Genomic DNA, 72,089 nt, shown 5'->3' on the forward strand with positions numbered 1-72,089 from the left:
GATCACATATTTCAGCTGCGAATGTGCCTAGAAAGATAAATCTACCAAATGTACGATGGATTTCCCTTATGGAGGCCCGGGACGCCACTTTGGCCAATCCACGTACGTTAGCTAATCATCTGCCTCTGCACAAAAGCATGGCAGACCACTTAGGTCAAAAGATTCACACCCCCGGAAGAGGAAACCCACAGCACAAGCTCCTCCTGAGCCGACCGTAAATCCAACTGTCGCATATTCATTCTATCTAACTCATGAGGAAATTCTTGATTACGGAAGCGTACTTGAAGATACGAATCCATCTCCCAAGAATCAAGGGATTTCGATCCAATATGCTAGCTTGGATGATGTTTGGTGTAGAACTGAGATGATTATTGTCGATGCATCAGCATATGCAATAGCCATTGAGATCGTGTTGAGCAATGACATTGATCCTCATTCTATTGATGAAAGTCAACGTAGAACTGATTGGTTAAACTAGAAACAAGCAATCCAAGTTAAACTCGATTCGCTTGCGAAACATATGGTGTTTGGACCTGCTGCTCCCACTCCTCCACATGTGAAGTGTATTGGTTATAAGTGGGTTTTCGTTCGGAAGTGTAATGACAAGAATGAAATTGTGCGTTATAAAGCTCGTCTTGTTGCGCAAGGGTTCCCACAACGTCCTGGGATTGACTATGACGAAACTTATTCACCCGTTATAGATGTGATTACTTTTCGCTACCTTATCAGTTTGGTAGTTTCCGAGAAACTGAGTATGCAACTGCTGAACGTAGTAACTGCGTATCTCTATGGGGATCTTGATACGAAAATTTATATGAAAGTTCCCGGAGGACTTACATTGACTAGATCAAATATTTCCAAACCCCAAAACACGCTCTCAATTTGGCTGAGGTGTTCACTCTACATTTTGAAGTAATTCGGAAGAATGTGGTATAGCTTTCTGAATGAGTATTTGACTAGTCAGGGATATGTGAACAATGAACTATGCCCTTACGTGTTCATTACGAAGTCACATTCCAGTTTTGGATAGTTGCAGTTTATGTCGACAACATGAACCTCATTGGAACTCCTGAAAAGCTCGCGAGAACTGTTGCACACCTGAAGTCGGAATTTGAGATGAAAGATCTAGGAAAAACTTAATACTGTCTTGGTCTCGAGATAGAGCACCATTCAGATGAAATCTTAGTACATCAATCGAACTACACCCAGAAGGTGTTGCGCCGATTTAACGAGGATAAAGTGAAGCCTTTGAGTACTCCTATGGTCGTTCGATCGCTAAATGCAAAACAAGATCCCTTTAATCCGAATGAGGATGATGAAGAGATTTTGGAGCCTGAAGTTCTTTATCTAAGTGTGATAGGCGCTTCATTGTACTTAGCTCAATGTACTAGACTCAACATCTCCTTCGCTGTTAATCTTTTGGCTAGATACAGTAATGCATCGACATGCAGACACTGGACTGGTGTTAAAGACATCTTCCGTTACCTTAAGGGTACTGATACGGTCAATATTGCATGCATTTTCATGCTCTTTAGTTTAGATTCTAGTTATATTTTTGAGTGAATTGAGTTTGTTTCACTTAGTTTTATGTTTTTCTTAGATTTGAAAAGTGAAGATGAAGAAAGAAGAAAAATGAGCACTTTTGCGATTAAAATGAGTTTGGCATTCTGGAAGCATAAGCTGCTTGTTTAGATCAGCCAACTTTACGGAATAAACTGTACTTCATCAGAATGAACCAAATTTTGAGCCTTGTACCATTGGAAAGATATGGAAGTTAGCTTTCAGAGGAATTTTATGGTTCGTGATTCCGAGTTTCCTAGAAGATTTTATAGTGATTTTTGTATTGGACGTCTGTCAGCAAGGTTTACACGAGATTTGCAAAGAGATTTCAAATTTACAAATTTTAATAAAAGGAAACATGCAGAGCAAAATGAGAGCTATTAGAAGAGGTCAAGATTATCCTAAAAGGTTCATAGTTAATATATTTACTAGTTTGGTTTGCCATACCATCAATATACCAATCCAAGTAAGAAGAAAATTCAAGAGTCCTATTCAAGTAAGGATTTCAGCATTTATTCAAGAATAAAAGAAGGGAGACAAAGGGAGTTTTAAAGAAGGGTTCTTTTGGGGGGATTCTTTGCGTGTTTTTGGAAGAAGGATCAGCCACCAACCATTTTTCCTATCCATCTTCATTGTTCGGAAGTTTTTCATGTTTTTAAGATTTTTAATTATGTTTTCATATTCTATGAGTAACTAAACTCTTTTTCTAGGGTTAGGATGATGCCCTAGTATGGATGTTTATGGTTTTTAATGTTATTCATTAGATTTCTAGTTTCTTTCAGATGAATGCTTAATCACTGTTTGAATTGTTACTTTTTGTTTAAGTTCTCTGATTGATCACCTTAGGACTTTGCATCTAGTAAGATTGGAAGATAAATTTGGTGTTGAACTAGCAATATAATTCAATTAGCTTCTTGTGGTTATGTGTGGTAAATTAAATTATTGCTTGACAAAGAATAATGGTTTGCTTGGTTCCCTTGTTTTCTAGAGCGTAAAGAGTCCTACTTGTTAAATTTATGCCTTAACAAGGATAGACTGGATGTTAGGACATACGACATCTGCCTAAACTAGGAGAGAATCATTCACTTAAGGAAAACTATGGTCTAATGTGCCTAACAAGGACTTAGATACGGGAATTATCATCTAAAGAATCGAAAGATCCATTGAATGCATTGAAACCTAAACTAGATTGCTTGTGGTTGATTCTGAATCCCTAGACTTTTTCATCACCTACTTTAAAACACAACGTTTTCTTCTCTTTAATTTTAGTTTTTATTTAAGGTTCTGTTTTTGTTCGTTTATAAAATCATCACAACAAACTCTTCATATCTTTGATAATTATTAATTAAGATCGAGTCTGGTTCGTTGTTTGGGTTCATATTTGTGTGTTTGTGTGTCATTAATATAATTAGATTTGGTTTAGTTTATCAAATTGGAAATTGAACTAGAATCCTCCTCGTTTGAATGATACTTGGACTTGCAAAGCATTATATTACGACCATCTTGTGCACTTGTAAGTTTACACCAAGTACCACGGACCTAGGCTTATTCTATCTCTACAGATCCTTGAGTGATGCCTCACCCCCTTATCTCGAGTTGATTACAGCCTTGTTGGTTATGCAGATACTAGATACTAATCTGATCCGCACAAGACGCGTCCTTAAATAGGTTAGATCTTTACCGTTGGAGGAACCACAATCTCTTGGAGGTCAACTAAACAAACCTTTGTTGCCACTTCGTCTAACCATGCTAAAATTCTTGCCTTACATGAAGCAACTTAGGAATGCTTCAGGTTGAGAGCAATTGTGGACCATATTTGAAGCTCTTGCGATCTTTACCTTGTCGTTGACGTCCCGACGACGATCTATGACAATAACGCAGCATGCATCGAACAACTTAAGAAGGGTTACATCAAAGGAGACAACACCAAGCACATTGCTTCGAAGTTCTTCTTCTCACATTAACAGCAAGAGCATCAGAAGATTGAAGTCACACAAATCCGTTCACAAGACAATCTGGCCGACCTCTTCACCAGATCATTATCGAAGGCAACGTTTCAGAAGCTTGTTCAAGGATTAGTTATGTGTAAACTTTCTGAGTTGTAAAATTATTAGTTCTTTTTGGAATTATGTCAAACTCGGGATGAGTATCCTGAAACATACTTGCTTGATCTTAGTGTATTCTTTCCCTATGATTAGGAGCCTTTTCCCACTGGATTTTTGCTACCTAATGAGGTTTTGACAAGGCACCCACCTTGGGTTGATCATATCTCTGATGACGTCCAGTAGATGTTTTATTTGACTTTGCTTTTCTCACGCATTTTTCCTAAGACTATAGGTTTTGTCCCTACTCGGGTTTTTACCATAGCCATAAGGTTTTTTGTGAGACTTAGTTCCATACGCAAGTTCATACCTTATTTGAGACTAGCATGTTTCCAGAATCAGTGTCGACGAGTCGACTTCCTCAACTCTACATGATGTCGAATCTTTAAATATTTACACACTCGAGGGGGAGTGTTATAAACTTTGTATTTAAGTGTGACTGTGTAAATCTTGGATTAGATTCGATTCTAATTATTCTACCCTATTAGGACTTGTATTCCTTGGAGGAGAAGGATTTTTCCCCCCTCATTACTATAAATAAAGGCATTGCGTAGGGGGAACAAACACATCCTCTACACAACCAAACAAATACATATCTCTTTATTTTCTCTCGGTGCCGCCAACCCCCTCTTTCCCTGTTAAATAAAATAAGCCACAATAGTTTTTAGTTTTTGTTTTTAATTTTTCTTAAAACTGTAAATTTGTGTACTAATTATTTACAATTTTTTATTAAAAAATAAAAGTAAAAGCAACATTTATTGAGTTTTTTAAAATTTAATTTTTTAAATCGAAAGTAATTTGCATATGATTTTTTTAGTTTTTAAAAGAATAAAAACTAAAAATTAAAGTTGAAAACTGAAAATGAAATGGTTATCAAATGGTCATTAGTTACTTATTTATCCAACAACATTTGTAACTTGTAGAAATTCACTTGGAGTTTGATATGTTTTTCGTAATCTTTATAAGGAAGCTTTTAGCATGATAAGTGAATTCTACACAAGCTGAAGAATGTATGTTGTGTCTTTACAATCAAGAAAAAAAATGATACGTAAAATTTTGTTTAATAGGCATGGTGTGAGCTTAGACCTCTTGTTGTTCTTTGACCTCTATGTCAGACTTACTAGATAAATGAGAATTCAAGAGCTAGAGTTTCTTAGTAGAAGAACAATTACCTTTCACAAAAGAAATGGGATGTCCTTCTATAAGTTATAAGCATAGAAGTTCGTGTCGCTTGTTGTCGATGGTTCTAAACTTCTAGTACAAATTATTATCTCGCCCATCAAGTCGGTTAGTCGTTTGATTTTGAAAAATGTAATAAATATGGTAATGAAAAGCCTTTGAGTTATGCCTCACTTGAGCTTGAAGGCTATATGAATAGAGTGAACCACATTGATTGTCTTTACCCCACCACCATTCCTACCTCTACACCCTATCATCACCATCACCTTAGCAATAACAATGATCACCATCTTCACGACCACCATTGTCATTGCAAACGCCACCAACCATGCACTACTGTTGCCACTACCGCCACTCCTTACCATGACCGTCGCCGCCACCACTACTCTAACCACCATAAATGCAAGTCAAACTTTTTTTTTTCTTTTTCTAAACAGCTAAGTACCTAAGATTTTGAACATGAAGTTTTACTTAGTCAATATACACACACAACTAGTTTTACATCAAAACTAGGTAACCCAAAATTATGACTCTGCTGCTCGGAGCGCGGCAAAAGCGTATAACAGGCAATTGAGGTTAGACAACCACTGATTGTTGTGGCGTTCGTCTTTAAGGACTCGGCATTTATGCCAACTGCGCAGGATGACACACGGGAGACCATCATCCGCCCCCCCCCCCCCCCGATGCTTCCGAGGGAGATAAAATGGGCGGGGGAGGGGGGGCAACGGCGGGTGACACCCAGGCAGGTGTGCCCTTGGCCTAATGGCTTAGGGCGCAACTTACGTTCAAAGACTCGATGGTTCACGGGGTTTTGCAATTCACACCAATTATCGCATTTCCTTGAGACTTCCATTTTGGAAAAAATAATACTACTACTAGCCTAAATAGCAAAGATCGCTTACAAAACAATTTAAAGGCCCCATAGTGTGATTAATTATAATGTCATTTCTATTACACAATTTATAATGTACGAAAACAATTTACAATGTATGGAGGGAATCTGAACTCAAGGTGCATAGGGAGCATATATGCTCTAGCCAATGCGGCTAACCCATGCTTAGGAAGAAGTGTAAGATGATTGTCTTTGAAGTGCTAATAACATCTCTCTTTGTAAAGGTGAGCAACCATTACCTCTAGTAAACCATCTGTGATCCTCTTCTAGTTCTTTGCATCAATTTTGGACCAGATCTCATTGACAATTTTCTTGCAAAGCAAGGTAGGAATAGAGAAGAAGCCCTGTCGAGACAAAGTCTTGGGTGGAAAGTTGTGTCTTTCTCATTGTCGGAATCTTGATCACATTTGCTTGGTTCTTGGGAAGAAATTTGATTATCTTCTTCGACGCTCCACATGTTTGCAAGGAACTCGTCCGTGTTCATGGACCCAAAATTCCTCCCTCTCTTGCATTGAATTTCATCGAGAGTGAGTGAGAATATTGAATTCTGTTTAGTACTATTCAACGAAGGAAGTGAGAGTTGTCTTTAGAAACGGATCGAGTTCCATGTTGTCATTACGAACATAGCCGACGCTTCCAGATTCATCGGAAACTACCATTTTACCATAAATGGAGCAAAATCATGTAAATTATGTGATTTTTAAGATCAGATGCTTAGATCTTAAATTTATATACAACAATGAAGGCTGAATTAGCAACTGCACTCACCAAAAAAAAAAAAAAAATAGTGGAGTTTCAGTGAAAACAAATTTCCAACTTCATCAAATCAAAATAATATTAGTACCCCACCAAAAAAAAAAAAATCAAAAGAGGGCTAAAATCAGATATGAGTTCATGTTAGGGATCTGAACTTTGATTTGAGAAACAGAATCTATGCCATTTTTCTTTTTCTTTTTTTGCTAGCATTTTAAGCAAGGAAATGATAACCGCACACCTTATTTCTCCTCCTACACATCCCACTTCATGTCTCGCCATCAAATCAATAAATTAAATAGAAACAACGGCCAAGATTAAACAAGGGTCTGTAGAGAAAGAAAAAATAGTGCATGTTTACCATTATCCTTAACACCTCTCCTTTTTGCAAGGGAATTGTGACTCAATTGGTTAGGAACATTCACCCATACATCCGAGCTCCCCCAGATATCCTTTTAATAGAAGAATGAAAGAAAAATGTCTAAATTCAATTAAATGGAGGAACATATAAAAGCTTGACGCTGCTTGCAGTTTTTATTAGTCCACTGCATTCCAGGAAATACCGAGAAAAAATGGCTCTATAATGAAAAACTAAGAGCATCTCCAATGGGAGTCCCTATTTAGGAACTCCCACCACCACCTTTGAACACTTATTTAGGTACTAAAAAGAATCTTTGAGTCCTTAAAAGAATATTATCTTCAATGGAAAGGTCCCTATAGCATAAATCCTAAATTTAAGGACTATATAATAAAAAACTCATAAGTTAAATATGAACCATTCATTTATAATTAAAAAAATATATGTGGGACCCAGCCTGTAGCTGCATCAGGCGACTAGCATCCACCCACGCTGCTGTAGCAAGTGGATGAGCTGCAACATCACTCAAACCCAATAATTGGAAGAAGCATGCAACCTTTCACGTGGGTGGGCTCCATCCCCACTCAAAGTTGTCCCTATGTATGGTCTTCAAATGTGAGGAAATTTTTTAGTACTCCAGCCAATTCCTATACTATAGGGATTGGAGCTCCGTCCCACTGGAAGTCACAAAGTACCTAAATTTAAAGATACACAGTGGTAGAAGGTGGTAAAGACTCTATTTAGGGACTCAACTGGAAATGCTTTAAGAACAAGAGACTTGGAGGTGGATCAAACAAGGGAAACAAACACTATCACATCCCAAAATCAAATCAAATCCCATAAACAGTCATTTGATGCTCAACTGACTGCGTCAATGTGATGAATTGTAAAATAGTGATTCGCTTAATCACTATTAACTACTCAATCGGGGGATAAGTAGTGACTTTAGTAATTTGTTAGAATTGCCAGCTGGCAAAATGAGTGTGCATGACTTGTATACGAGATTTTACAGCTCCCTCTCTTCCTTCCCTCTTCCTTCCTAGCATATTGTGTTACTAGCAGGCTAAATAGGGCTTAGAGATTTGGATCGCATCACAATGGGACCAACTTCTTCATCATCGCGGCACAAACTCATCACCGACGAGCTAGTGCATTGCGAGAGCGCTGTGGACAACATAAAAGATGTACACACATTAGCATTTCCTATAACAAGCCCAAACATTAGTTCACCAGAACCCGCCCTGCGATGGAACATCTTTGTAATGTTTCTTCTACCTTATATGGGTTAACTTACAACAATTCGTCAGTTCTTGAAGGCCTCTAGGTGTTATGGTTTAGGGTGGGGAAGAACATAATGGAATCGCTTTTTATTTTTTATTTTTATTTTTTTAGAGAGCAACTTACATATAACGAGTTTACCGTTACTGCCACACACGTAGCATCCCGATTCACTAAAACAATATGTTCAAAAACTTTTAAAGACAATGAACTCATTCTATGTAAGTACCCTTTTTTAAGAGAACCCATACGTTTTTTTTCTCTCTTGTATATATACAAGACATACAACAACAATAGCAGCACCCGGCCGCTCACCAGGGAAAAACATGTACTTTTTTCATTTTCTTTTATACAAAAGGTACATAGCTGGTAACTCCATTCACGTCCAATAAACCGAAAAAATAGATACAAATACGTGCTACATAATCACTACGAAACAACGAGAAAGTGAGAGCAAAAAGGGGGAGTTGTTACAAAATTCCAACAGAGGGTTAAGAACTACACTCGGATAGGATGACAATCTCCCCGTGAACTCGATCAAGAGGTACCCGCACGTCATAAGCTTTCCCCATTACCGTCCTTCAAACACAAAATTGGGTTCTAAACCTAAATGTGATCTTCATTTGCCCTTGTTATCATCTTGTGGGAGTTGAACACCCATTAGCCCAAGCAAATTGGAAGCGGGACCAGGAAGGCCTTGTTGACTAGAAAATGAATCGAGAAGACTCTTTACGAGATTCACATCCACATCCACAGGAGTGAAATCCTCCTCCATATCTTCTGTGGCATGAGACGTTCCCTGCATACATAAATGCAATCCATTTATCACCCCCAAGAACAAAAAGGCTATCGATTAAAACCAAGTTCACTTTGGAAGAAAAAGTGCGTGATTTAGTGCAAGTCTGAGGAACTATGCATGCAGTATTACTTCAGTAAGACCATGTGTGTAGCAACAAAGAAGAGTCTTGCTGAAAATTTTCAGTGACACCTCTATGTGTGGCAAACTTTAGAAAGCTAAATTTATTTATTCATACACAACCATATGAGATCAAACCAATAAGGAATTAAAAAAAAATTCAACCGTACCTCATTTTTCTTTGGGGCTTGTTCATCAGCACGAACAAAACTTTTCTTGAGGTTTGTAGATTTCAACTCGTCATTTAAAGCATCAGAATAAGAATGCATGAAAGTATCCTCCCCATCCCCACTCTCATCTTCGGATTCATCTGTGAATAGCAAACCAAGCAGCTTATCAATATTATGATCATGAAACTCAAATCACATCATCATTACATCACAAACAAGCATCAGATAACAAAGTTGGATCATCCTTCAGAATGGAAAATAGAGTGTGACATATCACTATACTCTCCCATTTTGTGCACGAAATTTCAATTTTTACTCAAGTGATGAAAGGAGAATCTTAGTTGTTGCCTCACAATTTCCATGTGTATGAACAACATAGCTCGTTTTCCCTTTGTTCGGGGTTTGAAGGGTTATGCCAAAGGTCCTTCAGTTTATTAGATGGTAGTGAGAGGACAAATAAAGGCATGAAAGGAATCAGACAGCAAGCTATGCCTCTTTCCTGTAGGTGGTATGTATGAATAACCCCAACAAACTTGCTTTAGAAGGAAGAGAGATAGAATTCCATCTACAAGCTGAAATCGATTTTTCTCAAAGCCCTATAACAGTTTGTCCTGCATTCTAGAAATGACTCCATGTCCTTTCAAGAATTTTTTAGATGTTGATAATTTATTGATAGTTGTTTAAATTTAATACAAAAGACCTTCCATTGAACCTGTGTACTTAGGGTCTGGTTTTCTTTTTGTTCCTTGTTTTTTTCCCTCTGGTGCACGCACACGGTTTAACAAAGTTTTCAATTTTGTGGACATTAAAATTATTGAAAATTCAGTCTATTAAAGGAAATGATAAAAAGATACGCATCTCACCGAAGTCCATTTTGGATGAGGACCCTTCCTTAGTATCATCATCAAGAGCAGCATCCTCATTGCCTTCAAACTTCATTATTGATTCTAGATCTTTATAGAAACAGTCAACGTCAAAATCCACTTCTGTTGGGTTCCTTCAAAAGATGATTACAGAATACAAAACGATCAACTCCGTGCTCATATTTTAGTCATTTAATAAACTCACCAACATCTAAAAACTGACTTAATACAGAGTCTAATGATTGGGAAACTTTATCAATTTCATGAATAACTAGAACATGGAAATAATCAATTTGCAATATCAAGCTTGTAGCTTGGTATTAAAGTAACGACAGGTACTCACTCAAGATTACACAAGCAGTACTGTAAGACTGAGCAAAGCTAGAGTTACATGGGCTCAAAATTCACACACTCAGATTTAAGTACTTTGCCGGAAACTTTAATCACAGAGTCTAATCCTACAATTACTGAACGTACAAAGAATCTGGCATGCAGAATTCAGATGTTGCTCACTCACTGTAAACCTATGATATGCAAGTTTATTTCTTCGATAGGAGACACTAAAGCCACTGCACTACATTATGACGAGTACGAGCATTAAAAAATCTAGGTGCCACCACACTAGAAATCTATGCTCACATGGATGTAAATGTGCTCTTATTTCAGTATTTGGTAAAAAAATTGGAACTAAACTCATGAACAATTGACACGTAAATAGAAGTACACTAACCTGCTCTGGAACCTCAGCTCCCTCGTAGCTTGACATCTTCTGGACAAATGCCTGCATGGTTTTTGCTATATCACCAGGATTGAACCCATCAACATTAGAGCTGGATGATGGACCAGCATCGTCCTGCTCCTTTGATTTCTGCTTCTTTATCTTTTTTGATTCATAATGTTCCATCTCCTTTTGTCTCTCCATAAGTTCTGAGTTCAATTCCTCCTCTCCATTGTAAAGCCAAGAATCATCGTCAGAAGGTGGAACCTCTTGACCCCTAAAATCATCAGCTGAATATGGTAAAGCAAGAATTTCATCTATGCGTCTCACTGGCGCACTCATCATATCACTGCAAGATTAGTAACACCTTCGTTAATTGCCAACAATAAAGAACGCCAACATCCATTTACGCAGCATCTAAAACGCAAATGATTTTGAATGGAATTTAAGTCTTTATGTCTTCTAACAACAGAAGCGTAATGCTTATACATTACTACATATTCCCTATTCATAAAAATGCTATCTCCTACCAGAATAACAATAAACTTCAATTGATAAAACCAAACTACCTTGCCCTCGAAAACAAAGCACTACTTCGATAATACTCCTCTGCATTCTGCATCAACATCTGGTATTCTTTCGACCCGGGAAGCAACCCTTCAAAGTATCCACTCCTCTCCAAGCTCTCCTTAAATGCCTCCCAACTACTCCCTTTCCCTTCCAACCCCTCCTTTCTCCTCTGCTGATACATCATCTCCATCCCGCAAGCAATCTTCATCCCCAATTCGGCCTCCATATATGCTGCCCTATCCTCGCTCCTGTTTGGCATTGGATAACACTTGGGCGCCTGAACCGCCTGCTGCACCAGCTGCGCGTACATTGCCCTCGACATCTTCACCGATACACATACCAACTCCTCTTCCCTCCCTCTGCTCAAGAACCTCTGCATTTTCCCAGCGTACTTCATAGTATCGATATCACGGTCGTAGAAATCTTCAACGGCTAGAGCAATCAGGCACGGTTCCTGACTCAAGACTTGCGCCACCGCCACAGGAACCCTAACCTTACCCACATACAAATTCCTCCTCGCCCTTTCTGGATACGCCGATATCCTATTCTTCACCGCAATCTGGACCGGTTCAGCAGCAAGGGACTCCTGCCCAAAATTCGCAATGAAATTCAAGGAGTCCGTAAGGGTAGGGTTCGGGAGTCGAGCTTTAGGGACGATGTGGAGATGTCCATGGCGAATAAACACACGATTGAGGCTGTTTTAGGGGTTGAGCCACCGAGGGAAGTGATAGGCGGCTTCGATGAGTAGGAACTCGCCGTCGGAATCCCAGGCTCTGATTGAGAGGTCGGGGAAGGTGGAGGAAATGTGGAAGAGGAGGAAGACGGTGAACCACTCGTCTTCGAAGTTGTCGGCGACGCGGAGCTTGCCGTGGAGGTGGGGGAGGTGTCGATCGACGGAGCAGAGGCATGAGGTATTGGGGAGCGTGGAGAGAGAGAGAGTGAAGGGCTCGTTCTGCCGTATGTAGTCGTCAGTGAGGGGAGTGAGGGTTTGGAGGATTTGGAGGTGAAGTGACTGGAGTGAGGCGGTGGTGGTGGTGGAGGTTAGGGAGGAGTCGGGAAAGATGGCGTAGAAGACGGTGTCGTCGGGGAGTCTGGAGGCTTTTTGGGAGAAGATGGTGGTGGTGCTGCTGCCGCCATTGTTTAGCTGTCCCGTGTAGAAGATCTGTGTTCTTGTAAACGAAAGAGAGAGAAGAAAGAAGAGAGAAAAGAGAGAGAGAGAGAGGTTTCTTAAGTATTAAGATTTCTGTATTTTCTCATTATCTCAAAGGAATAATACAATTACATATATATAGTCTTTTGACTATTTACCTTTAGCTAGTCTAAGCTATCACACAAGATAAACTCATTACATAAATGACACCTTATACAAAACTAATAACTAATCAACTTTAGTTATGATATAGCATCTTCATCTTTACACCCCCTCAAGCTAAACTTGGAAGAATTTAGAATTCCAAGAGAAAGCTTGGACTGCAAAAACTGAAACCGGTTTTTAGATAAGGCTTTGGTGTGAATATCTGCAATTTGATCCTGACTGCACACATACTTGACTTCAACCAGATTTGCAAGGACTAACTCACGAATATAATGATAGTCAATCTCTATATGCTTAGTGCGAGCATGAAATACAGGATTGGAAGCAAGAGATAAAGCAGAGATATTATCACACCAGAGAGTGGGTTTGTGAGAGAGAGGAAAGCCAAAGTCTTTGAGCACCTTGCAAATCCAAGTAACTTCTGCAGCAGTGTGAGCCAAGGAACGGTACTCAGCTTCCGTGGATGATCTTGCGACGGTTGATTGTTTCTTGGCACTCCAGCTAATTAAGTTGGTGCCCAGAAAAACACATGAACCACTGGTGGATCGTCTGTCATAAGAACAACCAGCCCAATCGGCATCAGAATAGGCTGACAGATGCAAATCCCCTTTCTTAAACAAAAGACCATGAGTGATAGTGCCTTTGAGAAATCTCAATATACGTTTGGCTGCTTGCATGTGAAGAACAGTGGGTGTATGCATAAACTGACAGATTTGATTGACTGCGAAAGAAATATCAGGTCGTGTCCAAGTTAAGTATTGAAGAGCACCAACAAGTGATCTGTATTCAGTGGGATCAGCAAGTAAGTCCCCACTATGATCTAATTTGGTAGAGCTGAGTGGTGTGGAACAAGGCTTTGCACCAGTCATATGTGTTTTCTGCAGCAGATCAAGTAGATACTTGTTTTGATGAAGAATCATAGCATCTGGTGTATGATGAACTTCTAGACCCAGAAAGTAATGCAGGGGACCGAGATCTTTAACAGGAAACAAAGTACTCAATTGAGCTATGAACTGATTGCAGATGTGAGCATCAGGACCACTGACCAGAATATCATCAACATATACAAGTACGATAACCAGAGTTGGAGCATGAAGAACAAATAAGGATGCATCAGATGAGGATTGACTAAAGCCCAGAGAGTGAAGAGCTTGAAATAATTTGTCAAACCAAGCTCTAGGAGCCTGTTTCAAGCCGTAGAAAGATTTTCTGAGTTGGCACACATGAGTAGGTTTGCTGGGATCTTGAAACCCAGGGGGTTGAACCATGAACACATCTTCTTTTAAGTCACCGTGCAAAAAAGCATTGCTGATGTCCAGTTGTTTGAGAGACCAATTAAACTGGACAGCAAAGGATAACAACAGTCTGATAGTAACCGGCTTTGCAACTGGACTGAAGGTTTCTGTATAGTCAAGACCTTCCTTTTGGTGAAATCCCTTAGCAACAAGGCGTGCTTTGTATCGCTCAATGGATCCATCAGGATGCTTTTTGATGCGAAAGACCCACTTGCATCCAACTACATTGTGAGAGGGTGAAGAAGGAACCAGTGTCCAAGTGCCAGTGGATAAAAGAGCATTGAATTCATGTTGCATGGCCATTCTCCAATGTTCAAACTTAGAGGCTTGAAGGTAAGTATGAGGAATGTAATCTGTGGATGAAGGAAGAGGATGTTTGGTAGCTGTGAATACTCTAGGTGTATGAATACCATTTTTGGAGCGAGTAACCATGGGATGCAGATTAGAAACAAATGAAGGTTGAGGGATAGGTGGGTGGACAGGTTGAGGAACAGACTGATGAACAGATTGAGAAGGAGAGGGAGAGACAGGTTGAGGGACAGGTTGAGAGACAGGTTGAGAGGGAATAGTAGATGGGGAAGAAGATGGTAGTGAGGATGATAAAGACACGGGAGCAGGGGGTATAGATGTGGGCATGGAAAAGTGAAGATCAATTGATGAAGGTACAGAATGAGACTGATCAACAGAGGATTGGACAGAGATGACATCTTTAAATGGAAAAGTGGCCTCATCAAAAGTAACATGCCTAGAGACATAAATCCGATTATGGTCCAAATCCAAACACCTATAACCTTTGTGTTGCAAACTGTAACCCAAGAAGATACATCGCTTACTTTTCCCATCAAGTTTAGAAGAAATGTAGGGCTTTAACCATGGATAACAACTACACCCAAAGACCTTAAGTTTGGAGTAATCTGGATATTTGTTAAACAGCAATTCCCACGGAGATTTTGTATTTCCTGAGATAGGCAGTCTATTAATAAGATAAACAGCAGTGGTAAAGGCTTCAACCCAATAGAGATGAGGAACACTAGATTCAACTAATAAGGTCCGAGCAGTCTCCACAAGATGTCTATGTTTCCTCTCCACACAACCATTTTGTTCTGGTGTGTGGGGACAACTAAGTTGATGAACAATACCGTGAGTATGAAGAAAAGCCTTAAATTGCAAACTGGTAAATTCACCCCCAGAATCTGAACGAAGGATCTTGATTTTATTACCAACAATATTCTCAACATAAGCTTTGAAGATTACAAAAGTAGAGTACACCTCTGATTTATTCTTTAAAGGAAAACACCAACTGTACTTGCTAGAGTCATCAACAATAAGAAAGTAAAACCGAAAACCACTCACTGAAGGTACAGAAGCAGGTCCCCACAGATCACAATGTAATAGCTCAAGGGACTGAGAAGTGAATGTAGTTGATGAACTAAAGGGTAGTTTATGATTCTTCGCAATAGCACACTGGGAGCAAAAGAAGTCAACAGAGGATGTACCTTTAATAGCAAGCTTATTGCTGGAGATTACTTTGCGAAAGATAGAGGAGGAAGGATGTCCCAGTCGACTGTGCCACAGTTTGACTGAACCTTGAGCACTGACAAAAGCATAAGTGCATCCAGAAGAAGGAGGAATGGAAGGACAACTTCGCAGAGGATAAAAGCCATCTTTAACGGGGCCCTGCAAAAGCGTCCTCCCCGTAGCACGATCCTTTAGAACAGATCCATCAGAATCAAGTGTTAAGGCACAATAGTTATCTTTGAGAAATTGGGATGCAGATAACAGATTGTGTTTCATTTGAGGAACATGAAGTACATTACTCAAATGAAATTTAGCAGTAGGAGAATGCAAAGAAGAAGAGCCAATATGATGAATAGAGAGACCGTTACCATCACCGACATAAACTTTGTCCTCGCCAGTGTACGGTGTTGGTGAAGAGAGATTGGCAATGTCATGAGTGATATGAGAAGTGGCGCCAGAGTCCAATAGCCAAGAGGGAGAAGATTTGGAGTTGTAGTGAGCACACATGGCTGCAAGTTTTGCAGGAGGAATCTTCCCAGAAATGCCAGGATTCATGCGATCGAAGCAATCGATTGCTGCATGACTATGAGAACCACAGATTTGGCAAGAATCATGAGAGCTGTTGACATAAGAATTATGAACACCTTGTGGATGACCACGATTGGAAGATGAACCTCGATAATTGCCTCTATAACCACGATTGTTGGTATACCGACCAGAATTGGGATAGTGATTACCACGATAGTTAGTTCGACCACGATTCGAGGTGAATCGAAGAGATTGTTGAGATTGAGCAGCATATGCTTGAGGCGGTGGAGTTGGAAGAAGAGGCGGTTGAGACTGAGCAAAGAACGCTTGAAAGGGCGCAGTAGAGGAAGAAGAGAGCTGCTTTCGCCGAGACATGGAAAGCTCCTTGGTAAGAAGAAGGCCGTGTAACTCATCCAAAGACGTGGAAGAGAGGCGTAACATGACGGAATCAATAAATGATTCAAATTCATCAGGTAGTCCAGCAAGAGTGGCCGCAATGAGATCTCGATCAGAAATAGGTGCACCAGCAGCAGAGAGAGAATCAGAGAGTTCTTTGAGTTGTTGAAGATAATCCGCCATGGATTGAGCACCTTTTTGAATTGCTTGAAGACGAGACCGGAGTTGATGGATGTGAGCATCAGAGACACCACCAAAACGGTGTTCCAGCTTGATCCAAAGATCACGAGCAGAAGAGACACCAACAGTAAACGGAATGACATCTTCCGATAGTGTAGAATTCAACCAAATCAACAGGTTCTGATCCTTTTCATACCAGATCTCAAAATCTGGATTAACGGTTTGATCTTGAAGAAATGGCGGTGGACATGGCTCAGTACCTTCAACTAGACCGAGAAGTTTGTAGCGTCGGAGAATCGGTGCAAACAAAGCACGCCATGGAAGATAGTTAGATCTCTTGAGCTTGATCGGCACCATGCTGCCAATATTCTGAATTGTGAGAGAAGCATACGAATTTGACAAATTAGGGTTTGTCGAAGGATTTGGGGCAGAATTCTGAAGAGATCCAGGAGATGCAGAATCAGACGGAGACGCCATGGTAATCAGAAACACAAATTGCAAGAAAGGAACAGCAAAGATCAGAGAAACAAAGCAGAAGAATGGATCGAAATGGCCGTGAGGCAAGCGGCGAAGGATACCATGTAGAAGATCTGTGTTCTTGTAAACGAAAGAGAGAGAAGAAAGAAAAGAGAAAAGAGAGAGAGAGAGAGAGGTTTCTTAAGTATTAAGATTTCTGTATTTTCTCATTATCTCAAAGGAATAATACAATTACATATATATAGTCTTTTGACTATTTACCTTTAGCTAGTCTAAGCTATCACACAAGATAAACTCATTACATAAATGACACCTTATACAAAACTAATAACTAATCAACTTTAGTTATGATATAGCATCTTCATCTTTATCCAGGGCGTGCAGCCCAGACCTCAGCGCACAGAAGCAGAATCATTTAGCGGCGACGGCGGCGGTCATTTGTCCGCAAGATGTTCCAATTTTTAACGTTTTCTATGGCTTACAATTTAAAGTCAAATTTTGTCTTAGTCGAGTTTAAGTCTTTTAGTTTGTCAGTTTTTATTTTGTTTTTCAGTTTTGTTTCACTTGAGTCTAAGTTTGAGAGTATTTTGATGAGTTAATTTTATTATATATTTTAGCCAATTCTTAGTATGTTTTGATAATTATTTTGGTGTTTTGATAATTATTTTGATGAGATTTTCATACTTTGGTTTATATTTTTAATGTAGGATTCGTAACTACCTTCTGAGCAAAAAGTAATCAAATGGATGAATTTGGGAGTGATTTCAATTGGAGGATGTTCGTGAGTCTCTCAACTTGTTTGTATCATAGTTTCAGATTTTTATGACAAACTGTTAATTGCGGTGGAGAAATGAAGGACCAGCATTTGAAGTTGTCATAGTGACGTTTTGGGCTTATTTAGGCTGTTTGGCATCCATGATGGTGTTTTATGGCAATGGGCCATTTTGCAAATATGCTACGGACAACTCAAGCTTTAAAAATAGACTTCTTGGGCTTACTTTGGAGGTGTTTTAAGCTATGAAAGTGGCAAATCTGTTAATTGGGCAGATTCTCCACACTAGTGTAGGAGTGTGTTTCTCCTAGTCTATCTTAAGTTATTTTGTTTCCTAGTTTTTAGAAGACCTTTTCTAGGAAGAATTTATTTAGTATAAATAAGGCTAGCCGGCCATTGTGATTCTCTACGCATTACTATGCAAAATTCGACTAGGGTTTTGACGATTGTTACTTTGATACAAGGTGTTTTCCTTCTTTTACTTCTTAATGATATTTCTTGGTTTTTAATTATGAGTATGCATAACTAACTTTCTTTTGCTCAACAAGACCACGAGGCTTAACAAGAATATGTACTTTCTTTTCCATTTACTTATGATATTATGCATGCATGTTTTGAATTATTAATCATCGTGTTGAAAGTATCTATTTGTCTTAAGGCTTACTACCACTAGGATGTTTAGAAAAGTAGTTTGATGCAATTTTGGTTGAAATGTTCCTTGAAATTGGTATGGCTTCTTGTGGTTAATAATTGTAAGTTTACTTAGGGTGAATATCACGCCTTAAGGATTGCATAGTTTTTTGAAGGGTTTTCATAAAGCTTAATGAGTCTTTCATGTTCAGAATTGATCCGAACGTCCAGATGGGTTGCATGTTTGATATACTTTCCAGATTGGAGGTCCATGTAGAACACATTTTAGGAAACCTAACCTTCAAAATATGCATGGTAATCCATAAGTAATTAAGATAACTACTTATGACAAAGCTCGACCCCAATCAAGGCATGTTGCCCGTCACGTGAGGGTGACGTAGCCATGTGCGCTGTGCAGAAGTGAACGTGATATGAAAATACGGATAAATAAAAACTTGCTAACTAATTACACTAGACTAACATATCAATGCGAGTGAAAATCTTTAGAGTAAAGGACATATATAATCAGAGCGTAGGTATCAGAAAGCAGTCCATAAGTTTAATTACTAATTATACAGATCATAAAAGAAACCCTACACTGGTGAATGTCTATCAGAATTACCGTGAAGTCCTCGTGAGCTACCGACACGAACTTCTATCTAGAACCTGGAAGGGCGTAAAACAGAAAGTATGAGTGGGCAAAAACAAAACTTTCAAAATTAATTATCTTTTCAAATGTAATAAGCCCTCACTGTAAAACCCGTATAAGTTTCCCAAAAAATAATACTGTAAACATATACGAAAACTATACTCGAGAATAACCAAATCATGTGTATGCCATGACAATCATCTCAACCATGAATAAGTAAGCTAGGTGAATTGCACTAATATAAAGTGACATATCAACCAGAGTCACCTAACGTGACATGTACTGCTGAATCTATAACTCAACAATCAAATCAAATCCTGCACACGAGTCGGAACCACCTATGTGGTTTGTACAATAGGTTAGGTGTAAATAAGTACACTCAAGTGCTACGATCACGTGAAGGCTGTGCAAAGTATCACAAGTCACCTACGAGTTGGAACCACCTAATGTGGTCTGTACGACAAGCTGGAACCTACCTTGGATCCAAGGTGAGCGTATGGTGTGGGAGGTGGACAATCACATGAAGGCTAGGCCCTACCCTCAAGCGAAGCACTAACACCGGGGTGCAGGATATAAATCACTGAAAGCAACTCATCATAATCATACACACTACCATCACAACCATCGCTATATACTCACCTGAAGCTTACCTGAGCATCCACAGCATCAAGCAGTAATATGCACAGCTATATTAAAGTATATTCTAATATGTAATGCATACGACATGGCATTTAAAACGTAAAAACCATTTAAACAGTTTCTGGGAAACATAAGGCGTATATATGTATATATGTATATATATATATATATGTGTGTGTGTGTGTGTGTGTGTATGTGTGTGTGTGTGTGTAACCAAAAAACCCACTCACTAGTATGTAGCCAGGTCGTAACCCCCAAGTCTCACTTGGTTGTGCTCGTCCTCTGGAAATGTCTCACCTATATGTGAAACAACTATTTTAATGTTATTTTTAAGCACATAACCATCACTATGAAATAACTTCTCATACGTTGCTCAATTGGGGTGTTTGAATATACTATCGTGGTCTACTCAACACCCCGAGCATCCCCATATTTTTAGAATAATTTTCCAACGTCTCACACGCCCCCACGCGCTAGCCAAGGCATGGCCATACGTGTTGGCCACGCGCGGTCACGTGCCTGGCACGTTGACGATAACCCTAACGCCGTTAGGGAATATGCCGTTAAATAATAGGATATTCTGTTAAATATATCTGACGCCGTTAAGAGTATTCTGTCAAAGTTGACAGAATATGCTCTGTCTTCTCCAGTGGTTCATTGGATTCCGTTGCCGACCGCCGTCTACGTCGCTGGAAACTGGAAAATTCTTAATCCTTAATATCTTCTTCGTTTTTCAACCAAATTTCATGAAAATTATACCAAAATGAAGCTCTAAATGAGTAGAACATGTTCTTACCTATTTAGAGTCATTAAACCAACGGTATATGGTCAAAAAATTCTTCGATAGTCTGGCCAAATCTGCAACTCAATAAACCCGAGTGTCCTAATGTCAAAACTGCTCTAAAATTGTTCCAAAGTGCTAGTGGAGCAAGAATAGTACCTTATTAAGTCCCAAAACTAGCTAAAACTTTCGCGATCACATCGGAGAAAATTACATCCCTCGTCGGAGCTTATAGAGTCTCGGATTTTCAAAGTCAAACCACTTAACAAAAGGTATCACTGTGTTCTAGGGTTCGAGAAGAGTAAGAATCCGGAAACACCAAGTTCGATCCGTAGAGTTTTGGTTTAGTTTGAGGGTGAATGCTCTCGGTTGTACGGACGGGGAAGAAAATTCGCGAAAGAGAGAGAAGATGCAAGTTGCATGTGTGCGTATGTGTGTGGCTGCGGGTTGGCCATATTAAAATGGCCTCAACCCCTAATTGGGCTGCATGCTTTGGATTCATGCAATTAAACCCAACCCAACCCAATTCCTTTATTCCTTTACAACATCTCCACTACGTACCCGACTCGACCCTAATTTGCATCCACATTCGCGTAACGTTGAATACCACTTACTCATGTCGATGGAAAAATGATTGAAGACTATATACATACATCCACGTCACAAGGCCCACAAGGGCAAAATAGTCATTTTAGCGCACTTGAGGATAAAATATATTATAATAACATCCCACATCGCCCAAGGAAGTGGATCCTGTAAGCCTTATATATATATTCTCATCTCTACCTAGTACGAGGCCTTTTGAGAAGTCACTGGCTTTAGATTCCATCGGAACTCCAAAGTTAAGTGAGTTCGCACGAGAGCAATCCCAGAATGGGTAACCCACTGGGAAGTTCTCATGTGAGTTCCCAGAAACAAAACCGTGAGGGCATGGTCGGGGCTCAAAGCAGACAATATCGTGTTACGGTGGAGTTGAGCTCGGGATGTGGTGGGGGCCCGGGCGGGGATGTGACAATTTGGTATCAGAGCCAATCCCTGGTCGAAGTGTGCTGACGAGGATGTCGGGCCCCTAAGGGGGGTGGATTTTAACATCCCACATTGCCCAGGGGAATGGATCATGTAAGCCTTATATGTATATTTCCATCTCTACCTAGCACGAGTCCTTTTGGAAACTCACTGGCTTTGAATTCCATCGGAACTCCGAAGTTAAGCAAGTTCGCGCGAGAGCAATCCCAAGATGGGTGACCCACTGGGAAGTTCTCGTGTGAGTTCCCATAAACAAAATCGTGAGGGCATGGTCGGGGCCCAAAGCGGACAATATCGTGCTACGGTGGAGTCGAGCTCGGGATGTGGTGGGGGTCCGGCGGGGATGTGACAACTTAGGACTGTTAAGGTGACAGTGGAACCCTAGTGTCTTTTAAATTGATTTTCAAAACCGTTTTCTTTTAGTTTATTTTTCCTATTGCCGATTTCTTTAAGTTGCTTTTAAAATTCATATATATTGTTTCAAGTCATAAAATAAAGTTAATCTTCTCTAAACTCTGTTTTATATTACTATTTAAGAACTAGTTTTAAATATAAATTGTTTTCAATAATCTTTGTGGAGAACGACTTTGGTAGAGCAAGCTTTTTAAAATTCGTTTGTATTATTTTAAGCCATAAAATTAATCTTCTCTAAACTATGTTTTAAATATTTATTTAAGAATTAGTTTTACAAATAAACTGTTTTCAATAATTCTTGTGGAGAAGGATCTTAGAGCCGACTATACTATGATAACATTGTTTCTCTTGCAAGTATTTTAGATGTTTTTAACTCTATTTGACTTCTAACGCACCGAGTACCTTGATGATACTTATGAATCAGGTTCTTCATACTTTTATTGGTCTCTTTGTTGTAGCTTATTTCGACGATATTTTAATCTATAGCAAGACCAAAGAAGAAGGTCTAATAGATTTGAGGAAAGTTTTGAGCGTGTTGAAGAAAATAAGTTGTATATGAATCTGAAAAATGCATTTTTGTACAAATAAATTGCTATTTCTGGGATTTGTGGTTGGTGAGAAAGGAATCAAGTGGATGATGAGAAAGACCAAGGCCATCTGAGGTTGTACTTCTGAGTTTAGTTTCTGTTGTAAATTTAAAAGAGCTTACTTCTCTCTCCAGCTTAAACATGCATGTATATATTGAACACAAACGATCTGTGAGTCTTAGTTTTGAGTTTAGTTAATTTCTCTCAATTAATCAACGGCTTTCTATGTTAAGCCAACTGACATTTTAAATGTTAATTTCTCTCGAAAGTTTTAGATTTTGCTCGTCTACGATTAATTCTTGATCATTTTAACTGCAGCATGTCATTGAAAGTGTTCATTGTTTTTAATTTGCAGTGAAATCGAATGTGATAGCGGAATTGATTAAACAGAAAATAGGCACAAATTAAAGTGTAAGTAGCTCTTCAATGCTTTGTTCTTGTCTCAATGGTTGCGTCAACTGCTTGTTTTTCTTACAGTTAGTTGTATCTAATCGACAGGTTAGACATCGGTGGCGTGTTGATTAAGTTACAGGTCTTGGGTGAAAAATATGCTTGAAAAAATTGCCAAACTGCGCTGATGCGGACAGTCGATTTTCATGGGGGTGAAGGGAGTCACCCTAACACAGTTTGAGCAAGATTGACTCTTCGAGAATGAGGCCACTATACACAGATGACCGATTAAATGTCAACTTTGCAAGCTCTGGTTTCTGAATTATCTGTCTGAAGTTTGTTTGATTTCAATGTCAACCGAGAGGCATTTTTGCCCATTGTGAAATGCGACTTCAAAATTTTGATCGTCGAATGTGAATGATAATGATGCATCCAAGCTTTAGAGAAGTGTTATGATCAATCTACACGTGCAAGAGCGATTTCCGACAATTGTTCCATGTTGAGTCCACATTCTGTCAATGGTCAGAAATCATCTACACGCACGTACGAACTGACCTTAGCAAAATGCCTTAGCGATACAGTAAATGTGCTTAACGGAGCTTGGTTAAACCACAATTTACTGGCTTGATTACCAAGGTTATCGGTGAAAAAGATGTTACTTGACAAAAAATGACGTGCTCTACTGATGAGATGGATGAACAATTTTCATGGCTGCTAAGGCATTCACCTGGTTAACACAATTTTCGTACCGTGAAGAGAACGACGAGCTGTACAGTTTTTTTAGTAGTTTGCGAATGTGACTTGAAAGGGATGATACATGATAATGTAGTCTCTTTGAAAACAATTGGGATGTTTGGATTGATATTAACAAACCTAAATTGGTACTAATTAAGTTTAAACTAATTCTGTCGCCATTAAGAATGACAAGTTCGATACAAATTTATTCCTCCCACCTTTTACGGTAAATATATTGTCGTATGAAAAAACTTTAAATTGTTCATTTCGAATTGAAAACAAAATTAAAGTCAGAAGGCTTAGAAAAGTTAGGATATCCTATGAAGTTTTGAGAATATTTTCAGAGGATATTCTATGTAATCATTCCTTTTCTAAAAGAAAGAAACTGTCTTCTTCCAATAACAACAAATCTCATGTACATTGCTTGCTTTAAAAGAATTAACCATTTACACAATCAACACTTTTGGACATTTTAAGAATAATATTTAACACACTATGAAACAAGTTTGGGTATACTAGGTTTGTAATGGGGATGTTCTTCTCCGAGCAAAAGCGCCCTCAGAATCGCCTCACTTAAACCGGCATAATGCACAATCAAATGTCCGCCATCGGGAACTTCGTGATACTGAATCCACGGCAGCTTACTTGAAATGAATCTCTGAAGTTGAAACGGCACAACCTTATCTTCGTAACCTTGCCAAATGTGAACAGACCGCTGGTTTTGTGGGAATGGGTTACTGAGATCCATTGGATCGAAATCCCAAGGAGAGAATGCCAATTTGAAGTCACGATGCAGAGTATTGAAAACCACTCGTTGCCGTAGATTCTCCTGTAGGTGTGCATACATAAACATTGTTACAGTAATCGCGAGACAGAAACGATTAATATGAAAATTCGGTTCATGGGGAAGCAGCCTTGACTACATAACACTATGGAGCCAACGTTCTGACTTGGTTTTACCTGAGTCAGCATTGGGAAGCCTGGTATTATTTTGAGGACATCCATGTCTTTGCTGTTGAAGAATACCGGGTTTCTTTCCATGACAGACGTTGAGGGGAGCCATTTCTGAGTTACCCACCACCGCAGTAGTCCCGGGGCAAATTCTGCAAACAAGAGGCCCCAATGGATGAGTTTTCTCCGATAATCATCCTTTATCAGTTTCTTGGGAAGAGAAGGCCATTGGTAATTGACAACTGGAACTACTAAGGCCACACCTGCGAGCCTACACAAGCAAATGTGGTATAAGAAATGTGAAGAGAAACTATTCGAATTGAATGAAGCCGAAAGTCATGAACCTAGAATCCAAAACCGAGCGTATTTACCTCTGCGGTATATGTTTGATGCAACTCCAGGTGGAATATGATCCCATTGAGACTCCAATGACATAAAACTTCGAGCCTAGCTCTAACTGATCGGCTAGTTGTTCGATGTCAAGGGCTTCACTCTTGACCGAACGCTTTGGATTTGGATCACTTTCTCCATAACCTGCCCGGTCGTAGAGCAGGAAATATATCCCCAACTCATCAATTAATTCCTGGAAACTGAACCACTGTGAAAACTCAACCCATCTTCACAGTTTTATTTTAAACTGATGCATCGGAACTATATAATCGAAATCAAGAACTTTTCTTGTAAAACAAGTGTATATATACACATATATGTATGATCAATGTTTCAATTCGTTGACTTATGAAGATATAAATTTTCAGAACAAATGTTTACCAACCTCAAAAATTAAATTTTTAACGTTCACACTTAATCAAGATTCACAATTTTTCGATACAAGCAATACTATAAAACCGAGAAGCCCGGTGAAGGCGGAATACTCTTAGCCAACTGAGTTACAAGCATGGTTAAGAAAAGAGAGATTGAAAGAGAGTAGTTACTTGGGGAGCCAGGAAACTCATTTCCTTGGAGCTTCCAAAGCCATGAACCATGATGATCTTGTAGTTTGCCTTGTTCTTGGGGACCCCACTTTCTCTGTAGGCCAGATGCCTTCCATCTGCAAGCTTGATTCTTGGTGAAGCTCCAGCAACTTCTTCTGCTTCTTCAGCCACAGCACTTGTTTTTGAATTCTTTCCTGAAAAAACATAACCAAAAATGGCAGATTGGATCTAATTAATTTCAAATTTAATTTCTTGGACCCAAAAATTCAATTGAAAAAAGAAGAAGAGAAATTTGAAAACTCACCTGGCATGATTTTCTCTGTTGGGTTTCTGGGATTTCAAAAGGTTAAGAGATTGGTGGGTTTTACCTGGATATACTTTTGAATGTTCCGCGGATAGGAGAATCTGTATCCTACTATCATTGTATTTCTATATGTACCCTACCAATTTGCTATCTACACCTTCTACGTATATTTTTCCCATTGAATTTCCCATTTTACCCCTCATCGCCCTCTCTCTCTAATTTTCCATTTTTCTACCTCTCCCACCGTACTCCGTTGTCACGACCGACGAAAACCGCTCTAACTCCGGCGACCACAGCCACGATTTTGGTGACACATTGACTGATACCAACTATCCCTTCGTTGCGAGGAAATGGCGGTTGGATGGTGTGTTAGAGTAGAATCATCATCTCTGTATTATTATTTTTTATTAAGATTTATTGTGTATGTAGTTTTTATTGTATTTAATTTAGGAACTGCATATGGATTATGTCTAACCCTATACATTGTAAACATCTCCTCAAGTCCCTAACCCCAATCATCCTCTCTTGACTTAACAAGAACGACATGTTATGAGTTACATCACTACTGTTATTTTTGAACCCAATCCAAGAAGCAACCAATCGTCTCTTGCTCTAGTGCTGAATTTGAATATCGTTTTCTTGCTTATGCTTGTGCGTAGACTGCTTAGCTTTGTTTACTCCTCTATGAACTAGGTGTTTGGCTACCCTTACACGTTCTGCTTTATTACGACAATCTCATTACTAATTATCTTGTTGATAATCTAATTAATCTTTGCTCACACTCGTCACATTTAGCTTGACTATCACTTTATATGTAAAAAGGTTGGCTCTTGGTTGTCATTGTATTTATCTCTCTTCTACGTTTAACTTAGAATTTGTAAATTGGCCTCCTTTAATTCCTACACTACATGATTATTGTAAAAACATAAATCAAGGATATACAAATGATTAGCATGCAGAGCACAAACAATTGCGTTGAGAGTATTTTGATTTACCAATCATTTGTGAGATCGAAGCAGCACCCTCTGATGCAGGTGAGATCGAAGCAGCAGCATCTGATGCAGGTGAGATCGAAGCAGCAGCATCTGATGCAGTTAGGTGCTTCTGTGTTGCCATAGGCCAGCTCACATCGCCGGTTAGTGAGTTTGGCAATCCGATTCTAACCGGCTGATGTAACAGCCACGTGGCACATGTTAGCTGGTAGCTTGCACGCAAAGAACAACATAAACTTTCGATTAAGAACTAATTTGGATTATTATCTTCCAAATCATGTACTGAGATAATACAAAGAGTTTTTATCCGAGACACAATGAGTTAAAGAAAATCCTAATCATCAAAGTATTGACCTCCAAAATAATTACAAAACGAGTTCATTAATTCTAAACTCTGCTAAAACACAACGAAAAAAGAGAGAACGAGTTCCACCTCCCCTCCCGAACACAAACCACCCTTATATTTCATACCAATATATAAAAACAATTTTATTTTATTTTACTTTTATCCGCAGGGACGTTAGCGTGCGAGGTGCGAAATTACCTTTTAAGAGAAAATAGAAAGATGGACAACTTACTTTTGCTATGGACTTGTAGCGTAAGAGCATTTACTTCTATACACGAGGTCTTGTGTCTGTTTCTTCGGTTGACAAAAATCTCGTGGGGAAATAAGGTTCAAATTCTTTACCGATAAATAGTTCACGGAATTTTAATACAGGAACATGAACGTCACTGTTTGTTGTAATTGATCCTCCAATGAGATCCTGATTCTAGGGTTTATACCCCCACGCACGAGCATATTCCTCCGTTTATTGTTTCTTGCTTGTGGGACTTAACATTGGTGCCTCACTTTTAACATGATTCCAATTTCTAAACACAACACAATAAATTTCTAGGTATTAAGAACACGGTTGGAAGTACTTTTAAAATTATTAAAAACGTTTTTAGATAAAATGTTTTTAGGTTCTAAAAGCACTTGAAATGATTCTTGAAAGAAACACTAGTTATGTGCTTTTTGCATGAAGTACTTCAAATGTTTTTTCAGGGTTTACTTGCATTTATACTAAGAATTGGTTCAAAAAATATTTTCACCAAAAGTATTTTCAGTCATTTTAAAAGCAATTCCCAACCAACTCTAATATTCCGATATATATTATTCTAGATCTTAGAGCTATGTGTTTTTTAGCTGTTTGTGCGGATCTTGTCCTCTTTAGTTTAGTCATTTAGAGTTGCCAGATTTGTGTCTTGTACACATCTTTAAAGTATTTTTAAAGTTATTTTAATAAATATCGTTATTTAAATCGTTCTGAACTCAAAACTATTTCCAACAAAATAAACACGGGTGCCACATTATAAAAGGTCAAACAATACTAATTATTCAAATTTCATTAATAAATTTCGTGACTAGCATTATTAAGCTACAAAGTAAATATTATATCTTGAAATTTTCTTGCAACATTCGATGATACATATAAAATTGCATGAGAAATACACTACGTCACATAAGAAAACTGAAAAAAAATATACCAAAAAATGTAACATACGAAAGTTGCACCTCAAATTTGTGTTCTATTAATTTAGAATAGAATAATGGTAAATTGCACTTGCATTATGAATGCATTCTAGTGAATGATCAATATAAGAAGAAGGAAAAGAGTCGAGACGATACGGGCTGGGCTCAATCAAGGCCCGAGTCTACCGGTCCAACAATCACATGCCCAATAAGTGTTCGAATTGATGTTGTCAACACATACGTGTTCTTTTTTTGAATGAAAACGTGTTCTTAAAGTTTAATGAAAATAAAATAGGGGAAACTTGATATAAGTTCAATTTTTTGAGCCAATAGTAGGAATAGTCCAGTTTATTAAAATAAGTCCAATTTGTTATATTTAATTATTTAATTATCAATAGTTATTTGTTCAATAATAAGATTTATTATAAAAATCAAATTTCTTCCCAATTATCTCTTTGCTTATTTCTTTTTATTTATCTTTTTGTTATTTCTCGTTCTTCCTCCTGCTTTAAACCCCATTTATAGATTTTATTTTTAATTTTTATAATCAACCTATATCACAGGTTAATTATATTTATCTACCTATATGACATATTCTTTTTTTATAATCAACCTGTCACAGATTAATGTGTCTTGCTTGTAGGTATGTTATGTTTTTTCTACCTTTTAATTAGGTTTCATATCTCACGTATAGGTATTATATACATTCATATATTTGGTACTTGAGTTAGGATAGAATGCTTTGCAGATAAATTTATGTTAGTATATTAGTTTTTTTGTTATAAGATATTAAATATTTTTTTTTGGAGTTGGAAAATGCATAATATTAGAAGATTTTAATTGATTTTTAATATTTTTAGAAAATATAAAATGAGTATAAAAGAAATAAAAACATATAATTAGATAACTGGACTCACTCCTAAAAACACTCTACGTTTTTGGACCTGGATCTAAAAGCCCCTATATACATTCATATATTTGGTACTTGAGTTAGGATAGAATGCTTTGCAGATAAATTTATGTTAGTATATTAGTTTTTTTGTTATAAGATATTAAATATTTTTTTTTGGAGTTGGAAAATGCATAATATTAGAAGATTTTAATTGATTTTTAATATTTTTAGAAAATATAAAATGAGTATAAAAGAAATAAAAACATATAATTAGATAACTGGACTCACTCCTAAAAACACTCTACGTTTTTGGACCTGGATCTAAAAGCCCCATGAAAATAAATACATATATCTAGACTTGGTCTCAAGGGAGGAAGATGTAATATTGACTTGGTTCAAAAATTTTTAATTTTTTAATTTTTAACTTTTAATTTTTTTTTAACTGAAGCGATATTCCATTGATAGAGAATACGGTTACAATACAATTATAAGAGAGTACCAATTGGGTGCATCTTTTTCGATGATTAAATTTGTAATCTTAAGAGAATAAAGAACAACACAACAACAATATCTCCCCCTACATGGCCACCACAACAAAACACAAGAACTAGTTGTGCGGATCTCCTACAATAGATCAGTGGTGACATATTCAAAACTGAGGAACACACAATGCCAAATCAATAAAACACTAGGTCACACAAACTGCTAGGCGGTACCAATTACAACTAAGTCGAGAAGGAAACCAACGTCGACTCATCTCCACAATAAAAAAGGACACGTAAGTCTTGACATTAGCAACAGCGCCATATGGATACACAACAATCATGACCCAAGTAAGGAGACTCCACACCAATTTGACCATGTACAAGGCTACCAAGCTATAGATCGAGCCATAGGCTACTGTGGGTTCGTCGTTGGTTCGTTGTGGTTCTGTAACATCGTTGACTTGATATGAATTTGTGACAGTTATGGCCAAGGAGCGCTGGAACGACTGATGAGCGCGTGTCCACCATGGAAACCAAGTGGAAGAAGGTGGTTTCGACCCCAGGAGGATCCTCTCTGAATCTTATTTGTGAGGATTCTGAGAATCTTTAAATCCTGTCCGTTCATCGTATATCATACGGCTAATTTTCGTCAGGTACTATTTATATTTAATTTTAAATAAAAGTATTTAAAATAATGTCTGGCCGCACGATGTATGATGAACGAACACGATTTAAGAATCCATAAAAGATCCTCATTCATTTCGACCCACCATTAAGGGTGCAATTTGAGTTTGGCCAACCCGAACTCGCTCACGTCCAACGCAAATTTAAACCCAAACAAGCGGGTTTTTTCTTAGTTATAACTCATCCGAACCCTAACGTAACTTCAACCCGTTCATTTGTTAGGTTGGGTGGGGTTGATTTGTTGCCCGCCAAAGCCCAACCGGATTTATCAACCCACTCTAACCCGATTAAACCCAAATGAACTAATGCACATATTACACCCAAGTCCAACAACCAACAACCTTTTATAATATTTGGTACAATTTCATTTATTGGTAGAGTTGATAGTGTGAAGCTTTTGAGCACTGGGGTTTCATGGAGCACTAAACTTGATTCTATTTGGTAATTTGTAGGTCCTCATGTACTTTATTTTAAAGGATTATAATGATAGTTGTGAATATATGATATACAACTAACTATTTTTCTTATTTAATAGAGATGCAAATTGAATTTGGACAACAAGACTTGAGTTCGGCGTTTGTTTATATTTGGATATGAAGTGTTGAGTTTTTTTTTTTTTCCCTTTTTGTACAAGCTCTGGTATCTTCTATTTTTAATTCAAACTTTGCATGGTTAAAACTTGCGTATTTGGTTTCACTTTTAAGTGGATATCAATTTGTAGAATTGAATTGAAGTTTTGATTGATTTATAATACTGAGGTTAACTTGCTTTGATGCTATTTGGCTTAATTTTTAAAAAATTATTGCAAAATAAGTTGTTAAAGGGTTAAACTAAAGAAAAGTTGGACAACTCAAATCCAACCCAAGTAAACCTGAACCCAATTAAATTCAAATCCGAATAAACCTGAATGAAACTCAACTCGGACTTGAGCCCGAAATGTGAATGTTGGGTTAGGATTGAGTTGACCCTTCAAACCGCCCAATTTGCTCGAATTGCACCCCTACCCACCACAACCACATATCGAACCCCAACTCATAGATCTATCTCGAAAATAGGGCGTAGAGATAGGGTTTGGGAGAGGAACTCCATCAAAACATGGAGGTTGCTCACAAAGCAAGGGTGAAGAGATGGAGAAGGGGAGCTGCGGGGTAGTGAAGGAAGGGAGAAGAAAAAGCATAAAAAATAGGAATGAGGCCTGTCGCCGATCCAAAGCCGTGGCAAGGAGCCTGCGGTTGGAGAGAAAAAAAAACTTCAAAAGTTTTATGTTTTTGTCGTAGTGGGAGAGGAGAGAGAGAGAGAACAAATTTAATTTCATAATTGCATGTTTTGATTGGGTTCAAAAGTTAAATAAGCAGATATAACACAAAAATATATAAATACTAGACTAGACTAGTAATCTTTAGAGCCAGTTCACCTGTTGCCAAAGGGCAATGTAGACTTGACATTCATGTCTTATTTTCTGTGTTTGTATCGTTTTCGTGTCATACCTGATATATTAATAGGTTGTGTCGTGAAACATCCGTTAAAATAAATGGGTAATATGACCCGACCCGAAATCAATCCGTTAATATTATTAGGTAATATGACTCAACCCGTTACTTGTGAAAATAATTATATTTTAAATTAATAAATAATGAAAATGAAAAACATAATTTGACCCCAAAAAAATATAAAACATAATACTGAATTAGTATATGCATACCACATTATCACATAAACATTACTTCAAAACATTAAAAAAAAAAAAAACATTTGTCCTTCAAGTATTACATATCTCAAAATAAGAGGCTAATGAAAAAACATTAGTACATTGCTACAAAATACCAAATGTTCAAGGATATGCAAAATGAAGAGAGCTGTGTTTCAATGTTGAGGATGCAATCACGAGCGCTTATATATGCTTTCACATTTTTCAGACTTGTACATTAATTATTATGAATTTTATTTATTTTGAACTCCCTTACAAATGCTATTCATGAGGGTTTGTGTGGTTCTAAATGGCGATGTACCTATCCTCAAAGCGTAGATGATGCAATCACAAGCGTTTGCCTATTTTTTTCACAATTTTCGCACTTGTATATTAATTATTATAATTTTTTCTAATGTCTTTGGTATTTTTAAATTATTGATATTTTTATTTTTAATGTTGTTATATTATTTTTAATCTCACACTCTGCCTATAATATACTATAAAAAAAATAAAAAAATTAAATTTATATAAAATAATAATACAATAATACATATTTAATATACAATATATACATATACACTATGGCTATTATCTTTTATAGTAAGTTTTTTTAGTAGTTTAAAAAATTAAAATCATAACAATATTATTTTTCTTAACATGTCGAAACGGGGTACTCGCGCGTCATCCTTGTGTAAACCTGTTAAGGACATGTTATTAACGGGTTCTTATCGTGTGACTCGATAATGACTCGATTAGTTATCGTGTTGACTCGAAACTTGTTATTTTCGTGTTGTTTATGTGTCGTGTTAACGGGTTGTGTAAGAAATTGTCAGGTCTAGGACAACGGCAAGGACTTGAAAGATGCCCTTCAACCCAAAAAAACCACCTTCAGTGGACCAAATTGAAAAAGGCAAGTTGTGGGCTATGTGAAGCTCACCCAAAAGCCCGAGCAAGTTATGCCCAACCTTGCACCAACGGGCAAGGTTGACGTCAGACATATTTTTTATTTTGTGTCTAGCATGTGTAATACATGCGCAAATGGAGGAGAGGGCCGTCAACTTCTGCAACAGTGAACCCCTCTGCAACAGCTCTAACAGAAGAGCCCAAAGGCTCTATGGTGTGGCGTGATGAGAGCCATTGGATTTCCAATAGCCTGATAATCTGGATCGTTGGATTTCCAACAGTGAAAAAAAATTGAAAAAATTACCATTGTGCCACGTGGTATGTTCTTGTGCATCTGATTTCAGATGAGTAGGAAAATCAACAGTCACGATTAATCCAATTGTAAAATATTTAATAAAATAGAAAAATAATAATAAAAAAAGGAAAAAACTAGGAATGTTTTTATTATTCTATAAATACCCAACCAACTTCTTTATTCCCCACAACACAACTCAATATTTATTTTTACTAAATCTTCTATATTTGTTTTCCACTTTCCAAATCTCTTTTTTACAAAAAAAAAAAAAAAAAAAAAAAGGAAAAAAGAGTGAGAAGACAATTTGGTCGATTGGGAAAGAAGTTGCTTTGTTTGAGGTTTGGGTGCATGTTACTCATGACTCGACCATGGGAAATGAGATGAGGGAACAACAAATGTGGAAGAAGATTCATGCACAATTGGTCGAGGAGATTGAAGACATTTATTTTTAAAATTAATTATGCTTGTTGTAATACTTTGATTTTGCCTTGTATTTGAAATAAACTATGGAGCTAGACAATATTTTTTATTTTCAAAAAACAAACTTACAAAGTTCACATTTAAACAAACTTAAACATACAGTCAACACACTTACAAATAACACACCAAAAAACATAAAACACACCTACAAAGCGAACATAACACGTGAAAGATAAGGCCAACAAATCAACCCATAAAAAAAAAAAAAACATTTGTGAACAATAATCGCCCTTGCCCTTATCCAATAGGTGGAGTTGCACAAAGCACGTACTACTGAGAGTGAATAGTAACCGCGCTCTTGCCCTCCTAATACAGGTGAAACTTCTCTTTAGGCATGTTCACATATAAAAAAGAGCTAAGTGCCCACAAGCGCGTGAGCAAATTCGGGTTGTAGATAACATTTAATCAATTGTTAGAAAATCGCGCGTGCGTGTCTGAATAACTGGCCTTAGCAAAATCCTAGCAATAATCAATGTTGCTGTTGAGCTAGGACTATCTGATAGAAGGTCCTTCTCCGAGCAAACGTTCCCCGAAAATGGCTTCACATAGAGCACTCTCATGAATCAACAGACGACCACCATCTTCAACTTCATGGTACTTAATCTGGATACATACAGAGCAACTTACAAGCCTGCAGAAAAATGTTACAGTGCCAAAGAAATGACGTGAATCAGATTACGGTATATTTCCGCTCTGAAGATGACTTTCGAGACAGCAGATGTGTACAATCATGCCGAACAACTTATGAATTCTTTGTGCCAGAGAAGTAAGCTGATGATTAAGTTTTACATTGCAATAAAATACAGAAGATCTTTATATGTAATACACATTGCAGCATTCAAGAAAGACTTACTACTTAGGGAGTTCATAATCCAAGCAAAAGTGCCTTCAAAACGGCTTCGCATTGATTCTTGTCGAACATCAGAAAATGCCCAAAATCAGGAACTTCGTGGTAACGAATCCAGGGAAGCTTCTCTGCAATATAACGGTTTAGTTTATAAGGAATGATCCTGTCCTCATAGCCTTGCCAAATGTGAACTGATCCCTCGTTGTCAGGGAAGGGATTGCTGAGATCCAAGGGGTCGAATTCCCATTTTCCATAACCAGCCAGTATGTCTCGGAACAGTGATTCATGCTCTCCTTGCTGCATAATCTTTTCCTGAATTTGTAATGTAAACAAAAGATACTGACGGTTACCAAGCAATTAAGAACATCCCATGTCTCTCAACTCTCATGTTTCGGTAGCAAAGGAATAATCTCAAGACATCAATGACACTAAAAGATTTGAGATTGCATCACATACGCTGGTTATAGGTAAGTGTCTTCTCCTCTGAATTATAGTTTCAATAAGACGATAAAATTGAGTACAAAAAATGTTTGCAAAATTAAGTCAGCTTAGATAATTGCTGCAGCAGAAGATTAATAATTTTGGCTAGCGTTTGACACTACTAAAACCAAATACTGAATGCAGGCCATCCTCCCACTTTCAAGTTTAAGGTAAAATTTTGTTTTCAGTAATTGCCCTGATAACATAACCCCTAAGCTATGAGTTCAAATCAGAGAAATGATGCGTTTGAATATAAAAGAGCTCAAACAATCTTAAACCAACAAAATATAGCATTGAAAGATTTGAACCTCAAATTGTAATTGCAAGAGGGAAAAAGAAAATTGGTCGATCTAGTACTGTGCGCAGACAATGAGAAAATTTGAGTACCTGACCAATAGTTGGTGTTTCTGAGAGTTTCTGCAACATCTCTAAATCTTTCGGGCAGAAAATTGCGTTATTCCCAGCCAAGATACTTAGTGAAGGGAACCATTTCTGGGTCATCCACCAATGCAATAACCAAGGAGTGTAATGTGCAACTCGGAATGTCCATTGGTCTGATAGCTGCAGCTTACCAAGGGATTCTCTTAATAGATCAGCAGGAAAGTGACGCCACCAGTAGTTCACGAAAGGAACTACCAGGGAAGCTCCAGACAATCTGCAAATAAATAATGTATCACAGTATCAGTAATATTAGATACAAGCTTTCCTAACATAAAAGAGAGAGATTGACATTAAATTTTGTTGAAAATAAAACATAGGCAAAACTCGTAGTCTGGTAGTTAAACTAGGTATCATGCCTGTGTGGTATGTATTTCAAGCAACTCCATACAGGGTAAGCTCCCATTGAGATTCCGATTACATAAAATTTAGACCCAATCAGCAACTTGTCAGCTAGCTCTTGAATATCAAAAGCTTCGCTCTTCACAGAACGTGAAGGATATGGATCACTCTCTCCATAGCCAGCTCTGTCGAAGAACAGGAAATATATCCTTAACTCCTCTATGAGTTCCTGACAAACAAAACCGAACAGAAGGCATTCCACTTGTATCAAAGAAGGAATGAGAGAGAGGTGCACTAATGATGCACTATAAATGCAAATATTTAAATCCATCACATCTTCCAAATCCAAATTGTGGTAGAGAAGACCAGAGAGGAGTTCAACATTAGCATTCATGTCTAGTGCAGATGATCACCAGTTATTCATTTTATTCAAATCTTGGCATACTGCAACATATGACATAACATCGGCATGTTTCAATAATTAGTTATATTCCTCACAATACAGTAACCAATTACAGTGAGATCATTTCCTTTTCCTAATATTCCATGGAACATAAATGAGTGCTCCTACCTACCCATCATATCAACTCAATGTTGCAGCATATCCATCTCAGATTGGTAAAAGTTATAACAACTAGTGCAGGACCGAAAATAAGTGTTGGTTCATACTTGAGTGACAGGCAAACTCATATCTTTGGAACTTAAAAAGCCATGAATGACGATGATCTTGTGTTTCGCCTCTTCTTTTGGAACTCCAAATTCCCTGTAAGCCAAATGCCTACCATCACTGAGTTTTACTCTAGGAGAAGTGACAGGAGGACCGTCCGGCGATCCACATATTTTGGGAGCGGGAGGCTTTAGTGCCTGATAAGCCCATCCAAGAAGACCCACAGTCAAAGCTATTGCTACTGGTCCAATCATTTCTGGGAGAAAATAGTACCAGAGGGTCTACCATGTTAGTAGCACAATCATTGAACAAATATATAGATAATATTTGCTTTTGCTGTGTGGTACGACATGATAAATCGTTGCAAGAATTATAGATTGGATACCTTGGTAATTTGGTTTTAAAATTTAAACACCAAAAAAATATGGAATGCAGCTCAGTTTATTAGTTATGTACTTTTACAAAACCTAAATAGAAGCAGCAGAAATGTTGGTAATATACGGCATCAGATAAAATTCTACTGAAGGAACAAGAAAGTATATCAATTTCGTTCCAAAAAAGATGCAAAAATCCAATCCCAAATTCACTTTCTTCACAAAGATTAACAATTATCTCAAATACAAAAGTGTTCATATCTTTTGGAACAATCAAATGCAGGTAAATAAGAATTTTAGCAAACTATGACAACCCAACTAGCAAAAATAAAAGAGGAGGGCTAGTGGAAATACCCTTGTGGCCCTCCTCATTCAGGTTCGAGGCTTCCCCCACCCTCTTTCCCCTCAGAACCCCATCTAACCAGCAAAAATTAAAAATAATACTAAAAAAGAAAGAAAATAGGAAGCTGACCTGAAAAATAGAAAAGAAGTCGGTCTGGTCTTGCTCTGTTCCAGCCTTTTCTGAAGCAGCTGATACCTTCTTGCTCAACCGACCCAGCAAACGAATTTTAAAGAAAGTAAAAAAGAAAGAAACAGATAAATCCCAAAATCCTGGAAGAAATCAAAACCCCACCTCAAAAAAATGAAAAGAAAGATATTGGGAAAATTGCTGTGTTTCTGGAGTGAGGACTTATTGCTGGAATATTGCTCATTCCACCTATTTCTTCCCTTTAAAATGCAGCCAGTAAGTACAGACAACACATGTCACTGTGAAGAAGAAGACCCACAAGAAAAATTGAACCGCAAAATGGCATGCAATAATGCCAATCAATTATGTTTTATTTACTTTTAGAGGAAACCACATGAATCACATGCAATAATGCCATTCAATTATGTTTTATTTACTTTCAGAGGAAATCAGGGTGAGACGTGAAAGACTTGCCATTTTAATGCTTGCCCCTTCATCATCTCTTGATTTTCATTGGGATACTGACAGGTGAATACAATCGAGTCGTAGAGCTGGTGAGAATTGTGTCAAAAACAAAACCAGACAAATATTCCAATTAAGAAAAATCTAGACATTCAAATAAAATTGAGGAAAATGATTTCCGTTTTCTCCTTCTACAAAACTTTGATTTTTTAATCCAACAGTTAGAAGATAAAAGAGAAGTACGGTAGGAAAAAAAAAAAAAGAGTGTGGAAATCATTTCCTTAACACCAATCGTATAGTACTGAAGCCTGCTCGGTGCTTTTTTTTTTTTTTTTTTTATCACATATGAAAAAGGTTCAATGGAACAATATTTTCAATACATAAACACTGTTGCCCATAAGCTAACTAAAACTGCAATACAAGAAATCATGTAGTGCAGTTTTAATTAGTTGTGGGACCCACACCTCATAGATATCGGAACAACATACATGGACAAGCGAATTGGATCATCAGTGACTCTGTATAAATAAGAGGAAGCTCTCCCTCTTCCTCTCTCTGCCACATCTGTCCAAATCGGTAATCGCTATCCTCTCAACCATGCATAGCATTCTCAATGTATGGATCAATGTCAATGGAACTAAACCCGCGTCTCTGCGGCAATGTACCATGTTAGAGCAAGCCTAGCGTTGCTGGTTGCTCGGGGGACGGGGGAGAGAAAAGGGGCCCGAGGCCCTGTGGACCGGCTCCAACGTTGGAGAGCCCGAGTGGAGGTGGAGGCCCGAGCTTCGGGCCCGTGGAGAATTACCAGCCTGAGAGCCTGAGGCCATGTGACGCCAACGCTGACGTCAGCCTGGCGTCAGGGCTTTTTTAATTTTTTTCTGTTAGGCGCGTGCACCCCACTCGCGTGTGGGGGCGCGTTGCCGACACAAAATCAGAAAAAAAAATTGCTTTTTCAGTTATCGTTGGGAAGCCACGTGGCTTCCCACGGTCCGTTCGATCTCAACGAATCTTTAATTTGGACCGTTCGATCTCAACGGTCAAAAAAAAAAAAATCTTATTTAATATCCACCGTTCGATCTGAGATCAACGGTGGATATTAATATGCTTTATAAATAAAAAAATAAAAGAAAAAATAGTTTTAAAATTAAAAAAAAATTACCGTTGTGACACGTGGCACAATCTGGAGTGTTGAAATTCAAATTTTTTTATATCCAACGGCAGAGATTAATTAGTTGAATAAAAATTTAAAAAAAATTGTAAAAAATTCAAAAAAAAATCTGAAATTTTGTTTAAAAAAATTGTTTTTACTTTTCTATAAATACCTTCTCATTATCATCTACCTTACACAACAATTTCATATTTTCTCAACTACTTTCAATTACATTCCTTTCTTTGTCTCAAAGTTTCAATCCATTTTTTTTCAACAAAATGACCACTGGTGTAGGTATGAATTGGTCGCTTCTTGAAGATGTTGCGTTGTGTACTAGCTGGGTGGAAGTTACTCATAGTTCACTTACGGGTAATGAGATGTAGTTGCGAGAAATGTGGAGTCTTATTCATACCAATTATCTTGAGAAAATTGGTGGGAAAAGAACCAAAGAATCGATGTCCAGTCGTTGGAAATTACTTAGCCAATCATTTAGTACGTGGAGAGACGCCTTGGCACAAGCTAGTAGTAGTAACACATGTCACTGTGAAGAAGAAGACCCACAAGAAAAATTGAACCGCAAAATGGCATGCAATAATGCCAATCAATTATGTTTTATTTACTTTTAGAGGAAACCACAAAATGACATGCAATAATGCCATTCAATTATGTTTTATTTACTTTCAGAGGAAATCAGGGTGAGACGTGAAAGACTTGCCATTTTAATGCTTGCCCTTTCATCATCTCTTGATTTTCATTGGGATACTGACAGGTGAATACAATCGAGTCGTAGAGCTGGTGAGAATTGTGTCAAAAACAAAACCAGACAAATATTCCAACTAAGAAAAATCTAGACATTCAAATAAAATTGAGGAAAATGATTTCTGTTTTCTCCTTCTACACAACTTTGATTTTTTAATCCAACAGTTAGAAGATAAAAGAGAAGTATGGGAGGAAAAAAAAAAAGAGTGCGGAAATCATTTCCTTAACACCAATCATATAGTACTGAAGCCTGCTCGATGCCTTTTTTTTTTTTTTTTTTTTTTTAATCACATATGAAAATGGTTCAATGGAACAATATTTTCAATACATAAACACTGTTGCCCATAAGCTAACTAAAACTGCAATACAAGAAATCATGTAGTGCAGTTTTAATTAGTTGTGGGACCCACACCTCATAGATATCGGAACAACATACATGGACAAGCGAATTGGATCATCAGTGACTCTGTATAAATAAGAGGAAGCTCTCCCTCTTCCTCTCTCTCTGCCACAGCCGTCCAAATCGGTAGTCGCTGTCCTCTCAACCATGCATAGCATTCGCAATGTATGGATCAATGGCAATGGAACTGAACCCGCGTCTCTGCGGCAGTGTACCATGTTAGGAAAATTACATGTCCGTTTGATCACGTTGCATCCTGCTTACGTCTGCCCCGTGAATTAGTTGCTATACCATACAAGTCTTCTGTCATGTGGTTTACAAATGGGCTAACTAAAATTGTACTACCAAAAGTCTTTGCAGGAGCAGGAACCATTCTCAAAACAGTGGAAACGGTTTTGGTCTCTCACAACAACTCGGCAATTGTAAATGCGAGAAACCAGTTTGATAAACGAATGGCAATCACAGCAAACCCTTAAGTTTTTCACTATATGAATAGGAGCTCCGTTGCTAGTGTTTATTAGTCCAAATGCAAGTGCCATCTTCTCGCTGTGAAGGGTAAGTGAGCTCTCTTTGTTTTCCTCTTCAATATCCAGAAGAACTTGAGTCAGGTCAGGCTTATATCCTTCCAATTTCAACCTAGAGACCACCTCTCCTATCTTTGAAAGAACCTCGACGTTACATTTAACATCCATTTCCTTTCCCACAAGAAATTCATGAACCTTCCCGTTCACAAGGATTGAACTGGATCCGGGAATCTTTCTCACTCCTCTTTGTCTCATCATTAATCTGACCTTGCGCACATCATCCCATCTCCCAACTTTGGCGTAAATATTTGAGAGGAGAATGTAACAACTTGAGTCTTCGGGAGCTAACTCTATGGCCTTCAAGGCAGCACTTTCCCCAATTGCTACATCACCATTCTGCACACAAGCGCTGAGAATAGCTTTCCAAACAATAACATCAGCCTCCATGGGCATATTCTGTACAATCTCAACAGCATCATCCAACTGCCCACCTCTACCTAAGAGATCAATAATGCATCCATAGTGCTGAATTGTAGGGTTGATTTTGTACTTCTCCTGCATGAGTTTAAAACAAAACTTGCCCTCTTCAACTAGACCTCCATGACTACAAGCACTCAACAGTCCTAAGAAAGTGATCTCATCTGGATTGATTTCTTTTGTTTCCATGTCAAGGAATACCTCCAGAGCTTGATGACCAAGCCCATGCATTGCAAGGCCGGAGATCATACAGTTCCAGTCGCCGACATTTTTATAATGAGATACCTGTTTGAAGACATGATAGGCATTTTCTATATGTCCACATTTCGCATACATGTCTATAAGAGCCGAAGCAATAAACCCAGAACTCAGCTTAATCTTATTTGTCGAAATGTAAGTATGCACCCATTTGCCTTCGTCAACAAAACCCAACTCGGTGATGGCTGATAGAACACTAACAAGAGCAGGGGCATCAGGTTGAATTCTGACATTCAATATTTCCCTAAATAAAGCCAATGCTTCCTTCGGACGGTGATTGAATACATATGCTGAAACCATTGATGTCCAAGTAACCACGTCCTTTTCATTCATAGACCTAAAAACCTGCTCTGCAAGCTCACACTTCCCACTCTTCCCATACCCATCAATCATCGCATTGCACGAAACCAAGTCCCTTTCGGGCATCTTATTGAAAAGCTCATGAGCCAAATCAATCTCCCGCACCCTCAAACAACCTGTAATCAGTGAATTCCAAGAAATTACATCTCTCTGATGCATTTTATCAAACACCCTCTTTGCCAATTCAATCTCTCCCAGCTCCGAGTACATCCTGATCAATGCGTTCGCTACATACATATCAAACAACAACTGGGTTTTCAACACTTGGCCATGAACTTGCCTCCCCTCCTCCAAAGCCCGCGACTTGCCGCACGCTTTCAGTACAGCAGGGATCGAAAATTCGACACCATCAAAACTTTTCAAAGAGGAGAGCATATGCGCATAGAGAACTACAGCTTCCAACGGATTCGCACTGTCAGAAATGTGCCTTATGAGTGTGAAAAACATGAAGGGATTGGGGTTTTCAATTCGACGAAAGACCGAAAGGGCGTGCTCCAGGCCGCCAGAGAGAGAACAGGAGGATACGAGCTTGTTTATGATCAAATTGTGGGTAACGAGGTTTGTTTTGATAATCTGGGCGTGGAGTTGCCGGAGTTCAGACATTGTTCTGCATTTCTCAAACGTTGGGAGGGTTTGGGCGACAAGCATACAGGGAGGGCTGCCGCTGGTTGCCATGCTACTCAAAAATAGACACGGGCTGAAGCTTCTCGCTTTACTCTTCAATCAAAGCTACTGTACAATTAGCAGTTACCGCCTAAAAGGTACTGTATTGTTATTTTCGGGTAACCCGCAGTTTACACCTAATGCTGGTGTTCCTCCGTTGGGAAATCTACTTGTCCCCCATTTCTGATTAACATATATTTGGCGTATGAATTTCATATTCGAAACCGTTTATTATCTTTATCATCATCTAAAAATTACATTTACAAAGAATTATTCAATTTTAATATCGTTTAGTTATCCATACGTGTCAAACAAGGAATTGGATCTCATCCTCATATCCCCACATCTTAGTCATTCATCGTGTATCATGCGGTCAGAAATCATTCGACTTTTTATATTTAAAATTAAACACAAATAGTATCTGACGAAAACTGACCGTACAATGTACGATGAACGACTAGGATGTGGGTATCCCTAGGGTCCCCACAAAGTTGATCCGGAGAGGATCCTCTTCCATTAAACAAATCAACAGTTTTAATAAAAAGTAACATCTTCATGATGAACTGTCTATTTGTTTAATGCATATGAATGACTAAAAGATATCCAAATTGAATGATTTTTTGCACATATAATCTTTAGATGATGGTAAAGAGAATAAATGGTTCAATTTATTTTATCCTTCTTAAAATAGGATGAAGTCATTGTGGCCTATTTTATTGAAAGAGTGCGGCAAAGAGAGAGAGAAATGGACAATGGCTTGAGGAATTCTATGATGGTATTCCTCATGCATTGTGCCTTTATTTATATTAATAAAGGAGGGAAACTTATTCCCCAACAAATACAATTATAACTAGGAAACTATTTAAAAGATATTGTAGAATCCTACACATAATCTACTAGAATTTGTACAATCACATTCCTAACTAATTTAGAATTTCAACACTCATACCTTGTGCCTTTATTTATATTAATAAAGGAGGGAAACTTATTCCCCAACAAATACAATTATAACTAGGAAACTATTTAAAAGATATTGTAGAATCCTACACATAATCTACTAGAATTTGCACAATCACATTCCTAACTAATTTAGGACTTCAACACTCCGCCTTGAGGGTGTAAAAACTCATGTAAATGCATCACATCTTCATATGATGATGTAGAAATAGTTGATGAAGTCATTTTATCTAGTTGGCACAAATGTGAGTCTCAAAACGTATGGAAGAATGCATAGGTAATAAAACTTACAAAATCAATTCGCTATGGTAAAACCCAAAGTGGAATAAAAACCCATAGTCTAAGGAGAAAAATGAGAAGTTACAAGTCAAAACTAAACACCTTCAGGACGCAAGTAGACACACACAAGGATATGACTAGCCCAGGATGGGTGCCACGTTGAACCTTCATCAAGTAGCAAAAACACAGTGAGAAAATACTCCTAATCATAAGCAAAAAGAGTACATTTAGTTTAAGTGAGTATACGTCTTACTCCCCCTAAGTTTGATAAAACTTTTAAATGAGATAATTACACATACCAATTCCTCAAACAAGCTTTTGCAAGGTTGACTTCAGCAGTGACTTCATGAAGAGGTTAGCAAGGTTATCTTGGAATCAAATTTGCTTGGTACGTTTACCAAGATTTGGACTATCAATGTAATTGCACTTTATGATCGCTCCGCGAAGCTGTTTTGGGGTGAACATGGAGAATTCGTTGTTCAATTGCAAATCTAAAAAACATGCAATAGGCCATGAAACATCTTCAATATAAACACTTTAGCATTATCCAGTCTTCCAGACTCTACGAGATAAACATGGTGATGAGTCTTTAAGGTAAAAATTAGCCAGGAAGTTAGCAACAATATGTGGACAAACATGTGATTAGTTCGTGACACATCAACCAAAACCATAAGTATTTACATGGTCCCATTTTGGTTGGATAGTCCACAACTATTCCCTTGAATTCACTGTGAAAAGAGGGCCATGTACTATCTTTTCTAAGGATAATATATAAATCCAATTTCCCTAATGAGCATGCTTGGAAAAGTGTGTTATTGGCAACAAGATCCTTACTTTAGGTAAGGAGATGCTTCGTATAGTATGAGGGATCGTTTCTTGACCTAAGTGTCCCAAACTATCGTGCTAAAGTAAGTAAACAGCTCGAATCACCCGGTTTTAGGCTAACCACATGTGACACTTCTCAATTATAAGGCAATCGATTGGCTCTAATACATAGCTTCGGGCTTCATATTTTGGAAGTGGTGCAATATTCCACATTTTGTTCAATGGTTTCATTCATGATCATTGTTCTCTCAAATTTCTTTAAAACTTAACGACGTTCTTCTGGAACGTGTAGAATATAAAGCCTCTTTAATGGAAATTAGTATCATTTACAATGAAGAGTGGTGCCAAGGCCCTTAATTAGGTTGGATAAACCTGAAGTCGTTGCTAGATGGATGATTAAGGTATAAAGCTAGTGTACATAATTACACATTCATCTAGACAACTAACTTTCCCACATTTATACCTAATCATGTGTTTAATTGAATTCGGTCATATGTATACAAGAAACACAATTCAATTAACTCATATTTAAGGACAATATCCATAACGTCATCTAGAACTGAAACAAACACTAAACTTGAATTCGGAAACATAGGAAATTGTTCATAGACTAAACCAAAATTTACTAGGGGGTTCGGCCAACTTGGCTCTAGCATGTCAAAATTCTGCTCTCCTAAACGTGTTAAGTGGAACAAAAGTACTATCATAGATTGACTAAGGGAATAGTCTTGGAAATATGCCTTAAAGCCAATCATAAGATGATACGTTATGAACATTTCACATATTTACTTCATTATATATATAAGATTCCTCTGTATAGATGTCATCATTTACATCCAGAAAGCCGTATGCTTTAGAAGAAGCTTGTACAGTTTGGGAAAGTCCAAGGTGTGGATGCAAATTTCTGCCGCTTTCTCCTTTGACGAAAATGCATTTGTAAAATAATAACACCTAAGATTAAGACCAAAAGCCTCACGCACCCACGATGAATAGGGGAGGGGAGGAGGGGATTTGGTCGAAGAATCTTCGATGCCAAAGTTAGAATTATGAAAAGAATGTGTTTAGGAGTTTGTGGGTAGCAAATGGCTTTTCATTTTAGTGGGATAAGAATGGTATTTATAGGAGAGTGGCAGACCCTATTGGTGGAGATGGCCGGCCATATATGGTGGAATTGGGTGAATAATTGTAAGATATTATTTGACATAATATCTTGCAATTAATGTGGCAATTATTCTTAAATTAAATAGGAAGTTTTGGGAGTTACCTTTTGAATAAAATCAATAAGGGATTGATAGGGAGTGATGAGAGGGATTTAAATAAATACCATATTGATCACCTTTGGCTTTTCCTTAATTGAGCCGTTATTGTTCATTGCGTGCGTGTGGGAATTCCGGTGTGCCTTGAGGGTAATCTCGTCTTTCATGTCCAAAAATCCACATGTCACCTCCATGATTTTTGGGATTATTTTTGGCTCCACAAATGCCCCTACACTTGTTGGGTTGCTCACACGAAAGAGCAATAGGTGTAGAGATCTCCAACTTTGATGTAGATTCCCACTTGGACTTGGAATTAGATTATTCTAGGAAAGGGAAATAAATTGCCACCAAAGCCTATTTAGGCCTACCTTAAGTAGGGGATTAAATCAACTTCGGAGGGCAATTATTTATCCCTACAAGAAAGAGAGAAAGTTAGAGGATATTTTTCCCCCTCCCCTAACATTCTTCTTCGCTTGCCCATGTAAATGACCGTCTTTTGTTGATTTCTTTGTCTGCTCCGTGCTGCACCAAGGTAAGAAAAACTTAATTTTCTTTGTCTTCTTCTTGGGTGGTGTTGCCGCAGGGCAACCGTCGAGGTGATGCGGCACATCTGCTGGCAAGGGCCAAGAGTCGGCTCGGCATGGATTGAGGAGGTGGTGTGGCAGGGGCCACGACTTGGCTGGAGCAAAGGGTTGGCTCAGCATGGGTTGAGGAAGTGGCATGGGCCATAGTTTGGGCTGCCACGTCTGTGCTGCTTGCCAAGAAAGAGGAAATTGCTTGGGTTTGATTTCTCAGCTGCTGTAGATGAAGCAATCAAGGATGGAGCTGCCAAGATCGGAGTTGCTGAAGATGAAGTGTCAAATGAGCAAAGTGCTAAGTGTGAAGTGGCAACTGATAGCATGATGGCTGCTGGAGAGCCAAAGCTTATCCAAGCTGCTAAATGAGTAGTCTGCTTTGTTTAGCTTATGTCAGATTTTGGCAACCTTCATATAAGTTTATCAATTTGCTAGAAATTTAATAAACTGCTTTCTTCGCTTCACTCTATCTTTGTTTTTCTTAAAACTTTGTTTGCTTGAAGTGTCTTGCAAAACTTTTAGCCATAGAACCGTCGATCGGGCATGTTGCTTCGTAAAAGGTTAACGATCCATGGAGTCACTATGGTCGTGAGTTTTGGCTTCTTGGGTGTCGAGCTGTTGAGTTTGTCGTCATTTACGACACTAGGCCATTTGCTGCTTAACTGGTATTCAAGTATTCGATCCTTTGAGCTGTGTAGCCTGCATCACAACATGATAAGGATATATGGAATATGAAAATCATTAACTAATCACATCAAAATGGGTAGTTGTGGGGAAATTCATGGGCAGTTTGCTCTCCTATGTTGAAGAGTAGATCTAGATGGGTGTCGAATAATTAATTTATCCTCTGGCGCTGGAGAGCTTACCCAAATGGGTAGAGAGCAATTAGTTTACCTTCTCGCATTGGAGAGCATACTCAGATGGGTTTCGGGGAATTAGTTTATCCTCTCACACTGGAGAGCTTACCTAGATGGGTGTCGGGGAATTGGTTTACCCTTTTGCACTGGAGAGCTTTGGGAAATTGGTTTTCCCTCTTGCACTGGAGAGCTTACCCAGATGGGTGTCGGGGAATTAGTTTACCCTCTCACACTGGTGAGCAATTAGTTTACCCTCCTTTAGCATTGGAGAACAATTAGTATTAGTTTACCTTTTCGCACTAGAGAGCAATTAGTTTGCCCTCTCACACTGGAGAGCTTACCCAAATGGGTGTCAAGGAATTAGTTTACCCTCTCGCACTGGAGAGCTTACCTAGATGGGTGTAGGGGAATTAGTGTACCTTCTCGCACTAGAGAGCTCACCCAAATAGGTGTTGGGGGATTGGTTTACCTTCTTGCACTGGAGAGCATGGAAGTCATTGTCGTGAGTGCAATTGAGGAAAATTGGATTGCTAGACAACTAAGATAATCTTCAACCTGTGATGTCTTGTTTGGCGATCTACTTGAGACTTCAAACTTCTTGTGGAGCCCGCATAAGGGTGCAAGTAGGAAGCGCAGTGAGCTGCTCCTGGACATTTTCCAAGTATTGGGCCATCCTTAGATGTTTCATTAAGTGTTCTTCTGAAGCTTGGTTGGTGGTCAGTTGAGAATCTAAATGGATTGCAAGCTTCTTCGTTGCTAAGTCTTTGCTAGCAGAGGCGGATAGTAAAGCCTCATATTCTACTCCGTCGTTGGAGGTTTTGAAATGACGTGGGCCTGGCTCCATGCTCATAGCCGTGCCTACTTGCTCTAAGGCTCCCGGCCGCTCTTGATCTGTCACTATGGATCCTAGCAGTGCCAATCTTACCCTGCGGCTCTTAACCGCGCTGACCAATTTGTGGATGTAAATTTTCGCCGCCTTCTCCTTTGACGAAAATGCACTTGCAAAATAACAACACCTAAGATTAAGGCCAAAAGCCTCATGTGCCCACGATGAATGGGAAGGCTTTGGCTGAAGAATCTCCAATGCCAAAGTTAGAATTTTGAAAATAATATGTTTAGGAGTTTGTGGGGAGCAAATAACTTTGCATTTTAGTGGGATAAGAGGGGTATTTATAGGAGAGTGGCCGACCCTATTGATGGAGAATGGCCGGTCATATATGGTGTAATTGGGTGAATAATTGCAAGATGTTATATGAAATAATATCTTGCAATTAACATGGCAATTATATAGGAAATTTTGAGAGTTAATTTTTGAATAAAATTAATAAGGAATTGATAGGGAGTGATGAGAGGGATTTAAATAAACACAATATTGATCACCTTTGACTCTTCCTTAATTGAGCCATTATTGTCCGCCATTATTGTCCGTTGCATGCACGTGGAAATTCTAGTGTGCCTCGAGGGTAATCTTGTTCTTCATGACCAAAAATCCACATGTCACGTCTATAATTTTTGGGATTATTTTTGGCTCCACACAAGGTCTAATATTGAAATAATTTCAGAGGTTTTCCTTGACTTTGTCCCTGTCAACAAACAATTCGAAATGCCTCGACTTTTTTAGAACAGGTCCGAGTCAAATATCAATGATTCCCAGCCTCACAATTCCATATTTATCTAAATTGCAAAGTAAATGGGCTTCTAGATGCAATATTTCGTTAGTGATTAAAAAATAGTGGTATCTGCTGGCAACAACATAATATAGGCAGTCAATCAATATAGATTGATCCGAAATCTGATTCAAATCCAATATAGCATCAATTCAATCCGATCCATTCTTTCATAGAGTTATTTACTCGATCACAGAAATTTATGGAACACTTCTAATAGAGGGATAGATAGTCAATTTTGAAAGAACTTATGGTCAACCTTTTTCAAATATGAATGTATTTGATTCAGAAGGGAAGCACTTACATCTGTATCTCAATTTCAATTCAAATTCCAGAAGTAGATGAGCATCTACTTCTCACGTTCCATAAGACAAATAATTGAGGCAAATTTAGCTCTCAGACGAGCTAGGACACAAGTAAAGGCCATCAATGTGATGTTGTAACTAGTCTAGTTGGTCCGTTTGAATAAGTGAAGTAAGGTGCATAAACAGAACTTCTATTTATACACCATATTTTTCTTTTTTGTTTTTCTTAGGGATATGGTATACTACAGAAACAAGATTTCATAAGTTCAGGGACTTGAGAACGAAACAAATGACGGGGAGACTCAACCGTGCTTCGGAAAAAGGGATGCAGATGTGTTGAAGAGACAATTATTTCACTTGCAAACATTTCTCGGCGGAATTAAATATATGACAAGGTTACCTGATATTGTAATAATCGTTGATCAACAAGAAGAATATGTGGCTCTTCGAGAATGTATCACTTTAGAGTGCATGCAAGCATGATTCTACCATTTAATTGTTAAATGTATGTATTATGTTGCTCAATGACCTTTAGTTTATCAAATAATCTTCTTCAAGTTGTATAAGAGCCTAGGTGGATTAGTGGGTGAACCTTTTTGGGTTTTGTTGTTCATAGCTTATGATTTGAATGTTGTCATAGTTACAAGCCTTATTGTTGTCTCTTTGAGATTAAATTTTGCATGAAACTTGCCATTTCAAAAATTGTTGATGTTGTTCATCTGAGCATGAATTTTGGAGCCAAAGTTTGGGGAAATTCAGCCAAATCCATGGGTGGATTTTTTGGGTTCATCTGTGTCTTGTTAAAAGTGTTTTAAAGTGATATTAGGAACCCTAAGTACCCTAGAATGTTAATATGTTAATCCCCTTTTGTTTGAGAGAGTTTTAGGTTTCCTTGGGTGAAAAATGTCATGGCGCTCTTATGGGTTTCATAAATGTTCTTCATTGTTTTTCATGTTCATAGCAAGAACATAAAGTTGGGAAGTTTTGATGCAAAATTACTTTATGTTTTGTTACGTCTTTGTTTGTCTTCGTTTGTGTTCTTTGTTTGCCTTGGTTTGTGGTTAGATTGGTACTTTTCCACTCACCACACTTTCCTCTCCATTTCTTCACACTTTGAGAAAATTTGAATTTTCATACCCTTCTTCTCTACCAAAACCGGCCACCCCTTTAGTGGGGGTATTTTGGAGGTTTCTTGCAATTACACAAAGTTTTGATACGTTTGTGTATTTTCACTTTGATCCAAAAGTTTATGATTTTTGCATAAAGACTCAAAATCACTAAAGGACAAATTGTCTTGTTCCCTTAACAAAGTTTTTGTAATTGTTGAAAATTTTTGGTTCTAGTTGTAATTACATAAAGTTGTGGACTCTTGTGTTTTTACAAAGTGACCCCAGAAGTTTGTGTTTTGCATAATGGCCCAAAAATTGAGGTTATTGCATTTTGGCCCAAATTAGCTAGAAGACAAAATAGTTTGCGCTCTTTAGAGAATTAGATTTGCATTTCATCTAACTCTGTTCAAATCAATTCTATTGATACAAAAACCGAATCATAATGTTGCTTTATGGTTTAATTGGTTATTGTGATTGGTTAATTAAAGAAATGTCAATTATGAACCTAAGCCTATGATAATTGAGTTATGTGATTAGATTTGCTTGAATCAGGGGAATGTGTACATTAGATTTTGGTTGTAATTTAATTAGATCAAATATGTTGTAAAAGAGCATAAGCTCTTCTTTACTTTGATGTACTCCTTTTATGTTTTATTTAAAATGCATGGGAATTGGAGTAGTTGGGTCCAACGGCCCAACGGCCCAACGGCCATAGGGAAACATGCCTTGATTTGATTAAATGCGTAAATAAAATCAATCACCCTCCCTAAACCGAGATCCAACACTAGGCTCGTGTTGGATCAAAACAAAGGTTCATAGTCATTTCAAAGAATGCAAAGCTTTCGTTAGTAGTACCATATAGTTTTTTTTTCAAGAAATTGTTTTGCATAAATAGTGGGAGTATCATATGCTACTAAATCAATCACATGGACTAGGCTTGGCAAACGAGTCGTGTTTGCCATGTTTGTGTAACACTTGTTATCTTAATGGGTCATGTCATGTCACACCCATTATCTTAACGGGTTCTTAACAAGTAAGATCATTTTACCTAACAGGTAAAATGACCTGACCCGTTATGACATGTTAAGAATTTTTTTTTTCTTCTAAATTTGCACATACCACATTGTCACATAAATATTTCTTCGAAATGAAAAACCCAATTTTCGCAAAACCTAGAAATGAAAAACCCCAAATTGAATAAGCGAAACCGATCTTAATTCGAAAACTAATTTGAAGCAAAACCTTATATTTTGAAAATAATTCGCAAGAATCAACAAATACTTCGATTAGGGCAGGAGATTGACTCGATCTAGGGAAAGAGAATTGGAGGCAAACGTAGCAGATCAACTGGTGGTGGGTTACTAGGTCGTATGTGGTGACAGCGGTGTGGTGGAAGGAGACTGGAAAGGGTGACTGTGGGCTCGTGGAAGGCTGAAGTTGAGGTTTGAGACTGAGATTCGAGAGTTCAGTTCGAGAGAGAGAGAGCGCCTTCTTCGATTTGAGACTTCGAGAATGAGAGAGAGAGAGAGAGAGAGAGAGAGTCTGATTTAGGGCTGAGAAAAATATTGGACTAGCGAGATTAAATCCCAGCCGATCAAACGGTCTCAATTTTCTAAATTTAATACGTGTGTATATATATATATATATATATATATATATATATATTTATATTAACTTTCAATTTAGTTATGGATCAAATCTTACACTATTAATTACAGTATTTTTTGGGGCTTTTAGATCCAAGTCCACAAACTAGAGTGCTTTTAGGAGTGAATCCAGTTATCTAAATATATGTTTTTATTTCTTTTATACCCATTTTATATTTTCTAAAAATATTAAAAATCAACTAAAATCTTATGATATTATGCATTTTCCAACTCCAAAAAATCTAATTAATATCTTATAATAAAAAACCTAATATACTAACATAAATCTATCTGCAAAACATTATACCTTAACTCAACTGACAAATAGATGAATGTATATTTATACCTATAAGTGAGATATGAAACCTAACTAAAAGGTAGAAAAAAAAATGTATATTATACCGATAAGTGAGATATGAAACCTAACTAAAAGGTAGAAAAAAAGAAGGAAAGAATATACCTACAAGCAAGACACATTAATCTGTGACAGGTTGATTATAAAAAGAATCTGTCATATAAGTATATAAATACAATTAACCTGTGATATAGATTGATTATAAAAATTAAAAATAAAATCTATAAATGGGGTTTAAAAACAAAAAATAAATAAAGAGAAATAATCAAAGAGATAATTAGGAAAAGCAGGAGGAAGAACAAGAAATAACAAAAAAATAAATAAAGAGAAATAATCAAAGTGATAATTAGGAAGAAATTTGATTTTTATAATAAGTCTTATCATTGAAGAGATAATTATAGATAATAAAATAATTAAATTTAAGGAATTGGACTTATTTGAATAAACTGGACCATTTATCCTACTATTGGCTAAAAACTTGGACTTAAATCAAGTTTCCCCTATTTTGTTAATGGTATAAAATCAATATTTTTCTTATCGTGTAACGGGTTACCCATGTGTATACCTGGATCGACCTGTTATCTTAACAGGTGCTTTTCGGGTTACTAGATAATGATCTGATTTGTTATCGTGTCGACCCAAAAACCTATTAATTTCGTGTCAGGTTAACGGGTCGTGTCAAAAATTGCTAGGCCTAACATGACCAAATAATTTTAATTAGACTGAAATGAATGTTAATATGTGATGAGACCTAAAACCCTTAACCAAACCAATATTAAGTTGACAAGCGTGAGGTGCTTTGAACACTCTTTTGTTGCCTTCCACTATGATAGACTACAATTGTTTGTGACTCATACACCGACTTCACCCTATCATGGAGGAGTCCAAAGTATGTAACATGCAAACAATCTTTAATCCCAGGGTTGATGTACTCATTTTGTTTTTCAAAACTTTCATGATAGAAGCATTATACCTCTTGGGGCACTAGTTTGTTTTCACAAAGTTGTTCACCCTAGGTGAGGGTCTTCTTCCTTCATTTGCATGCTCCATCTCCAAAGACACAAAGAACATCCTTTGTAAATTTTGGTTGCACGTAGACATCTTGTGAGTAGGTTGCCTATTTGCTCTATCTCCATTGAAGATTAAACCGTTGTAGTTCACCTAGAATCAAGGTGAGGATGGATGGTGTGGTAGAGTGTTGAGCTAGAACACTCTAGCACAAAGGGGATGAGACGGTTTTGGTGGTGGTGGAGGTGTTTGGGTTTTCTCTCTTGTAGCTTTGTCTCTAGTTGAGACTTATAGAGAAAACTCTCTTGAAAAATACTAACTCTCTCTCTTCCAAAGATGAGTGGAAGACTACAACTACTTGCATGTGAGGCTTGTACGTGTTTTAAAAGAGACTTGAACTTCTAGTGGAAATTCTCTGTTTTTTTTTTTTTTTTTTTTTTTTTTTTGAAGCTTCCTCCACACACCAGTATATAAAGGCAAAGCGCTCTTATCACCATATTGTCTATTCATTCCCGTCCACAATGGAAATTGGGCCATTTTGGGCCACTAATCCACTCCAAATCATCTTATAATTAAAACAAGCCCAATAACCTTAGGAGCCCTTTTTAGACATAGAACCGCCGTAATAATTAATTAAATTGTTTAATTAATTATTTTCCACACTAATTATTTAGGGCCATGATTTTCTAGGATTGGAGTAAGGCTAATTCGGAAACATATATCTCAGAAGTCTAATCATGGACTCACCAGCTCTAGGCAGAGCTAGATCAGATGGAGCAGTGGTTCCACCATCACCCTATTCTGGGGCAATAAGTGACCATGTTGCTGAAAATGTGTCCTAAAGCCAATCATATGATGATACTTTACGAACATTCATATGTTAAACTAATCTAGTTTAATATAAGGGCAAAGACTATTGTTTAAAGCCGTCACATACAAACATTATATGCTTGAACAATAAGTCCAAGGAATATGTAATTGAGAGAAAGTGATCTAAAAAAGTTGGATTAATGAGACCATTCTTTTTCGTATATATATCCTAAACGTTCCTGATCATAGGATTGCCAATTGGGCATTGACAGTCTGTTAAGATCAATACATGCTATGTCTTCTCTCTGGGAGAGTGATTAGTCTTGAGTCATTGGTGTGACTGACACCAAGACAAGTATGTAGGTGCTCAATAGAGAATGAGTCCACTGAACGCGATCAACAAAGAGTTCTCATACTCATCAAAGTAGTCATTTGATATGAGGCATCATAGTTGTCTTGTGGTTAGGTCCTTGATCTTTGACTGTGTCAAAGGCACTCCATTAGAGGGTATCCACGACATAGTTGGGGTTAAGCCACTTAACTATAGAGGTAGGTGAATGCACAACAAGGGATCTCTAGCCTTCTAACCGTTGAAGGAGAATACTTTATAATATGATTAAGAATCTCTGGCCAGAGTATGAATGAGATTTAGGAAGTCATTCCAAATCACATTCAAGGTAATCATATAAGTAAGAGAATCACATTGGATAGTAGACATGAATAAACTATCAAACCAAACAATGTGATCAAGAGCATTGTATTAAAGAAAGACTGTATTGCATTGTAATCCCGTGAATAGGTTCTCCAACCTCTTCTGATTAGCTTGGGTAGCCATGACATATTAGTAGGTGTCACTCATGGCTTGTGGAAGCCCTAAAGGTGTATAATCACTAAAGGGAGAATTGAAAGTAAGTTTCAATTCATAATCGATTAGTAAGAGTTTTAATTGCCCACTGCCTCGCTAAAAAGAACCTATTACATCGCACACCATGTAAGGTAATGATTCAAGGATGTAATGAAGATGAGTAAGGACAATTAAATAGTTTAATTGTATATGGCAAGGATTAATTAAAAGTTAATTAATCAAGAACGAAAGGTTCGTTTTAGGCTTTAAGTTAGCTGTGGGCTTTGATACTAAAAAAGGTTTTGGTCCACAAGGCACATAAGGTTTAAGTTGTATGACAACTTAAACAAAAATGGGCAATTAACCCACTAACAAAACCATGGTTGGCCATAGAGAGAAGGGATGGTGTTGGTGCACTTATTACAAGTTTGCCACTCATTTGAAATTATTATAAAAGCAACTTTATAACTCCATCCCTTATTAGGGTTTCTTTGAGGAAAGATGAGAGATATTTGCTCTCTCTTTCTCTCTAGGAGGCCGGCCATATTGGAAGAGTTCACTAGCATCAAACTCTTCCAATGTCATTCATCTTCTTCCTTCCCCACCCTTTGTGTCGAAAATTAGAGGTCTCCTACCTTGGGGACTTTTGGAGAAGTGATGCGAGAATTATACGCACACAAATTAAACCCTCTTTTTGTCAAATTGTAGTAAGTATGTAAGTAGGGATCGTTCTGGACCGGGGATTAGGAGGGATTGTTAATCACCTGGATTTGACTCAAAAACGTAAAAACACAATATAAAACACTATACTAGACTCAAAGAATGCAAAACTAAACTTTAAAACACTAAAACAAACCAAAAGACTCAAACATCACCCAAAACACTAAAAACTGCCTAAAATACACTTTCTGGGCAGTTTTGAACACTTTGGTGAATTTGGACGAATTTGTGTTGTAACTTGACTCAAGACTCTTAAAAACACAAACTAAATTGATTTCTAACTAATTTGACATTAAAGTAAAGGGGGATTTAGGTTTTGACGAAATTAAACTAAATGAACAAATTGTAATTAAAGCAGAATGTAAATACGAAATTGATGAAAGTATGGATGAATGCTAGCTAAGGGGTTCATCTCCACACATGTTACACTTGCATAATAAAATGATTTCCAATTGCATTTCAATAAACCATGAATTCTCAATGCTCCAAGTTAATTAGGTCCGCTTAAATTAACTTTCAAATCTTCCTAACGTTATTGAATTGGATGATTGCATACGTCAACCCAAAACATTCCCCACAAGTCCCCTACATGATTGCATAATAGAGATACAAGAAGAATCATTACGCTCTATGAAAATTATAAGTGTTGACGAGGCATTCGTTACTATGGAAGACGCATGAAACTTATGCCAAGAATTCATTTAACGCGATTGTTTATAAGCAACCTCCACTACTTGTGAATATAAGTTCGTAACTATTAGGTGAAACTTACTTATATTCTAGCGTCATATTCATGCATGAAAATTAAGCGTGCACTCTCAATAAACATACATAAATAAGTTATCAATCAAACAGTTAAACGAATTGAATCCACAACTTATGAAACGCAATTAGAAGTAATCAAATCAAAATGCAAGCATAAACATATATTTCGAATCCCCCCCTAGCCAAAGGGGGGGGTTTAGTTCCTCATACGTACAAAACAAAGAGAATTGAAATTAAACATTGAATTCAAAGGAAAAGAAACACCTAAACATTCCAACAACTCAAACTTGAATTGTATGAACGTTTAGGCCCGCTTCTCTTCCTCTTTGTTGTAGCACAAGGTCTAAGGATAGTTTGATGGTGTGAATGGTTTGGGGAGTGGTGAAAATGAATGGAAGGTAAGGCACGGCCTTGGGGGTTTGTGGATGGTGTTTGGATTAGAAGGGAAGGCACGGCAATAAGGAAATGGTTGGTTAGTGACTGAAATGTGTATGAATGAGAATCTGAATTGGAAGAATGTATCTATTGTGGTTGCAATGGATGCTTATTTATAGGTGAAGAAGAGGGAATATGACAGCTAGGGACTTGGTGGAAAGCTGCAAATGCAAAAGGGGAATGCATGTGGCTGCAATAGCATGTGGGAATGCATGTGCAAAACAGCTAGGAAACTTTGTGGAAATCTGGAATTGCAAGGTGAATGTGCACGGCAATGATGGGTTCTTTGGTGATGAATTTGGCTTCAATCTGAAATGGGAGAGCATGTGAGGGAATAATTATGGTGAATGATGATGAATGCATGTGGAATGGCTGATTTATTTGAAGATGCATGTGCAATGAAGTGGAATGACAGCTAGGTTGAATATGCATGTGGAATGGCTTCATTTCTGGAATGTTGAATGATTATGAGTGCATGTGGGTGAATTAAAGGATGGAATGCATGTGAGGGACAGCTAGATTGAAGGTGTTTTGCACGGCAAAGGGGAAGTGAATGTGGCTGATTTGATTTTTGGAAGATACATGTGGATTAAAGGAATGCATGTGCAATGACAGCTAGGTTAAATGATTAAAGGGTGCATGTGGGTTGGAAATGCATGTGGAATGGCTGTTTTATTTGTTGGGAAAGCATGTGAATTAAAGCTAGGGTGAATGATGATGAATGCATGTGGATTAAAGATTGAATGCATGTGCAATGAAGTGGAATGACAGCTAGGTTGTTTATGATTAAAATGTGGCTGATTTGCACGGCAAAGATGGATAAAGAATGTGTGGATGCATGGTTGTGTTGGTGATGAATGTGAACTCTTTGTTCTTCATTTTCATTTCTTCATCCCTTTATTTATTCCTAGCCTCCTTTGGTCTTCAATTTCGTCCATCTACTTGGCTTTAAGCATATGCAATCCAATCCAAACTCTAATTTGCTCCAAAAGGCTCCAAAAGGCATCCTTTTGCATACTTTGCCCTTAGAACCTGAAAACACACAAAAGAAGCATAAAGGACTAAAATAACTAAAGAAACATAACGTAAATGCACGAGAACAAGCCATTTAAGTCGCATGAATATGCTCCTATCAAGAAGCAATTCTTCCATCCATATCCATGGAGCCAAGAAGAAAGGAGACAAAGGAAAGAAGGCCCTCATATAGGTGATTAACCTTTACTTGCAAAGAGGTGCTTTAAAGGTGTTTGTACCATACTTAACGAATCCCGAAACTACTGAGCACCGGTCAACATTATACCGTCAAGGACCCATAAGAGTTTCCTTCCAACTAGGAGGCCAATCACAACGTGACACGTGTCGATATCAGAGGCCAATCACAACGCACCACGTGTCAACATCAGAGGCCAATCACGACACGACACATGTCAATGTCAAAACAAAGCTAGAAACTCTCTTCTATAAAAGGGGATCATTCTTCCACAATAATCCCTAATGTCATTTGTACTAAATCATTCACTAGAACTCACTAAAGGAGAGCTTGAACCTATGTATTTGTGTAAACCCTTCACAATTAATGAGAGCTCATCTACTCTGTGGACATAGCCATTCTGGGTGAACCACGTACATCTTGTGTTTACTTCCCTGTCCCTGTCCATTTACATACTTAACCACACTCATGATCGGAGCAATCTGGTGAAGGTCACAAACTTGACACTTTTTGTTGTACCAAAGTCCTCACTGATTTTGTGCATCAACAAAAGGTATAAAGAAATCTCAATTCTTTCTCTTAGATTTTGAGTTGAGTCTTGGTTCACCATACCTACTAGGCTTTGAATTTCATGGTTTAAGTTTTGTTTTAAAGTGCATACAAACATGCTTCCGCCATTTAATCATTAAATGCATGTATTATGTTGCTTAATGAACTTAGTTTTTCACAAATTTTCCTTCACATGCCTATTTCACAAGACATGCGATCTGATCTGGATATAGACACAATCAGATACTTTAAGTCTTGGAATTCTTACAATCTAGGAATTGGGGTGCATCGTAAGTAATCATAACTCCTAAGAAGATGCAATATCTACTCCTATATATCTTCTAGGATTCTATCCTTAAAAGGTCTATCTCCTCACGGTAAAAATACACCCATCTAAAGTTCATCTCTGGTAACGCAATCTAAACATTTGAATTCTCTTGCCCACTGCTTTAGTCTAAAATAGTTCACTAACTTGACCGTTGAAAAGCCTTTGGCTGGCACACTGAAGGAAAATATTTGATTTTGCTTAGTTCATTTGAGCAACATCTACACATGCAATAACATTTAAAGGCAGAATCATGCTTGTATGTAATCTAAACTTTACCCATTAAATTTAAAGATTAGTAGTCGTGGTGAACCAAGACTCAACGCAAATCAAAGAGAAATGAGTTGAGATTTCTTATACCTTTGCTGAATCCTCTTTGCATAAGCAAGGACTAATCACCCAAGAGAGAGAGCTTTCATTCCTTGCTTCTTTGCTCCATAGATTTCTTGGGGGAGGATGGATGAATGGATTCCCTAAGTTCCCAAGGGAGGGAAACCTCTAAGTTTCCACACCAAGGAGAGACTTGAAGAAGAGATGAATGACTTGGGGAGGATTTGATGCTAGTGAAATCCTTCCCTAAGGGCCGGCAAGAGAAGAGAGAGCTTTTGTCACTCTTTCATCTTTTGAAAACCCTAATGAAGGAAATGTTATAACTTCACTTATATAGTCACTCACACTTGAGTGACACAAATGAAATTAAGTGGAACTTCCTCTATGGCTGGTCTCATTGGGTTTGTGGGCATTATGCCCTTTTGTGATTTAGTTGTCATACAACTTAAGTCATTGGGCTTGACTATTCAAGGCCCGTTGGGCCTAGAGGCCTGAAACTAACCTGAGGTCTAAAACGAACTTATTCACTTAATTAATTAACATCTTAATTAATTTAACCATAAAAAATTAAACCATTTAATTGTCCTTAATCAACTTCGTTGTTTCTTCAATCTCTACCTTACACGGTGCATGATCCATTCGGTTCTAATTAGCAAGGCAATGAGCGATTAGAGCTCTTACTAATCGCTTGTGAATTGAAACTTACTTTAAATTCTCCCTTTAATGAAGATTAGCGAAAGCTAATCTTCAAGGCTTCCACAAGCCATGCATGACACCTAACAGTATGTCATGGCTACCAAAGCTAAACAAAAGAGGTGGAGAACCTATTCAGTTTGGAATTACAATGTAATACGGTCCTTCTTTAAACCAATATTCTTGATCACATTGTTTGGATGATAGTTTATTCATGTTTACTATCCAATGTGATCCTCTCATTTATATGATTACCTTGAATGTGATTTGGGACGTACTTCCTAAATCGTATTCATATGTTATGGCCATAAACTCTTAATCATACCATAGAGTATTCTCCTTCAATGGTTTGAAGGTTAGAGATCACTTGTTGCACACTCATGTGCCTTTGCGATTAGGTTACTTAACCTTAATGATGTCGTGGACACCCTCAATGAAATGCCTTTAACCTAATCAAAGATTAAGGACCTAACCATAAGACAACTATGGTGTCTCAGGTCAAATGACTACTTTGCATTATCCCAACCATGAAATTTCATGTGATATGAGTATGAAAACTCCTCATTGATTACGTTCAATGGATTCATTCTCTATTGAGCACCTATATACTGTCTTAGTGTCAATCACACCAATGACTCGAGACTAGTCACTATTCTGGAGAGAATATATAGCATGTACTGATCTTAACGGATCGTCAATGCCCAATTAATAATCCTATGATCAAGAATGTTTAGGAATATGTACGAAAGAGAATGGTTTCATGAACTTCTTTAGATCACATTCTCCTAATTAAATATTCTTCGGACTTATTGTTTAAGCGTATAACCTTTATATGATATGGCTTAAACAATAATCTTTGCCCTTATATTAAACTAGTTTAGTTTAACATGTGAAATGCCTGTAAAGTATCATCATATGATTGGGTTTAGGGCACATTACCCACAATCTCCCACTTGCACTGGAGCCAATCGACCGTGTCATTAGTGATGATACCTCTTATGAATTCATTTAAAAAATAGCTGAGTAACTAGACAATGATATGCATATGTTATCCACATAAGTAACTTTGAGATTAACAACGTCACTATTATAAATGATTCTTAATCATGTGGTTCAGTCTCTCATTTGTGTTTAGATCTTGATGAGACCTTGATTCCCTGGCTTGAGCTATTGCCCTATTAGTGTCATAGTGTGGGTACACTAGTGACACTTTCTGGTTAGAACCAAATGGAGAGTTCATAAATGAACTTTCCTATACAAATAACATTGTTGTAAGCTTCTATATGGTGATATATTTTGCATGCATGATGGAATACACTAGAGTTATTACTTTTAGTGTTTCCACCCAAATATCTCTTTCGTTATAATAAAGGGATATCCAATTATCTCTTCAGTCATAATGAAAAGATATCTAATGATGGATACGATATTAGATTTATAATCTAGTACGTTTACACTTCCATTCGTTACTTTAATTCTTCCTTATTCATAAGGAACCTATCTTTTAGTATTTCTTAAACAAGTAAGGACTCACTTAACAGTTGCCATGGTTTTGATCCTGGGCTTAGTTGAATATTAGAGTGCGCCAAGAACAAGACTACAAAATAGAATATTATTAAACAAACGAGAATGCCGAAACGGCTACAAAACTCCAAGAGGCTACATTGTGAATAACTTGATTCTCAAACTAAATTACAACTAATATTTATAGAGAACTAAACCTAAGAAACCCTAACTTGGATGGGCTAAGCCCAATTCCTAAACTAACAATGAAAACCCAAATAATCATAATATACTAATATTTTCCAACACCCCTGTCAAACCCAAATAAGCAGATGTGGACTGGCTCTGTTAGGCAGACTGGTAGGCATGCAAACTTGACTTGATTAGCGAACTGGTGAATTGGTGAGCTGATTATGGCTGGCAAACTGATTCTGATTCAAACTAGCTAGTGTTAAGAGTATGAAAGAACCCGTCACTAGGCGGACAAGATTTCTATATCTCAGCATTAACTATTCTTACATCAATTGTGTGGGCCCAAAAGACTTAAAACAAAAAAATTAAAATAAAAAACAACCCGTGGATCAAAACCCAATACTTTTTTTTCTCTCTTATTCTCCAAAACAAATATTCTGTTGTAGGCATAATTTACTGAACAATTATGGAGGCCATATAGAGAGAGAAAGTGTCGCATAGAGAGAAGAAGAGAGATGTGTAATTGTGAGGTGTGTGTTATTCCACCCTATTGTGCCTTTATTTATAGTAGTAGGGAAGGTTAATTCCTTACCCTTTAGGATTATAAGATTTAATAGGTAATCTACTCCTAATAGGAATATAAGATACATTCCCATATCTACTAGGATTTACACAATCATATTCCTATTCCAATAGGACTGCAACACTCCCCCTTAAGTGTGTAAATACTCAAGTAAATGGCGCATCAGATCTTCAGTGATGAAGCAAGTACAATTGATGAAGTCGTCGGCATAATGAGCGAATGCGAGTCTCAGATCAACGGAAGAATGCATCAAAAGTAAAACTCACAAAACCTTTGCTATGGTAAAACCCAAGATGGGAGAAAAACCCATAGACTAAGGAGAAAAGTGAGAAGTTGCATAAAGTCAAAACTATATGTCTTTTGGACGCAAGTAGAAGAACTCTCAAGGGTATGATCAGCCTAGGATGGGTGCCTCGTTAAAACCTAGTTAGGTAGCAAAAACCCAGTGGGAAAAATGCTCTTAATTGTAGGGAAAAAGAGTACATTAAGATTAAGTGAGTATACTTATGGATACTCCCCCTGAGTTTGAATAACTTCCAAATGAGAACTACAAGCATTGTATATGATAGTTAGGTATACCAATTCCTCAGACAAGCTTCTGGAAGGTTGACTTCGGCAGTGACGTCATATAGAGGTCGGCAAGGTTGTCTGGGATCAGCTTGCATGACTTTAATCTCCTGATGCTGTGCTGATGTAGATGTAGACGCAATATGTCTTGGCATTGACTTTGTTGATGTATCATGTCTTAGTCTGGTAGATACATGCGACATAGTCTTCATGGATCGTTATCGGGACTCAACGATGGATGAAAACACAACATGTACTTCGAATATGCTCAACAAGAACTCCTAACCATGTTTCACTTGTGGCGTAGTGAAGTGAGGTGAGTCTTGGAACGATTCGAAGATTTCGCAACTAAGCTCATATCGTGGACTTCCGAGATATTGCGATATTCCTGACGGTAAAGACATAACCATTTGGTGATTTTGCCTTATGCAGGTTTGATAAGTAACCTGCATCAGCATAACAACAAGCCAAGCATGATTTTGAGGATCCAGGGGTTGGATCTGCTGAAGACGCGTTGGGATTTGCCCTCGTAGTACCTTCAGGGTACGTCTTTAATACCAATTTAGTGGTTACGTGTAGACGTGGTGCTGCATCTTTACCAAGATCAACAACGAAGGAGATGTCCTCTCTAAATACAATGAGCTAAGTACAACGAAGCGCAGAGTTGAACTTTAGATAGGGAATTTCAGATTCCATAACCGCTTCAAGAGTCTCATTTGCATATAACGTATGGACAATCAAAGGTATACTCAAAAGTAACACATTCGGGGTGTAGTTCGATTGGTAGACCAAGGTACGATCAGAACAATGCTTTGAACTTCAGGTCAAGGCATAAACGAGTTTTCCTAAGATCTTTCATCTCAAATTCCATCTTCAGGTGCGAGGCAGTTTTCTTAAGCTCTTTCGGAGTCTTAGTGAGATTCGTGTTAACGACATAAATTGTAACTCTAGCAATTTAGAATAAGACTTCATAGTTTAACACGCAAGGGCATAATTCATATCCTTGACTGATCAAATAATCACTTAGACGGGTATTTCACATCCGTCAAATTGTAAGTGAACGCCTCAAAACGAGTTAACAGGGTGTTTCGTGGTTTTGGAACTATTTGAACCAATCCATGTAATTCTTCGGGAACGTACATGTCAATCTCCATATCTGTATCCCTATGGTGAAAACATTAACCACATTTCGTAAGGCGTGCATTATATCGCACTATTTCATTCATCTCATAACGCTTCCTTTCCCATTTGTAACACAACAGGGTTACCTTGGACAGTGTATGGACAGCAGGTCCAATACACAATTTGGTAAGAAATTTGACCTGGATTGTAACTTTGGTTGTCCAATCAGTTCTACATTGCCACTTAATCAACGGAACACGGTTTGATATCGTCGTTTTTCATTTATGTCGGTAGCTACCATATAAGTGAAAATATCATCGATGATAATCTCATTTCAATTCCATTTAGCTCATCCAAGCTAGTATACTGGACCAAGAACTTTAAGTCTCGAGAGTAATTCAGATTAATCTCATAAGATGGAAATGATTTGAGACAGCGATCGAGTTTAGATTCATTGTTGTGCCATATCTTCCTTTTCTAGGGAAGTGAATCCTATAAACCAAATGATCTGTCATGCTCCAGGCCAAGACAGATTGATTGGCTATCCACCGATGTACCAGACCATCTAACAGGGGCGTTTAAACCGTTCAACAGTGGCGGTACATCCTCCAGGGATGTTGACTCGATGTCTGTTAAGTATGTCTATCCTTGCAGACATGTTTGCAGCTGGTATATGATTTCGTCACTTTAGCTAAATCAGAGAAATGCGTCTGGAGCAATATTCTGACAACTAGAATTCATCGCACTTGCTTATTACACTTGTGCGGTATGGGGATTGAGATGAGACATAGTGGGCAACGTCCACGCAAATTCGCGCTGTTATCCAGGAATGTTGACGTTCTTATCTCCCCCTAACGGCGGGAAGACTGTCTCATTAAAGTGACAACCCGCAAATGAGCGGTAAAGAGATCGCGTGCAAGGGTTCTAAGAGAGCTAGTGTGAAGGAGAATCATGATCGAAAAAAGATACACATCCTTCTTTGAGGACCCATGTTGGTACGTTGCGGTGACACAACTTAGCATATGGAATGCACACCCAAATGCATAAATACAAAAATCATTAGGTTTGTACCCAATAACCAACTGTAACGTCATATAGGTTGGGTGGCAATAGGCCTTAAGGTGGACCAACATAATTGCGTACAAGGATTGCATAGCCTTAGGTAGAAACTGAAAACTTGGTACTTTTACCAAAATTTGGGCGATCATTTAAATTTGCGCTTTATGATCGCTAGGCGAGGCTATTTGGGGTGAACATGGGAATTCAATGTTCAATTATAAACCCAAAATACATGCAATACTTTATCGAAAACCATCGATATAAACTCCCCAGCATTATCCAGTCTCTCGGACCTTAAGGGATAAGTAGGGTGGTGAACCCTTAATCGGCCAGGAGGTTTAGCAGTAATGTGTGTGGACAAACATATGACCAGTTTGTCTATTCATCAACCAAAACCATAAGTATTTATATGGTCCGCATTTTGGTTGGATTAGTCTACATATATTCCTTTGAATCCACTGTGAAATGAGAGTCGTGTCGTATCTTTGCAAGGAATGATATAGAAAATCAATTTCCTTAATGAGCATTCTTGGCAAAGTGTGCTTGTAGGTACAATATCCTTACTTCAGATAAGGAGATGCGTTGTAGCATCATTGTTCGACCTAAGTGTCCTAAAAGGTCGTGCCAAAGCAAGTAAACTGCTCAATCACTTGGCTCTAGGCCGGCCACATGTGGTGTATTCCCAGTTGGAAGACAACCCATTGGCCCCAAATCAAAGCTTCAGGCTCATTTTTGGAGGTGGTGCAAAGATATTTCATTCTATTTTCTTCAGTTGTTTCATTTATGATCATTGTCATCTCGAATATCCTTAAAAACTCAACGTCAGGGAGAATTTAAGGTCCCTTAAATGGTGATGCAATACCATTCATACAACGAGGAGCGTGCCAATGCTCTTAATCAGGTTGGATAGACATGAAGTCGTTGTTAGAGATGTGATTTAGGTGTAAAGTTAGTGTGTGCAGTGCGCATTCATCCAGACAACTAACTTTCCCACATTCCTACCTAATCACGTGTTTAATTGAATTGGTTACATGTATTAAGAAATATGATTCAATTAACTCATATTCGAGAACAATATCAATAAGATTATCCATAAGTAAAACACACACCAAACTTGAATCCAAGAACATGGAAAAATGTTCACAAAGTAAACCAAAGTTACTAGGGTGGATTCGGCCAACAAGGCTATCCATGTCAAAATTCTGCTCTGCCAACGATGTTTGGTGGAGCAAAATTAGTCTCACATATTGACTGCTAGAATGGTACTCCTTAACAACATTGCTAGGGGCACGAACAGGTGCATAACCAATGATCTATTTCATTAAGACGGAAGTAGATTATGCAGGGTTAAGGTTTGGGAATACTATCCCTTATTCTTTAAGTTTTAGGTCTTAGGTGCCAAGGATCATGCTTCGGGCATGATGCCACACCTTGGTAGGCCCTGATTCAACCATATGTTGTAAAAACAAACTCCAAATTAGATTGTGAGAGAGTATGCCATTCGATGTATCCCCACTAAAGTAGTGCATCACCATTTTGGTTAGGCTTTGATCGAACTGGGTCGAGCCATTCGGTAGACTCTAGCAGAACTGGGTCCATACCTTTCTCTCACATTTGTGATAGTAATCAAATCCAAGAATTTGGTAAACTTCCTCTATCTACATTGTTGCTTTAGGGGCGAGTAAAAACCATGAAGGACGAGAAAAGTATTCTCTAGTCAAAATTCGATCGGATTTATAAACTTCAAAATTGTACTCATTCATGGACGTAATCATGGTTTACTTCAGGCAATGTCTTTCATGATTAAACGATCCATAGAAGCGAGCCAAAGAGCCATGGAATCCTCATTCATGAGGTATTTCCATTTGTAATGCTTTGGGCACAAGTCTTCGAATGAAGATCATGGCGGAGGCTTATTTAGCTCTTCCTTGCCATCGTTGGCTACAATGGTTTCTTAGCTTCTTGATAGTTAAGTGGAGATTTACGTCTTGTACCCACATAAAGTGGTTTCTAATAGAAACATCCAAATCAGGGAAATCAAACTTGTGACAGTTTGACAATCCATTGAATTGGAGGGAACAAGATTGTGATTGGTGCTATGGGAATAAATCATCCATAAGCATGAAAGTTAGAACATTCGAGTTCTAAGACATGGTTTTCATGAAAAATTTGGGTTTTCATGGATGTATTGTTTTACGAAAACTTCGGGTTTCAAAGGCACTAAATTTGAAACTACAGGTTCAATTTAGTTTATGAACGTTTAGTTCATAAAAGAGAGGTTCCTGCAAGAAACACAGAATGCAATATACAACTAAGTGTAGTGGATTTGAGGTTCTTCGGGAACGCAAGTGTGAGAGCTTCGTTACTACGAAAGTATGTCAACGGTTCAAAGTATAAAAATAAATTATTGAATCGTTAATGTGCAAAAGTGATATTCAGGTCAATAATTTTGGATTCATTATCAGATTAATGGACTGCAGGTCACTTTTAATTAATTCAATAGATCGAGACCAAATAAGGTCGATTGTAGAAGCTAAATAATATTAACATACGGGTTAATACTATTTAGAATGCTAAAATAATAGCATGTGGGTCGAAAAAATTGCCCCAAAAGATAATTGGGCTCGGGTTGGGTACCTTGAGTAAAAGGCATGGCCCAAAAAAGGGCCTTGGGTGTGAACTTCAGGCCACTAGGTGAGGGAGAAACCCCAGCTGTAGCTGGGTTTCAAGGTTGGGCCTCAGGGATGGCACGGGACAAAGTCCAACAGATTTGTTGGCCTGTTAATGCACGAGAGCCCAGCCACAGTGGGCTGGCGTCATGTAAAGACCAAACCCATGTATATGGGCTGATACCGTAGCAGGTTATAAGCCTTAGGTGTGCCGGACAGTAGCCCAGCAAGCATGACAGCTTGTTGGCATGGGTCGAGAGCAGAGGGAAGTTCAAAAAGGAAAACTATAGGCTTCCTTGATGATTGGGGACTACGGGCCTGAGACAACCCAACCAGGCCAAAGGCCTGGGGTGTGTACATGCTTGCAGCAAAGCTGCAGTCAAGGTCCATGTGGGTACAGCAAAGCCCAGAGGGTTGCTGCCCAGTTTGTGCCGCAAGGGGTGGTGCCATACCATTCCCAAATTTTTTTCGACATGTGTAGGGTTTAAGAAACCGTAGAATTGCTTCTAATTTAATTTGATACTTTGACTCACATATTCCACATAATAATTTAATTGTGCTATGCATGAAACAAATATATATATATATATATATATATATTGACAAATATAGTAACATATACAATATATATATCGGAACGAAAATATAAACATAGGAGGGTTCATGCATCATGGGGAATGTTTTCATGCTTCATGGTCGTTTCAAATATCTTACTTTATTTCAAGCGTACCTGATTGACAGAAAACAACAAAAGCTTTTGAATTTGTAGAAGATCCTTCTCGGAAAGCCGGAATTGCATCTCTAATGCGTTGTATCACGTTCAACAAAGAAAAAATAAATTGAATAAATAACATGTAGATCAATTCAATAAAATAATAAATTAATCATAATAAGAATGATTAAAACGTAATACTCCCCTGATTGAAGATCAAACTCTCTTGTTAGCGCAGATTCAAGAGCGTGCTGATAACGTGTTGTAGGCATAATTTACTGAACAATTATGGAGGCCATATAGAGAGAGAAGGTGCGGCATAGAGAGAAGAAGAGAGAAATGTGTAATTGTGAGGCGTGTGTTATTCCTCCCCATTGTGCCTTTATTTATAGTAGTAGGGAAGGTTAATTCCTTACCTTTTAGGTAATCTACTCCTAATAGGAATATAAGATACATTCCCATATCTACACAACATATTCCTTATTCTTTTTTCCTCTCTTCGCTTTTTACTTTTTTTTTTTTTTGGCCTTTTCTTTTCACTCCTTGTTTTCTTTTTGTTTCTAAACTGGCAGATACAAATTCGCAAGTTGCAGCAATCCTCAGAATGAGAAGAATTACCAACAACAAAAACAGCAAAGAGAAGAATTACCAACAGCAGCTGCAAACAGTTTGATGGGCGTGACTTTTGGTTGCAGCGGCAGGGTGACGACATCGTGTGATGGCGATGGGATTCTGGTGCTGCGGTGAGTGATCGGGTCTGTGCAGGTATGCAGCAACATATCAGCTTCTGGTTGGGTTACAGCCGGTGAGACGGCACAGGTTGTTGAGGCAGAATCTGGTGCATGGACTCGACTGATTTGGCTGCAGGCGGTGACAGAAACTCCAAATTCAGATTTTTATTTTAGATTTTTCTGCTAATTAAACCAACGACAAAAAACTAGCATAGAAACTGACAAATAAAATACCAACCCGACCAAGCAGATTAAATCCCGAAGGATCGAATCTGCTCTGATACCAAGTTGAATATCAGATCGAACCTACTTTGATGCTAAGTTGGTTGAATATCAGAGTGGGCCACGAACAAGACTACAAAGTAGAATATTATTAAACAAACGAGAATGCTGATACTGCTACAAAACTCCAAGATGCTATATTATGAATAACTTGATTCTCAAACTAAACTAAACCTAAAAAACCCTAACTCGGATGAGCTAGGCCCAATTCCTAAACTAACAACGAAAACCCAAATAATCATAATATACTAATATTTTCCAACATCACTGATATCATCTTGTACCGTTCTATGTACAACTCATATAAATGTTTTTCCTATAATATGAAATACGTAAATCACCTTTATGCGCATGCATGCATGATTCTATTTACGCATTATGTTTCTTGGGGTCTTTTGATATGGGTCCAATTTTATAAGCCTGTTTTGAATGGAATCCACTTATATTACGTAAGCATAAGTGGGGGCTAGTAAGTACATCAATCATCCATGTCAGCAATTAAAATACACATAATTTACCAACAAAATTACAACAATTGCCATTGGACCCCTTTATCAGGTCTCTTGCAGATTAATCTCTTTGTTTATTCAAAAACCTTATCCTCCCATCTTTCAAATTGGTTTGCGTCCGTGTCCAGCGGAAACCTTGTTTTGAATCCTAAATCCGTATGAAGCTATGAAAGCTATAAAATTTCTCCCAGTATATGATGAAAACAGAATAGGCGAAGATCTGGTTCTGGCTTACCGGTATACCTGGAGAACAAGTATTGTAACTTCTCCAATCCATCCGAATTCATTGTCTGCTAGATAAGTTTGGGTGTTATGTGAACTGAGATATGCTTTGTCGTATCTATTTTTTAATTTCAATTTCAATTGAAAGGGGATATTCTTCATGTTTCCCTTTATTGATTGCACAATAAGATTTGTTTGTAATCTCAGATAATGTTATTTTGTTATTATCTGGACATAGTTTGTAAATGTAATTTCTAATTGTATAAGGATAGGTACTTTCAAATTGTTGATAAAAAATGGATGTTGGTAATTTTCCTACATGTTAGGTAGTTTAAAGACATCCAAATCTGTAGGTATACTTGTAGAACATGTATTGTAACTTCTCGGAAGATTTCAGTTTCATACATGGTCATATGGTTTTGTTTTTCTAATATTTTGGTTTTTGTGATTTGGGCTTTGTTTTTGCAGTGTTCATTATTTGGATAACAGGTATTACACTCCCTCGATTTCAATACCAGTATTTGATAACAGGTGCTACCCTATCTTTGCTCTAAATTTCTTCTTCCTTTTTTTTTTCACTTCAATTGTTCGAGATTTAGAGTTTGACGACGAGTATGAATTGGTGGGCTGTGTTTACGACGCGTTAGTGAAGGCTTGCACTAGTTTGAAATCGATTAGGGGGGTTAAGAGGGTTTACCATTACATTATTAGTAATGGCCTGTGATACCTAGATTACAGGTATTGCAGTTCATCTTTAATAATTGGTGTTTTAGTCATTGGAACTTCAATACTAACCTGGGTAGTTTAAATTGATACGTTGTTTACTTTGTAGAGTTACTTTTAGAATAATTAATTCAGATTGTTAAATTAGTCTCTTTTTAACATTACTTATATAAATATGATATGTAGTTTGGCTTGATATGTTATCATTTGGGCGTACACTAATCAAAGAGGCATAACATCAAACACCTTCTGTGCATTGGTTTTTTTTTTTTTTTTTTTTTTTTTAATAAAAAGAGAACGAAGCATATCAATGAGAGATGATAGAAAGGGATTAAGGGGATTAGGATAAAGTCTTCATGTTTTGAATTCGCACAGCAAACAACAATAAAGTGGAAAACAATTATAATATACCTGACTTGAAAGTTAAGTGGCATTCAATCTGCTGTGTTTTAGTCCTTTGATAGATGGAGAAGGTTGAGTATCGACAAACCACGAAGGAAAAACACGATCATAAAAATTGTACCTAGAGAATAGGTCTCCTGAAGAAATCTGCACGTATAAACACATGTAATTTGTATAGAAAGTTATAGAGAGTTAAAAGTGATTAAGCCTTCCTTAAAAATAGATTGATAAGAAATTCAAATTAAAAAATTGTTATCAAGAAATCTGGGAGAAAGATGAAAGACCGCTGAACAATGAATTTGAATTCTGATAAAAATTAAAAATGTGGGTAATATATGGAGAACGTGCAAAATCTATAGGAGGGTAAAATAGTAATAACAATGCAAAAAAATTAACCTAATTAGAAAAATTGCTGACATGGAATCCTAGTCATTGGAGCTAAGTCAAAAGTAACTAAAAATTGGACTAATCCTATTGGGCTATAAATTGGACTTATTTCAAGTTTCCCCATGTTTCTTTGGGAGTCAAATAGCATATTCCCTTTAAGAAGAGCAACATCCTAGTCTCACTAGAATTGTCCTTCTATTTGAAGTTTATCATTTGAGAAACTTTCTAGCATCTTTTGTCTATCAATAGGGATTGAGATAATCCAATTATATCTTAACATCTATCATTATAGATTTCTATCCCAAGTGTATAGACCATGTCTCCCATATACATCATATCAATATAGAATGCTTAAAGTCATAACTTTATCGAAGAAGAATGCTTTTCATTCCCAAAATTTAATATATATTGTGTATATATG

The 72,089-nt window shown here is 37.7% G+C and overlaps 3 protein-coding genes across 4 annotated transcripts; all 3 read right to left on the reverse strand.

Annotated features, from left to right (window-relative positions):
- Nucleotides 1–24,039: 24,039 nt before the first annotated feature.
- Nucleotides 24,040–26,093, reverse strand: LOC137743592 (uncharacterized). The gene is made up of 5 exons (XM_068483515.1): nucleotides 25,882–26,093; nucleotides 25,578–25,771; nucleotides 25,014–25,225; nucleotides 24,652–24,913; nucleotides 24,040–24,520 (listed from the first exon to the last, which is right to left on the reverse strand). Exons 1-5 carry the CDS (start codon nucleotides 25,886–25,888, stop codon nucleotides 24,185–24,187), a joined length of 1,011 nt encoding a protein of 336 aa, XP_068339616.1. The 5' UTR covers nucleotides 25,889–26,093; the 3' UTR covers nucleotides 24,040–24,184.
- Nucleotides 26,094–33,842: 7,749 nt separating this feature from the next.
- Nucleotides 33,843–38,091, reverse strand: LOC137742054 (uncharacterized). Of its 2 annotated transcripts, none has more exons than XM_068481796.1 (6): nucleotides 37,436–38,091; nucleotides 36,592–36,845; nucleotides 35,940–36,151; nucleotides 35,530–35,797; nucleotides 34,669–34,974; nucleotides 33,843–34,418 (listed from the first exon to the last, which is right to left on the reverse strand). In XM_068481796.1, exons 2-5 carry the CDS (start codon nucleotides 36,841–36,843, stop codon nucleotides 34,681–34,683), a joined length of 1,026 nt encoding a protein of 341 aa, XP_068337897.1. In that variant the 5' UTR covers nucleotides 36,844–36,845; nucleotides 37,436–38,091; the 3' UTR covers nucleotides 33,843–34,418; nucleotides 34,669–34,680. The 2 variants fall into 2 exon arrangements, with proteins under 2 accessions (XP_068337897.1, XP_068337896.1); XM_068481795.1 differs by having other exon boundaries at nucleotides 33,843–34,446; nucleotides 37,436–38,090.
- Nucleotides 38,092–40,544: 2,453 nt separating this feature from the next.
- LOC137743008 (pentatricopeptide repeat-containing protein At1g08070, chloroplastic-like) lies at nucleotides 40,545–42,497 on the reverse strand. The gene has a single exon (XM_068482932.1). It carries the CDS (start codon nucleotides 42,495–42,497, stop codon nucleotides 40,545–40,547), a length of 1,953 nt encoding a protein of 650 aa, XP_068339033.1.
- Between the last annotated feature and the right edge of the window lie 29,592 nt (nucleotides 42,498–72,089).

Source organism: Pyrus communis, chromosome 8 (assembly GCF_963583255.1).
Source record: "Pyrus communis chromosome 8, drPyrComm1.1, whole genome shotgun sequence".
Taxonomy (NCBI): Eukaryota; Viridiplantae; Streptophyta; class Magnoliopsida; order Rosales; family Rosaceae; genus Pyrus; species Pyrus communis.

Bases quoted from the DNA above. Each gene is read 5' to 3' on its own strand.
- LOC137742054 (XM_068481796.1), bottom strand. From the start codon at position 36,843: ATGATTGGACCAGTAGCAATAGCTTTGACTGTGGGTCTTCTTGGATGG. The intron at 36,152-36,591 runs GTATGAACCAAC...TTTGTTTGTCAG, and splicing joins TGAGTTTGCCTGTCACTCAA to GAACTCATAGAGGAGTTAAG. The intron at 34,975-35,529 runs GTACTCAAATTT...TTACAAATTCAG, and splicing joins AAACACCAACTATTGGTCAG to GAAAAGATTATGCAGCAAGG.
- LOC137743008 (XM_068482932.1), bottom strand. From the start codon at position 42,497: ATGGCAACCAGCGGCAGCCCTCCCTGTATGCTTGTCGCCCAAACCCTC.
- LOC137743592 (XM_068483515.1), bottom strand. The intron at 24,914-25,013 runs GTAAATACGCTC...TTGCTTGTGTAG, and splicing joins ATCAAACATATACCGCAGAG to GCTCGCAGGTGTGGCCTTAG. The intron at 24,521-24,651 runs GTAAAACCAAGT...GCACACCTACAG, and splicing joins GCTTCCCAATGCTGACTCAG to GAGAATCTACGGCAACGAGT.